Source organism: Tachyglossus aculeatus, chromosome 4 (assembly GCF_015852505.1).
Source record: "Tachyglossus aculeatus isolate mTacAcu1 chromosome 4, mTacAcu1.pri, whole genome shotgun sequence".
NCBI classification, from domain to species: Eukaryota; Metazoa; Chordata; class Mammalia; order Monotremata; family Tachyglossidae; genus Tachyglossus; species Tachyglossus aculeatus.
The window spans coordinates 50,175,931-50,242,537 of NC_052069.1; the positions used below are offsets into that span (position 1 = coordinate 50,175,931).

At 45.1% G+C, this 66,607-nt stretch overlaps 1 protein-coding gene across 2 annotated transcripts; it reads left to right on the top strand.

Moving 5' to 3' along the window:
• The first annotated feature begins 23,362 nt into the window (after positions 1-23,362).
• Positions 23,363-47,710, top strand: LOC119926715 (cytochrome c-type heme lyase). 2 transcript variants are annotated; one of them, XM_038745036.1, is made up of 7 exons: positions 23,363-23,415; positions 29,285-29,450; positions 32,135-32,286; positions 37,252-37,400; positions 38,932-39,051; positions 41,135-41,221; positions 47,007-47,710. In XM_038745036.1, exons 2-7 carry the CDS (start codon positions 29,339-29,341, stop codon positions 47,203-47,205), a joined length of 819 nt encoding a protein of 272 aa, XP_038600964.1. In that variant the 5' UTR covers positions 23,363-23,415; positions 29,285-29,338; the 3' UTR covers positions 47,206-47,710. The 2 variants fall into 2 exon arrangements, with proteins under 2 accessions (XP_038600964.1, XP_038600962.1); XM_038745034.1 differs by lacking the exon at positions 23,363-23,415 and adding an exon at positions 27,242-27,458.
• The last annotated feature ends 18,897 nt before the right edge of the window (positions 47,711-66,607 follow it).

The following is a 66,607-nucleotide window of genomic DNA, read 5'->3' on the forward strand; positions in this document are numbered from 1 at the left end:
GCAGTGCGGCTCAGTGGAAAAGAGCACGAACTTTGGAGTCAGAGGTCATGGGTTCAAATCCCGGCTCCGCCAATTGGCAGCTGTGTGACTTTGGACAAGTCACTTCACTTCCCTGGGCCTCATTTCCCGCATCTGTAAAATGGGGATGAAGACTGTGAGCCCCCCATGGGACAATCTGATCACCTTGTAATCTCCCCAGTGCTTAGAACAGTGCTTTGCACATAGTAAGTGCTTAATAAATGCCATTATTATTATTATTATTATTATTATTATTGTTATTATTAAGGCTGGGTCAGATGGCCATGGCGAGAGAGATCAATGGCACAATGATCAAACAATAATAACTGTGGAACTTGTTAAGTGCTTACTATGTGCCAGGCACTATACTAAACGCTAGGATGGATACAAGCAAATCAGGTTGGACTCATTCCCTATCCCACATGGGGCTCACAGTCTCAATCCCCATTTTACAGATGAGCGAACTGAGGCCCAGAGAAGTGAAGTGACTTGCCTAAGGTCACACAGCAGAGAAGTGGCAGAGCCGGGATTTGAACCCATGACCTTCTGACTCGCAGGCCCCTGCTCTTTCTACTACACCATGCTCCAGTCAAGATTTTAGGGCTCTTGCTTAGTGGCCAGGATTAATCAATTGAATTTATTGAGCACTCACTCTGGGAAGGGCACTGTACTAAGTGCTTGGGGGAGTCCAATATAACAATATAGCAGAGCTGGTAGACACATGCCCTGGCCACAACGAACTCACAGGGCTCAGAACAGTGCTTGGCACATAGTAAAGTATAATTGTGGAGAAGCAGCATGGCTCAGTGGAAAGACCATGGGCTTCGGAGTCAGAGGTCATGGGTTCGAATCCCGGCTCCGACAATTGTCAGCCGTGTGACTTTGGGCAAATCACTTAACTTCTCTGGGCCTCAGTTACCTCATCTGTAAAACGGGGATGAAGACTGTGAGCCTCCTGTAGAACAACTCGATCACCTTGAAACCTCCCCAGTGCTTTGGGGAGAACAGAACAGAACAATGCTTTGCACATAGTAAGTGCTTAATAAATGTCATTATTATTATTATTAGCAAATACCAACATTATTATTACAGAGGAGACAGGGAGACAGACATTAATATAAATAATAATAATAATGGTATTTATTAAGCGCTTACTATGTGCAAAGCACTGTTCTAAGCGCTGGGGAGGTTACAAGGTGATCATGTTGCCCCACGAGCTCGCAGTCTCAATCCCCATTTTACAGATAAGGTAACTGAGGCACAGAGAAGTTATGTGGCTTGCCCAAGGTCACACAGCAGACAAGTGGAGGAGGTGGGATTAGGTAAGTGTTGAGGGGACGATGGAGGGGTGAGTAAAAGGAGCAACTCAGGGTGACGCAGAAGGGAGTGGGAGATGAGGAAAAGTGGGGCTTAGTCTGGGAAAGCTTCTTGGAGGAGATGGGCCTTCAATAAGGCTTTGAAGGGTTGGATGAGTAATTGTCTGACGGATTTGAGGAGGGAGGGCAATCCAGGCCAGAGGCAAAACACGGGCTGGGGGCGGTGGCAAGACTTGTACTTCCCAAGCGCTTAGTACAGTGCTCTGCACACAGTAAGCGCTCAATAAATACGATTGAATGAATGAATGAATAAAAAGACAGACGGGATTGACTAGGTTGGAGAAGCAGCCTGGCTCAGTGGAAAGAGCCTGGGCTTTGGAGTCAGAGGTCATGGGTTCAAATCAGCTCTCTTCCTCCCTTCAAGGCCCTGCTGAGAGCTCACCTCCTCCAGGAGGCCTTCCCAGACTGAGCCCCTTCCTTCCTCTCCCCCTCGTCCCCCTCTCCATCCCCCCCATCTCACCTCCTTCCCTTCCCCACAGCACCTGTATATATGTATATATGTTTGTACATATTTATTACTCTATTTATTCTACTTGTACATATCTATTCTATTTATTTTATTTTGTTAGTATGTTTGGTTTTGTTCTCTGTCTCCCCCTTTTAGACTGTGAGCCCACTGTTGGGTAGGGACTGTCTCTATATGTTGCCAATTTGTACTTCCCAAGCGCTTAGTACAGTGCTCTGCACATAGTAAGCGCTCAATAAATACGATTGATGATGATGATGAAATCCCGGCTCCACCAACTGTCAGCTGTGTGACTTTGGGCAAGCCACTTCAATTCTCTGTGCCTCAGTTACCTCATCTGTAAAATGGGGATTTAAAACTGTGAGCCCCCCGTGGGACAACCTGATCACCTTGTAACCTCCCCAGCACTTAGAAGAGTGCTTTGCACAGAGTAAGTGCTTAACAAATACCATTATTATTATTATTTAGAGGAGTGAAGCGTGTGGGCTGGGTTGTAGTAGGAGAGTATCAAGGTGACATAGGAGGGGGCAGCGTGATGGAGTGTTTTATAGTCGAGGATGAGGAGTTTCTGTTTGTTATGGAGGTGGCAACCACTGGAGGGTCTTAAGGGGTGGGGAAATGTGGCCTCAACCTTTTCGTAGAAAAATGGTCCTGGTAGATATTAATCCACTAGCCACGTGAGGCAGCAGTTGCGGAGCACTGGACTGAGCATTTTTGTACAAAAGAATGAGCAGACATGGTCCCTGCCCATAATGATCTTACAGCCTAGAGCCTACAGACATTAATATGAATAATTAAGCAATATATGATTTAAAGATACATCCAGAAGTGCTGTGTGGTTCGGGGTGGACTGAATATCAAATGTCCCTAGGTCACAGAAACTAACCCAACTGTAGGGACAGACTCCCTCTACACATCCACCAAACTAGCTCTCCTCCTCCCTTCAAAGCCCTACTGAGAGCTCACCTCCTCCAGGAGGCCTTCCCAGACTGAGCCCCCTTTTTCCTCTCCTCCTCCCCATCCCCCCGGCCCTACCCCCTTCCCCTCCCCACAGCACTTGTGTATATTTGTACAGATTTACTACTCTATTTATTTTGTTAATGATGTGCATATAGCTGTAATTCTATTTATTCTGACGTTTTTGACACCTGTCTATGTTTTGTTTTGTCCCTGTCCCCCTTCTAGACTGTGAGCCCGTTGTGGGGTAGGGACCGTCTTTATATGTTGCCGACTTGTACTTCCCAAGCGCTTAGTACAGTGCTGTGCACACAGTAAGCCCTCGATAAATACAATTGATTGAATGAATGAATGCAACTTCTCCAAGATTGAGAGTTGATAGAGGTATTGTTAGATTGTATTCTCCCAAGCGTTCAGTACAGTGAAGCAGCTGAGAAGCAGCGTGGCTCAGTGGAAAGAGCCCAGGCTTTGGAGTCAGAGGTCATGGGTTCAAACCCCGGCTCTGCCAGTTGTCAGCTGTGTGACTTTGGGCAAGTCCCTTAACTTCTCTGGGCCTCAGTTCTCTCATCTGTAAAATGGGGATTAAGACTGTGAGCCCCCCGTGGGACAACCTGATCACCTTGTAACCTCCCCAGCGCTTAGGACAGTGCTTTGCACACAGTAAGCGCTTAATAAATGCCATTATTATTACTACAGTGCTTTGCACACAGTAAGCGTTCAATAAATACAATTGAATAAATGAATGAATGGCTTTACAAAGCATTTAGTCCCTTTGTCAAGCCTATTAAGGTTTGATTTTTGGCATTGCTAGTGAAGAGGGATTTGGGGGAGGAGGCAAGTTGGAATGAGGTCCTCCCCCCTCCATGGCTGGGTCACTCTCCCCCTCCCCCCAGCCCCAGAGACCACCCCATCACCCCCAATTTTCCTGGATCTGGAAGTCTGCATCCTGAGCAAGTGTGAATTGCCTCAGACTCACTGTACTGTCATTCACTCATTCATGCATTCATTCGATTGTATTTATTTATTTATTATTATTTTTAATGGCATTTATTAAGCACTTACTATGTGCAAAGCACTGTTCTAAGCGCTGGGGAGTTTACAAGGTGGTGAGGTTGTCCCACAGGGGGCTCACAGTCTTAATCCCCATTTTTTACAGATGAGGTACCTGAGGCACAGAGAAGTTTAGTGACTTGCCCAAAGTCACACAGCTGACAACAGAGCCGGGATTAGAACGCATGACCTCTGACTCCAAAGCCCAGGCTCTTTCCACTGAGCCACGCTGTGAGTGCTTACTGTGTGCAGAACACCGTACTACTACTACTAATAATAATAATGGCATTTATTAAGCGCTTACTATGTGCAGAGAGAGTTTGGGAGAGTACAATACAACAGTAAACAGACACATTCCCTGCCCACAGTGTACAGTCTGGAGGGCGGGGTGGCAGACATCAATACAAATAAATTACAGATATGTACATTAGTGCTTTGGGGCTGGGAGAGGGGAAGAGCGAAGGGAGCAAGGCATTCATTCATTCATTCAATCGCATTTATTCATTCATCCATTCAATCGTATTTATTGAGCGCTTATTGTGTGCAGAGCACTGTACTAAGTGCTTGGGAAGTACAAGTTGGCAACATATAGAGACAGTCCCTACCCAGCAGTGGGCTCACAGTCTAGAAGCAGCACTGCTTGGAGAAGCAGTGTGGCTCAGTGGAAAGAGCCCGGGCTTTGGAGTCAGAGGTCATGGGTTCAAATCCCGGCTCCACCACTTGTCAGCTGTGTGACTTTGGGCAAGTCACTTCACTTCTCTGGGCCTCAGTTACCTCATCTGTGAAATGGGGATTAAGCTGTGAGCCCCACATGGGACAACCTGATCATCTTGTAAACTCCCCAGGGCTTAGAACACTCCCCAGGGCTTAGCACATAGTAAGCACTTAATAAATGCCATTATCATTATTATTATTATTATTATTATTAGAAGGGGGAGACACACAACAAAACAAAACATGTAGACAGGTGTCAAAATCGTCATGAGAAACAGGATACAAGGAGTGCCAAGTACAGTAGCGGGGAAGACTTGGAATAAGGTCCTGGCATGTGTGTTTGAGGGAAGGAGATAGGCCGGCAGTTTTGGGTTCACTCTATGAGTGTGTCTTATTAAAACCTTGTTATAATCACATCTCCTTAGAAGCAGTGTGATCTAGTGGATAGAGCACACACCTCATTTCGGTTCCAGGCTCCACCACTTGTCTGCTGTATGACTTTGGACAAACCACTTAACTATTCTGGGCCTCATTTACCTCATCTATAAAATGGAGAATAAGATTATGAGCCTCACGTGGGCCACGGAGTGTGATTAGCTCGTATTTACCCCAGTGCTTAGTACAGTGCCTGGCACATAATAAGTGTTTAACAAACACCTTAAAACAAAACCAAAAAACTCCACGAGGCCTTCCTCTAATAATGAGCTATCATTTCCCCTATTCCCTTTTCTTCCTGTGTTGTCCTTGCACTTGGCTAGGTTCCCTTTATTCACCCCATCGCTAGCCCCACAGCACTGAAGTACGTATCTGTAATTTATTTTAATGTTTGTCTCCCTCTCTATTTTCTAAATCTACTGTGACCTGCGATAAATCGACAATACATGTTTAAAACTGTCTTGTTTTTTGCATCTTTTAGTAGGCGTAACTATAGTAGTGTATTACAGTCTCTAAACCGTAAGCTCCTTGCGGGCAGGGACCGTGTGTATCCTTCATTAACCTCCAGCCCTTCCCCTGCCTCTCAAGCAGTGATAGCGTCACTGGTATAGGGGACTTGAAAGACAGATTTGGCACCAACCAGATCCTGATTGAGAGAACCAATCAGAAGAGGGGGCAGAAGGGTCTTTTATAATAATAATAATAATAATAATAATAATAGCATTTATTAAGCGCTTACTATGTGCAAAGCACTGTTCTAAGCACGGGGGAAAGTTACAAGGTGATCAGGTTGTCCCACAGGGGCTCAGTCTTAATCCCCATTTTACAGATGAGGTAACAGAGGCACAGAGAAGTTAAGTGACTTGCCCAAAGTCACACAGCTGACAATTGGCAGAGCCGGGATTCAAACCCATGACATCTGACTCCAAAGCCCAGGCTCTTTCCACTGAGGTACGCTGCAATCAATCATATTTATTGATCACTTCTTATGTACAGAACAGTGTACTAAGTGCTTGGGAGAGTACAATAGAATCAGCAGACACTTTCCCTGCCCATAATGAGCTTATAGTCTAGAGGGGGAGACAGGCATTTATATGAATAAATGTTATTTATAACATATAATTTAAAGATATGTACATAAGTGCTGTGGGGTTGGTGGTGGGGTGAATATCAACTGTCCAAAGGTCACAGTTCGAAGTGCATAGATGAAGAAGAGGGGGGAACGAGCTGGGGAAAAATGCAAGAAAACAAGACAGTTTTAATCAAGGAAGGCCTCTTGGTGGAGATGTGATCTTAGTAATGTGGAGACAAGGTGCGGAGAGAGCGGAGGTCTGGCATATATGGAGTGGGTGGGAAATTCCATTCATTCATTTATTCATTCAATCGTATTTATTGAGCGCTTACTGTGTGCAGAGCACTGTACTAAGCGCTTGGGAAGTACAAGTTGGCAACATAGAGAGACGGTCCCTACCCAACAGTGGGAGAGGATGTGGGAAAGGGGTCAGTGGCAAGACAGATGAGGTGGGGGCACAGTGAGTAAACTGGAACTAGAGGAGTGGAGTCTGAGGGTTGGGCTGTAGAGAAGCAGCGTGGCTCAGTGGAAAAGAGCACGGGCTTTGGAGTCAGAGGTCATGGGTTCAAATCCCGACTCTGCCAATTGTCAGCTGTGTAACCTTGGGCATCATCATCATCATCATCAATCATATTTATTGAGCGCTTACTGTGTGCAGAGCACTGTACTAAGCGCTTGGGAAGTACAATTTGGCAACATATAGAGACAGTCCCTACCCAATAGTGGGCTCACAGTCTAAAAGTGGGCTCACAGTCTAAAAAGTCAGTTAACTCCTCTGTGCCTCAGTTACCTTATCTGTAAAATGGGGATTAAGACTGTGAGCCCTGTGTGGGGCAACCTGATCACCTTGTAATCTCCCCAGCACTTAGAACAGCGCTTTGCACATAGTAAGAGCTTAACAAATGCCATTATTATTATTATTATTATTATTATTATTATTATTAATCGGAGATTAGTGGGGTGAGGTAGGATGGGGTGAGCTGACTGGGTGCTCTAAAGACAATGGCGAGGAGTTTCTGTTTGATGCCACAGTGGATGAGCAACCACAGGTGGTTCTTGAGGAGTGGGAAGACATTGGGTAGGGTTGGTCTCTATCTGTTGCCGAATTGTACTTTCCAAGCACTTAGTACAGTGCTCTGCACCCAGTAAGCGTTCAATAAATACGATTGAATGAATGGACCGAACCTTTTTTGTTGATAAACGTAAACCAGTGTTTAGTAAACCGACGTTTTAACTTGGAAGAATTTGAACAAAGAAGGCTAACCAGAAGCCTTTCATTTGTTATGGGAGTTGTAGATTAGCAAACCACAAACCTATCATATCACAATTACAATCTGGTAGATATAAGTAGCTACTGCTACTTCTGAAAAGGTAAAGTGTCACTAGAACAGTAAGTCCTCATTAAAGCTGCATTTAGAAGTATTATAAGAGCAGCATGGCTAGCGTGGCTTAGTGGAAAGAGCCCTGGTTCTAATCCCGACTCCGCCACTTGTCAGCTGTGTGATTTTGGGCAAGTCACTTAATTTCTCTCTGCCTGTTTCCTCATCTGTAAAATGGGGATTGAGACTGTGAGCCCACATGGGACAACTTGATTACTCTGTATCTACCCCAGTGCTCAGAACAGTGCTTGGCACATAGTAAGCGCTTAACAAATACCATCATTATTATTATACTAAATTTTCTAAATAACTGTCTTTGGGGTTCCAGAACTAAACATTTAATTGTATTAAGTTTTTTTATGCTATTTATTCAGTGCTTACTCCTTACCAGGGACTATACTAAGCGCTGGGGTAGACACAAGATCATTAGGTTGGCCACAGTCCGTGTCCCACATGGGGCTCACAGTCTTAATCCCCATTTTATAGATGAGGTAATTGAGGCACAGTGAAGCAAAGTGACTTTCACAAGGTCCTCTAGACTGTAAATTCATTTTGAGCAGGAAATGTGTCTATTTTTTGTTAGATTGTACTCTCCCAAGCACTTAGTACAGTGCTCTGAACACAGTGAGTGCTCGATAAATACGATTGAAGGAATAAATGAATCACACAGCAGGCAAATAGCGGAGCCAGGATCAGAGCCCAAGTCCTTGCTACTCCCCGGCCCGTGTTCTATCCACTAGGCCATGCTCCTTCCATGTCTTATGACGAAAAGTTAAATGAGTTCTGAATCTAACTCCTTAAATAACCGTCTTTCTCTGTGGGCGACACACGGTGAAAATGACATGTCTTTTCCATCTCTAGGTGTGATTTCAAGGCTTCTATCCATATCACATTTAACATCTGGTTAAAAGTTGTACTTTACAGGATGCATTTGGATCAAATAACTTTCTAAAACATCTTCAACAGCAATAATAATAATGATGATGGCATTTGTTAAGCGCTTACTATGTGCCAGGCACTGTACTAAGCACTGGGGTGGATACCAGCAAATCGAGTTGGATGACTGTCTCTATATGTTGCCGACTTGTAGTTCCCAAGCGCTTAGTACAGTGCTCTGCACACAGTAAGCGCTCAATAAATATGATTGAATGAATGAATGAATGAAGGCAGCGTGGTCTGGTGGAGAGCTTGAGTCCGGGAGCCAGGTGTCCTAGTCCCAGCTCTGCCCTATATCTACTGTGTGACCTTGGGCATTTCACTTAACCTACCTGGGCCTCAGTCTCCCCATCATTATGTATATATCTCTAATTCTATTCATTTATTTTGATAGTATTGACGCCCGTCTACTTGTTTTATTTTGTCGTCTGTCTCCTCCTTCTAGACTGTGAGCCCATTGTTGGGGAGGGATTGTCTCTGTCTGTTGCCGAATTGTACTTTTCCAGCGCTTAGTACAGTGCCCTGCACACAGTAAGCGCTCAATAAAAACGATTGAATGAATGAATGCAGTCCCTGTCCCACGTGGGGCTCACAGTCTCAATTCCCATTTTACAGATGAGGTAACTGAGGCCCACAGAAGTGAAACGACTTGCCCAAGGTCACACAGCAGACAAGTGGCAGAGCAGGGATTAGAATCCATGCCCTTCTGACAGCCAGGCCTATGCTCTTTCCACTAGGCCATGCTGTTTCACTAATTTTTTTTCCTACTCAATAGTATGTGACAATCAAAATAATAATAATGCTTATTATGTGTATTAAGCGCTTACTTTGTGCCAAGCATCAATAGATTAGACATAGTCCTAACCCACATGGGGCTCACAATCGAACGTATTTAATCTCTATTTTGCAGATGAAGTAACTGAGGCACAGATGAATTAAGTGATTTACCCAAAGGCACACAGCAGGGATTAGAACCCAGGACTCCTGACTCCCAGTCACGTGCTCTTTCCACTAGGCCCTGCTGCCGTTGCTTCTAGATTTTAAATTTGTGTTATATTTTAATTTATATGCCCCTCTTGGGGTCACCTAGGCTTTATATTGATGCACACAAATGCATTCAATAATCCTTAATGAGGAAAGCTGGCTTTAATAGGAGCTTATGGCAAGATTAATTTCTATACCATATCAGTATGCCATTGGAAAAAAAAAATTCACAGCTACCAGACTTAGAAAACAATTCCTTTCTGAAAATCCTGTCAAAATGAAGTTATCTGAAATAATTTTCTTGTAAGAATGTTATAAATAGGGAATTGGTTCCTCAATTAAGTCCAGATACCCTACTTTTACCAAAATTACCATAAAGTAGACCGTAGCTTGAACTTTTCACAAAAAAGGGGCTCAGACCTGCCTAAATTAAATGATCTTTGGCCACCACTGAATTACACAGACCATCTGCTTCCGAACAGTTCACCACAGATTCACAAGGCTATATAGCTGTGAGAGCCCCCTTCCATTAAGTAGCAAACCTAAAAACCTCAGAACTCTTTCTTAAACCGTCCATTCAAAATATTATTTTTAAGAGTATTCTCCAGCCATTTAATAGAATAGACATAGTATTTTAGCAGGGGTTTCCTACAAATTGGAAATTGTGTGCTTCGCTGGAAGCCTATCTTGACACAATGACAGGCTTCACTGCATGGGACTCCAAGGCCCCGGAGTAAACTTAAACATGGCAATAGTTTTATTCGGCAGACCTCTAGCAAACTGGTTACTCAGGATGCATCCTGGAATCTTTACTCTGCTCTTTTCTAAAGCTGACACCCTCTATTTTGATAGTAGCAGCATAACCTGCAGGGAGGGAAGTGCTCATAAGCAGGAAATCAATCAATCAATCAATTGTATTTATTGAGCGCTTACTGTGTGCAGAGCACTGTACTAAGCACTTGGGAAGTACAAGTTGGCAACATATAGAGACGGTCCCTACCCAACAGTGGGCTCACAGTCTAGAAGGGGGAGACAGAGAACAAAACAAAACATGTTAGCAAAATGAAATAAATAGAATAGATAGGTACAAGTAAAATAAATAAATAGAGTAATAAATACATACAAACATATACACATATATACAGGTGCTGTGGGGAAGGGAAGGAGGTAAGATGGGGGGATGGAGAGGGGGCGAGGGGGAGAGGAAGGAAGGGGCTCAGTCTGGGAAGGCCTCCTGGAGGAGGTGAGCTCTCAGCAGGGCCTTGAAGGGAGGAAGAGAGCTGGCTTGGTGGATGTGGGGAGGAAGGGCATTCCAGGCCCCGGGGGAGGATGTGGGCCGGGGGGGTCGATGGCGGAACAGGTGAGAACGAGGCACGGGGAGGAGATTAGTGGCAGAAGAGCGGAGGGTGCGGGCTGGGCTGGAGAAGGAGAGAAGGGAGGTGAGGTAGGAGGGGGCGAGGGGATGGACAGCCTTGAAGCCCAGGGTGAGGAGTTCCTGGCTGATGCGTAGGTTGATTGGTAGCCACTGGAGATTTTTGAGGAGGGGAGTAACATGCCCAGAGCGTTTTTGGACAAAGACAATCTGGGCAGCGGCATGAAGTATGGATTGAAGTGGGGAGAGACAAGAGGATGGGAGATCAGAGAGGAGGCTGATACAGTAGTCCAGATGGGATAGGATGAGAGCTTGAACGAGCAGGGTAGCGGTTCGGATGGAGGGGAAAGGGCAGATCTTGACAATGTTGCGGAGCTGAGACCGGCAGGTTTTGGTGACGGCTTGGATGTGAGGGGTGAACGAGAGAGCGGAGTCGAGGATGACACCAAGGTTGCGGGCCTGTGAGATGGGAAGGATGGTAGTGCCGTCAACAGTGATGGGAAAGTCAGGGAGAGGGCAAGGTTTGGGAGGGAAGACGAGTTCAGTCTTGGACATGTTGAGTTTTAGGTGGCGGGCAGACATCCAGATGAAGATGTCCTGAAGGCAGGAGGAGATGCGAGCCTGGAGGGAGGGGGAGAGAGCAGGGGCAGAGACGTAGATTTGGGTGTCATCAGCGTAGAGATGATAGCTGAAGCTGTGGGAGCGAATGAGGTCACCAAGGGAGTGAGTGTAGAGCGAGAACAGAAGGGGACCAAGCACTGAACCTTGGGGAACCCCCACAGTAAGGGGATGGGAGGGGGAGGAGGAGCCTGCAAAAGAGACTGAGAATGAACGACCGGAGAGATAAGAGGAGAACCAGGAGAGGACGGAGTCTGTGAAGCCAAGGTCAGATAGTGTGTTGAGGAGAAGGGGGTGGTCCACAGTGTTGAAGGCAGCCGAGAGGTCGAGGAGGATTAGGATAGAGTTGGAGCCGTTGGATTTGGCAAGTAGGAGGTCATCGGTGACCTTTGAGAGGGCAGTTTCCATAGAATGTAGGGGGCGGAAGCCAGACTGGAGGGGGTCGAGGGGAGAGTTGTTGTTGAGGAATTCGAGGCAGCGCGTGTAGACGACTCGCTCGAGGAGTTTGGAAAGTAATGGTAGGAGGGAGATGGGGGATAACTAGAAGGTGAGGTGGGGTCAAGAGAGGGTTTTTTTAGGATGGGAGAGACATGGGCATGTTTGAAGGCAGTGGGGAAGGAACCAGTGGAATGAGGTTTTCGAGTTAATTACCACAGTTCACATTTTTTTGTTAGGTTTTCTTTTTGAAAGTTGAGTTTATTTCTATGGGTCACATAAAATATTATCCGCATGACAATTATTTCTTCTGTAATACTATTCCTTTCCAGCACCTATAAATGATGCCAATGGGCAAACGAATACTCAATATCCTAGCTACCTGATAGCCTGCAACCTTACTTGCTTTGGGATATCTGACTTCATCATCAACCCCAAGCCTAATTTCCAACACTTGATTTTGAAGATGAGAATTGAATATTGGATCTAGAAAATGATGACACACCCTAAATAGAAGCAAAAACAGACGGTTTTCCGAAGGTGCATGTGTATACTAACTGTAATGTTCTCTCCCAAGGTCTTAGTAGCAATGTGGCTCAGTGGAAAGAGCACGGGCTTTGGAGTCAGAGGCCATGAGTTCAAATCCCAGCTCCGCCAGTTGTCAGCTGTGTGATTTTGGGCAAGTCACTTCACTTCCCTGGGCCTCAGTTACCTCATCTGTAAAATGGGGATTAAGACTGTGAGCCCCCCTTGGGACAACCTGATCACCTTGTAACCTCCCCAGTGCTTAGAACAGTGCTTTGTACATGGTAAACACTTAATAAATGCCATCATTATTATTATTTACATACAGAATATGCTCAAAAAATACCATCTATCACCTCTACAGATTGAAGAGAAAGCAAATCCTCTCAGAGGAGAACAAACAAATGTCTTTGGTGTTTTAAAGTTATCAAACCTTTCTGATGTTCCATTTAAAAATACGCATTTTTGGGGTGGAGCGGTGGGGGGACATTTGTTAAGCACTATGTGCCAAGCACTGTACTATGTGTTGGGGTAAAAACAAGGTTGTCAGGATGGACACAGTCCCTGTCCCATGAGGGGCTCACAGTCTTAATGTGAATTAATTATTTGACAAGAGTAGAGACACACATATGTGCTACGTTGATTTAAGTGGACTAGGCAGAAGTAGGATGGATTTGTATCACTACTAATTTCAGTAGTGAAAATTGAAGAAAAACTTAAGATCGAAAAAATTTCACTATCTTTGTGGTTAATCCTAATTTTAGAAGAAGTGATTCCGGGAGGGGAAAAATCCTGTTAAAGCGATCCCTAAAAATCCACCCCTCATTTATATGAACAATGGAGAATGTAAGAGAAACTATGGAAATCAAAGGCAAATAATAATTGTGGTATTTGTTAAGCGTTTAGTATGTGCCAGGCACTGTACTAAGCGCTGGGGTGGATGCAAGCAAATCGGATTGGATACAGTCCCTGTCCCATGTGGGGCTCACAGTCTCAATCCCCGTTTTCCAGATGAGGTAACTGAGGCCCAGAAAAGTGAAGTGACTTGGTCAAGGTCACACAGCAGACACAGCAGTCGGGATTAGAACCCATGACCTTCTGACGCCCAGGCCTGTGCTCTATCCACTATTCTATACTGCCTCTCATAATAAAGACAGGTTTGTGTTTTAAAGATAATGGTTCCAGGATAATAATAATAATGGTATCTGTTAAGCGCTTACTATGTGCAAGCACTCAGGATGGTTAGGCATCATTTTTCACCCCCAGGCAATAGCACTAGGATCTCCCTGAACACTAAGTACACTTTCAAATCTTAAAAAAAAATACATTTCCTTTGCCTATAGAAAATATCTCTAGCCGAAAACATTTAATTCTGCATGTCATTTCCTTCATATTCTTGTCTAATCTTTGTTGTGATTAAATATGTATTAGGGTTATTTGCAGCTGCCTGATCAGTGGAGCTTGAATCACAAGTAAGCAAGATGAGTAATGGGTGTTTTTTTTCCCCTCGCTTACTTGACTGCCATGTTTCATTAATACCAAATTTCGTTTTGAGGACCTTTATATAAGGATTCTAAATGTCTAGTAAATAACAGAACAATTGCCTGCATTGTTATACAAATTTGTATTAGGGCTGTCACTATGATGTCACATGATAGAAATGACCTCAATCAATCAGAAAAGGTTTTATTGAAAAAAAAACTTAGTTACTTCAGGAGCTGCCAAAAAATTCAAGTGTTTGAATATTTTAATTATAAGTTGTCATGCATGTAGACATTCACCACCTTTCCTTGCAAATCAACGCATGGTATATTTATGAATTCATCTCCATAACTTTTAAAGTTTTTTAAATAATGCATCGACCCAGAAATCCTAAGTGGTGTCACTCAGGAAGCAGCGTTGCCTAATGAGCAGAGCACAGGCCTGGAAGCCAGAAGGACCTGGGTTCGAATCTAATTCATTGATTCATTCAATCGTATTTATTGAGCGCTTACTGTGTGCAGAGCACTGTGCTAAGCGCTTAATTTGCTCCCTTTATTCTCTTCTCCCTCAACCCCACAGCACTTATGTACATGGTTGCATATGATTTATTTATATTAATGTCTGTCTCCCCCTCTAGACTGTAACCTCATTGTGGGGAGGGAATGTGCCTACCGTCTCTTTTGAATTGTGATATTGTACTCTCCCAAGCACTTAGCACAGTGAGTGCTCAATAAATGTGACTGCTGGATGGATCGATTCTAATCCCAGCTCTGCCGCATTTGCTCTGTGATCTTGGGCAAGTCATTTAACTTCTCGGTGCCTCAGTTCCCTCATCTGTAAAATGGGGATTAAGACTGTGAGCCCCATGTGGGCCAGGGACTGTGTCCAACCTGATTAACTTGTATCTACCCCAGGGCTTAGTACAGTGAAATGTTTCCTCTCTGATCACGGCAAACATGAAACATAGGCAACACAGAAAACACAGTAAGCCCTCAATAAATACAATTTATTGAATCAATCAATCAATCAATCGTATTTATTGAGCGCTTACTGTGTGCAGAGCACTGTACTAAGCGCATGGGAAGTACAAGTTGGCAACACATAGAGACAGTCCCTACCCAACAGTGGGCTCACAGTCTAAAAGGGGGAGACAGAGAACAAAACCAAACATACTAACAAAATAAAATAAATAGAATAGATATGTACAAGTAAAATAAATAAATAGAGTAATAAATATGTACAAACATATATACACATATTGAATGATGTCTCATATTTTACAAATACTTCAAATATTTGTATACATGACAAGAGTGTATAAATTAATACTTTTAAGGCCTATGCAGTGTTGTCCAAACAATAGCAGGCAAATCATACATAACAATAATAATAATATTGATGGCATTTGTTAAGCATTTACTATGCGCCAAGTACTGTTCTAAGCGCTGGGGGAGATACAAGGTAATCAGGTTGTCCCACGTGGGGCTCACAGTCTGAATCCCCATTTTACAGATGAGGTAACTGAGGCCCAGAGAAGTGAAGTGACTCACCCAAAGTCACACAGCTGACAAATGGTGGAGCTGGGATTAGAACCCATGACCTCTGATTCCCAAACCCGGGCTCTTTCCACTAGGCCATACTAATACTCATAATCTAAGGTACATAAGAATTCACCTTGTGATAAGGAGAATGAAAGATTTCTTGTAAAATTAAAGTGTGTTAAAACTATTCCACCGTCAATTCAGGAATGATGCAAAACCTCTATTAAGCATAATAATAATAATAATAATAATAATGAGAAGCAGCGTGGCTCAGTGGAAAGAGCCCGGGCTTCGGAGCCAGAGGTCATGCGTTCTAATCCCGGCTCTGCCACTTGTCAACTGGGTGACTTTGGGTAAGTCACTTCACGTCTCTGGGCCTCAGTTACCTCATCTGTAAAATGGGGATTAAGACTGTGAGCCCCCCGTGGGACAACCTGATCACCTGGTAACCTCCCCAGCGCTTAGAACAGTGCTTTGCACATAGCAAGCGCTTAATAAATGCCATCATTATTGTTATAAGCACCTTCCAAGTATTTTAATGAGGAGCGGTGCGGCCTAGCGGAAAGAGCCTTGGCCTGGGGAGTCGGGGTATGGAAATTCTCCGTCTCCAGTTGTTGGCTACCGCTCCAACTTCTCATTTTGCATCTTGGTAACTTCTCTTAGTCACGGCCGCAGCACCGTCAAAGTGGTGGGAAAGAGAATGCTGATCAGATGCAATACCCAAATGTCTTGGCAATGTGAGAGAGGAACATGAGTCAGACTTCTGGCTCCGTCTAAGTATTGCGGGGGAAATCCTGGCAAAGGAGCAAGCTGAACTTTAAAATCGAAATAGCGGCAGTCACAGCCGTCAAGAGGTAGTTCTCAGCGAAATGTGTGGAAGGGTCAGCGTAAATGTACGTCCTGACAATCTTTTATTTTGTAGAATTGTTGTACTTCCGCACTCCATTCCCCCCTCACCTACTTTGCTCCTCTAGGAAACCTTGCCTATGGGGGGACCATTACAGTTTAACTGACTCTCTCATAATAATGATATTAATAATAATAATTGTCTGACAGTTTGACTTTCTCATAATAATGATATTAATAATTGTGGTATTTGTTAAGTGCTTACTATATGCCAAGCACTGTTGTAAGCGCCGGTGGAGACACAAGGTAATCAGGTTGGACACAGTCCCTGTCCCACACGGGGCTCACCATCTTAATTCCCGTTTTACAGATGAGGTAAGTGAGGCACAGAGCAGTGAAACGACTTGCCCAAAGTCATCATCATCATCATCAATTGTATTTATTGAGCGCTTACTATGTGCAGAGCACTGTACTAAGCACTTGGGAAGTACAAATTGGCAACATATAGAGACAGTCCCTACCCAACATTGGGCTCACAGTCTAAAAGGGGGAGACAGAGAATAAAACCAAACATACTAACAAAATAAAATAAATAGAATAGATAGGTACAAGTAAAATACCCAGCAGACGTGCGGCAGAGTCGGGATTAGAACCCATGTCCTCTGATTCCTAGGCCCGTGCTCTTTCCACTGGGCCATGCTCCTTCTCAAAAGCGATCCTAATGGTGGGCTGACTAACATTTGATCATTCTGGAGGTGGCTTTTGCAGGCTGCCCAGCTGTCGTGCGGGGAAGACCACAGTGTACACTCCCAAGCGCTTAAGTACAGTGCTCTGAACAAGGTAAGTGCTCAATAAATGCTATTGATTGATTGATTAGAGATCCCCGAAGAAGAGAATCCCCAAAGAGACGTTAAGGAATGAGGAACGAACAAAGCCCCCCTTTGCCTCATCTCCCACTCCCTTCTATGTCATCTTGACTCACTCCCTTTGCTCTTCCTCTCCTCCCTGCCCCACAGCACTTATGTATATATATTATACATATTATATTATATCATTATATTATATTATTATATTATATATATTATATATAATATATAATAATGTAATAATAAAACACAATAATAATTATAATAATATTATAATAATATTATTTTATTATTATTATAACAGTACTATAATAATCATAATAATATATAATATAATAACATCATATAATATTACATATAATAATATATAATAATAATATATAATAATATATAGCAATGATAATAATATGATACTATATAATAATATATAATATATGATAATATATAATAATATATAATATATATAATGTAATAATAATAATATAATTTATATAATATAATATTATATATTATATATATATTATATTATATTATTATAAATTATATATATATATATAATTTTTATTTATTTCTATTGATGCCTGTTTACTTGTAGTGATGTCTGTCTCCACCAAGACTGTGAGCCCCATGTGGGACAGGGACTATGTCCAACTTGACTGACTTTTATCTACCCCAGTGCTTAGAACAGTGCTTCCCTTCTAGTCCCTTCTAGACTGTGAACCCACTGTTGGGTAGGGACCGTCTCTATATGTTGCCAACTTGCACTTCCCAAGCGCTTAGTACAGTGCTCTGCACACAGTAAGCGCTCAATAAATACGATTGAATGAATGAATGAATGAACAGTGCTTCCTTTCTAGTCCCTTCTAGACTGTGAGCCCACTGTTGGGTAGGGACCGTCTCTATATGTTGCCAACTTGTACTTCCCAAGCGCTTAGTACAGTGCTCTGCACACAGTAAGCGCTCAATAAATACGATTGACTGAATGAATGCTTGACACTTCGTAAGCACTTAACAAATACCACAATTATGATCATCATCACCATCATTTCTAAAGGAAATAATCTAAGACACAGTACAATTTCTAATAAGGAATATTTTGCATATAATACCCCCTAGTGAGTAAGGGAGCCCTGCTTGTAAATCAAGGTTATTAGAGGGCATATGTACATTATTGCTAAATAATTCTCCATTAGTCCAAAAGAGTTAATGCACCACACCAAGAGTTAATAATAATAATGATGGCATTTATTAAGCACTTACTATGTGCAGAGCACCGTTCTAAGTGCTGGGGAGGTTACAAGGTGATCAGGTTGTCCCACGAGGGGCTCACAGTCTTCATCCCCATTTTACAGGTGAGGTAACTGAGGCCCAGAGAAGTGAAGTGACTTACCCAAAGTCACACAGTTGACAATTGGCGGAGCCGGGATTTGAACCCATGACCTCTGACTTCAAAGCCCGTGCTCTTTCCACTGAGCCACGCCGCTTCTCATCCGCCACGCCTTTTTTTAATGGTATTTGTTAAGCACTTATTATGTGCCAAGCACTACACTAAATGCTGAGGTAGATGCAAGCTAATCAGTTAGACACAGTCCGTGTCCCATGTGGGGCTCATAGTCTGAATCCCCATTTTACATATGTGGTAACTGAGGCACAGGGAAGTGAAGAGACCTGCCCTAGGTCACACAGCAAAGAAATGGCAGAGTTGAGATTGAAACCATGGTCCCATAATCTAGCGGAGGGACTAAGAGCTTCTGTTTTAGGTTGTAAGGCCTCTGGTAAAAGAAGGACTGTGTGAGAAGCAGCATATCTCAGTGGAAAGAGCCCGAACTTGGGAGTCAGAGGTCATGGGTTCTAATCCCGACCCTGCCAATTGTCAGCTGCGTGACTTTGGTCCAGTCACTTGACTTTTCTGGGCCTCAGTTACCTCATCTGGAAAATGGGGATTAAGACTGGGAGCCCCATGTGGGACAACCTGATTACTCTGTATCCCCCCAGCGCTTAGAACAGTGCTTTGCACATAGTAGGCGCTTAACAAATACCACCATCATTATTATTATGATCTGATTGATTTGCATCTACATGGAGTAAGTGCTTAATAAGTACTATAATTCATTGGAAATAAATAATCAAGTTAAGCACTGTAGTTGATCATGCTGGATAGGCACCTTCCAAGTGTTTTGAGGAGGAACAGTGTGGCCCAGCGGAAAGAGCGTGGGCCTGGGGAGTCAGGGTATGGAAATTCTAACTCTGTCTCCAGTTGTTTGTGTGAGTCTGGGCAAATCACTTAATTTCTTGGTGTCTCGGTTTCCTCACCTGCAAAACGTTGGATTAAATACTTACTAACCCTCCCTTCTAAACTGCGAACTCAATGAGATGAGTTAATAATAATAATAATAATGATTGTGGTATTTGTTAAGTGCTTACTGTGTGCCAGGCACTATACTAAGCATTGAGTGGGAAGACAAGCAAATTCGATTGGACACATCCCCTGTCCCAAATCGGGCTCACAGTCTTAATCCCATTTTACAGATGAGGTAACCGAGGCACAGAGAAGTGACTTGCTCAAGGTCACACAGGAGATAAGTGGCGGAGTAAGGATTAGGACCCATGGCCTTCTGATTCCCAGGTCTGGGCCCGTGCTCTATCCACTCGGCCATACTGATTATTAAAGCACATGGACCTATTAGTCAGAGGACCTGGGTTCTAATCCCAGCTCTGCCCCATGTCTGCTGTGTGTCCTTGGGCAAGTCACAACACTTCTCTGAGCCTGTTACTTCATCTGTAAAACGGGGATTAAGAGTGTGAACCCCATGTAGGACACGGGACTGCGTCTAACCCGATTTGCTTGTATTCCCACCCCGGTGCTTAGTACTGTGCCTGGCACATTGTAAGTGCTCAGCAAATACCACAAATATTATTATTATTAAGACCTGGTTTCTAATTCTAGCTCCACTGCTTGCCTGCTGTGTGACCTTGGAGAAATCACTTCACTTCTCTGTGCCTCAGTTCCCTCACCTACAAACTGGAGATTCAATACCTTTTCTCCTACTTAGAGTATGAGCCCTTTGTGGGATCTGACAATCTTGTATCTACCCCAGTGCTTGGCACATTGTATGCCAGTATCACACAATTCCACAATTATTATTATCTTTTATCTAGAGCGCTTGACACCTAGCAAAAGCCTAAGAAACGCCTCGGTAGACACCAACTCTAGCTCTAAGAGAAGCAGTGTGGCTAAGTGGCAAGAACACGGCCTTGGGAGTCAGAGGATGTGGGTTCTAATCCTGGCTCTGCCACTTGTCTGCTGTGTGACCTTGGGTAAGTCGCATCGCTTGTCTGGGCCTCGGTTCCCTCATCTGCAATAATAATAATAATAATAATAATAATGATGGCATTTGTTAAGCGCTTACTATGTGCAGAGCACTGTTCTAAGCGCAGGGGGGATACAAGGTGATCAGGTTGTCCCACGTGGGGCTCACAGTCTTAATCCCCATTTTACAGATGAGGGAACTGAGGCTCAGAGAAGTTAAGTGACTTGCCCAAGGTCACACAGCAGACATGTGGCGGAGCTGGGATTCGAACCCATGACCTCTGACTCCAAAGCCCGTGCTCTTCTCCGCTGAGCCACGCTGCTCCTCTCCAATCTGTAAAATGGGGATTAAGACGGTGAGCCCCGTGTGGGACAGGGACTGTGTCTGGCCTAATTAACTGGTATCTACCCCAGCACTCAGAACAGTGCTTGGTAATAATAATAATAATGATTATTATAGTATTTGTTAAGCACTTACTATGTGCCAAGCAGTAGTCTAAGCACTGGGGTAGTTACAAGTTGATCAGGATGTCCCACATGGGGCTCCCAGTCTTAATCTCCATTTTACAGATGAGGTAACTGAGGCACAGATTAGTTAAGTGACTTGCCCAAGGTCACCTAGCAGACCAGTAGCGGAGCTGGCATTAGAACCCACATCCTCTGACTCCCAAGTCCACAATCTTACCACGAGGCCATGCTGCTTCTCAGTAAGCACTTAACAAATACCATAATAATAACTATAGTATATAATCATTATTTATTATTATTCTTACAGATACTCCCAGACTCCTGTATTACTGTCCCCAAACAGTGTGGTTTAGTGGAAAGAGCCCGGGCTTGGGAGTTACAGGTCATGGGCTGTAATCCCGCCTCTGCCACTTGTCAGCTGTGTGACCTTGGACAAGTCACTTCACTTCCCTGGGCCTCAGTTCCCTCATCTGTAAAATGGGGATTAAGACCGTGAGCCCCACGTGAGAAAACCTGATAACCTTGTATCTATCCCAGTGCTTAGAATAGTGCTTGGCACATAGTAAGTGCTTAACAAATACCATTATTATTATATTTTTTGATTATTATATCTTTTGATTATTATATCCAGCACTTAGAACAGTGCTTGGCACATAGCAAGCGCTTACCAAATGCCATCATTATTATTATCATTATTCTTATATTTATTATTATTATTATATCCAGCACTTAGAGCAGTGTTGGCACATAGTTAACGCTTACCAAATACCATTATTATTATTATATTTATTATTATTATATCCAGCACTTAGAGCAGTGCTTGGCACATAGTAAGCACTTAACAAAGACCTCATCATTATTATTATATTCATTATTATTATATCCAAGACTTAGAGCAGTGGTTGGCACATACTAAGCGCTTAACAAATACAATCATTATTACTATATTTATTATTACATCCAGCGCTTACAGCAGTGCTTGGCCCAGAATAAGTGCTTACCAAATACCATCATTATTATTATCATTATTCTTACATTTATTATGATTATCATTGTTATGTGCTTGGCCCAGAATAAGCGCTTACCAAATACCATCATTATTATTATCATTATTCTTATATTTATTGTGCTTGGCCTAGAATTACCAAATACCATCATTATAATAATAATAATAATAATAATAATAATAATAGTGTTGGTATTTGTTAAGCACTTACTATGTGCAAAGTACTGTTCTAAGCACTGGGGTAGATACAAGGTGATCAGGTTGTCCCACGTGGGACTCACAGTCTTCATCCCCATTTTACAGATGAGGGAACTGAGGCCCAGGGAAGTGAAGTGACTTGCCCAAAGTCACACAGCTGACAAGTGGCAGAGCCAGGATTTGACTCTCTTTATTTATTACTCTATTTATTTATTTATTTATTATTACTCTATTCATTTATTTATTACTCTATTTATTTATTACTCTTTATTTATCATTCCTCTATTTATTTATTTATTACTCTACTTATTTATTTATTTTACTTATTACTCTATTTATTTTACTTGTACATATCTATTCTATTTATTTGATTTTGTTAGTATGTTTGGTTTCGTTGTCTGTCTCCCCCTTATAGACCGTGAGCCCACTGTTGGGTAGGGACCGTCTCTCTATGATGCCAGCTTGTACTTCCCAAGCGCTTAGTACAGTGCTCTGCACGCAGTAAGCGCTCAATAAATACAATTGATTGATTGATTTGAACCCACGATCTCTGACTCCAAAGCCCGGGCTCTTTCCACCGAGCCACGTGTATTGGCGTGTATTATCATCATTATTCTAAGAAGCAGCGTGGCTCAGTGGAAAGAGCCGGGCTTTGGAGTCAGAGGTCATGGGTTCAAATCCCGCCTCTGCCAACTGTCAGCTGTGTGACTTTGGGCAAGTCACTTCACTTCTCGGGGCCTCAGTGACCTCATCTGTAAAATGAGGATTAAGACTGTGAGCCCCCTGTGGGACAACCTGATCACCTTGTAACCTCCCCAGCGCTTAGAACAGTGCTTTGAACATAGTAAGTGCTTAATAAATGCCATTATTATTATTCTTCTTACATCCATCAATCCATCAATCAATCAATTGTATTTATTGAGCGCTGTGTGCAGAGCACTGGACTAAGCGCTTGGGAAGTACAAGTTGGCAACATATAGAGGCAGTCCCTACCCAACAGTGGGCTCACAGTCTAAATTTATTTATTATTATTATTATTATTATTTATTATTATTATATCCAGCGCTTAGAGCGGTGCTTGGCACATAGTAAGCGCTTACCAAAGACCATTATTATTGTTTCTTCATTCACTAATCCTGTTTGTTATTATTATGATTTATAAATTACTGGTTTATTATGACTGTCAAAGAGGCGCCCGGGCCTGCGCCTGGGAGCGACGGTTGACGCGCATGCGCCCCTGGAGCCACGCGCACGTGCACGCGCATGCCCGGTCCCCTGTCGGGCGGCGTGGAGGACGTGGTGACGTCACGCGCGCGCGGCGGGTCTCGCGAGAGTCCGGCGGCGGTCGGCGCGAGGTTGGCGTGAGTGGGGCTGGGGCTAAGGGGGGAGCAGGCCGCCCTGCCAAGGTTGCCAAGGTTACCTGTATATATGTTTGTACATAGTTATTATTCCATTTAATAATTATAATGATGGTATTTGTTAAGCGCTTACTATGTGCAAAGCACTGATCTAAGCGCTGGGGAGGTTACAAGGTGATCTGGTTGTCCCCCAGGGGGCTCACAGTTTTAATCCCCATTTTACAGATGAGGTCACTGAGGCCCAGTGAAGTGACTTGCCCAAAGTCACCCAGCTGACAGTTGGCGGAGCTGGGATTTGAACCCATGACCTCTGACTCCAAAGCCCGGGCTCTTTCCACTGAGCCACAATGCTTCTCAATTTTATTTATTCATTTTACTTGTACATATTTATTCCATTTATTTCATTTGGGTAGCGTGGCCTAGTGGAAAGAGCGCGGGCTTTGGAGTCAGAGGTCATGAGTTCAAATCCCTGCCCCGCCACTTAATAATAATAATAATAATGATAATGTATTTCTGAAGCGCTTACTATGTGCAAAGCACTGTTCTAAGCGCTGGGGAGGTTACAAGGTGATCAGATTGTCCCAAGGGGGGCTCACAGTCTTAATCCCCATTTTCCAGATGAGGGAACTGAGGCCCAGAGAAGTGAAGTGACTTGCCCAAAGTCACCCAGCTGACAATTGGCAGAGCCGGGATTTGAACCCATGACCTCTGACTCCAAAGCCCGGGCTCTTTCCACTGAGCCACGTTGCTTCTCAATTTTATTTATTTACTTTACTTGTACATTTTTATTCCATTTATTTCATTTGGATAGCGTGGCTTAGTGGAAAGAGCGCGGGCTTTGGAGTCAGAGGTCATGAGTTCAAATTCCTGCTCCGCCACTTAATAATAATAATGGTATTTTTTAAGCGCTTACTATGTGCAAAGCAGTATTCTAAGCGCTGGGGAGGTTACAAGGTGATCAGATTGTCCCAAGGGGGGCTCACAGTCTTAATCCCCATTTTCCAGATGAGGGAACTGAGGCCCAGAGAAGTGAAGTGACTGGCCCAAAGTCACCCAGCTGACAGTTGGCAGAGCCGGGATTTGAACCCATGACCTCTGACTCCAAAGCCCGGGCTCTTTCCACTGAGCCACGCTTCTTGTCAGCTGTGTGACTTTGGGCGAGTCACTTCACTTCTCTGAGCCTCAGTGACCTCATCTGGAAAATGGGGATGAAGACTGTGAGCCCCCTGTGGGACAACCTGATTACCTCGTAACCTCCCCAGTGCTTAGAACAGTTCTTTGCACATAGTAAGCGCTTAACAAATGCCATTGTTATAGGAGAAGCAGCGTGGCTCAGTGGAAGGAGCCCGGGCTTTGGAGTCAGAGGTCATGGGTTCAAATCCCAGCTCCACCAACTGTCAGCTGGGTGACTTTGGGCAAGTCACTTAACTTCTCTGCGCCTCAGTGACCTCATCTGTAAAAGGGGGATTAAAAACTGTGAGCCCCCAGTGGGGCAACCTGGTCACCTTGTAACCTCCCCAGCGCTTAGAACAGTGCTTTGCACATAGTGAGCACTTAACAAATACCATTATTATTATTATATGGTTTTTTTTGTTGTCTGTCTCGTCCTTCTAGACTGTGAGCCCGCTGTTGGGTAGGGACTGTCTCTATATGTTGCCGACTTGTACTTCCCAAGCGCTTAGTACAGTGCTCTGCACAGAATAAGCGCTCAATAAATACGATTTAATGATTGAATGAAGGTTGCCAGGTGGGCTGGATCCCCATCCCCGCTCCTGCCCTACTGGCTATAGGCAGGACCTGGGCCTCAGCAGCACCCCTTCCCTTCCCTTCCCTTCCTTCCCTTCCCTTCCCTTCCCTTCCCTTCCCTTCCCTTCCCTTCCCTTCCCTGCCCTCTGGAGTTTTTGCCTGATGCATAGGTTGACAGGCAGCCACTGGAGATTTTTGAAGGGGGGAGTGACATGTCCAGAGTGTTTTTGGACAAAGATAATCCGGGCAGCAGAGTGAAGTATGGATTGAAGTGGGGAGAGACAGGAGGATGGGAGATCAGAGAGGAGGCTGATGCAGTAATCCAGTCAGGAGAAGATGAGAGATTATAACAGCAAGGTAGTGGTTTGGATAATAATAATAATAAGGATTGCATTTATTAAGCACTTACTATGTGCAAAGCACTGTTCTAAACGCCGGGGAGGATACAAGGTGATCAGGTTGTCCCACGTGGGGCTCACAGTCTTCATCCCCATTTTACAGATGAGGTAACTGAGGCACAGAGAAGTTAAGTGACTTGCCCAAAGTCACACAGCTGACAATCGGCAGAGCCGGGATTTGAACCCGTGACCTCTGACTCCAAAGCCCGGGCTCTTTTCCACTGAGCCACGCTGCTTCTCTATGGAGAGGAAAGGGCGGATCTTGGTGATGTGGAGGTGAGACGGGCAGGTGTTGGTGACGGATTGGATGTGTGGGGTGAACGAGAGACCGGAGTCGAGGATGAAACCAAGGTTGCGGGCTAGTGAGATAATAATAATAATAATAATAGCATTTATTATGCGCTTACTACGTGCAAAGCACTGTTCTAAGCGCTGGGGAGGTTACGAGGTGATCACGGTGTCCCACAGGGGGCTCACAGTCTTCATCCCCATTTTACAGATGAGGAAACTGAGGCATAGAGAAGTCAAGTGACTTGCCCAAAGTCACACAGCTGACAATTGGCGGAGCCGGGATTTGAACCCATGACCTCTAACTCCAAAGCCCGGGCTCTTTTCCACTGAGCCACGCTGAGATGGGAAGGATTCATTCATTCGTATGTATTGAGCGCTTACTGTGTGCAGAGCACTGTACTAAGCGCTTGGGAGAGTACAATACAACAATAAACAGACACCCCCTGCCCACAACGAGCTTACAGTCTATAATGTAGTTACCCTCTCTACCTGACAAATTTTTTCCAGTGTAGAAATGCAGTTTTGAGATTCCGGCTGTGACTCTGCTAGCCTGGAATTCTGAACCCGGATCGCTTAGAACAGTGCTTTGCGCATAGTAAGCGCTTAACAAATGCCATCATTACTATTCTCCTCGGCTTAAATAGTTGAGTTCCAGAAATGAGGTCCAGCTTTTGTGCCTGTCTGGTCTCTGAAAATGAAGGAAGGAATAAATAGGGACCAGCCAACTCTTAAAAAGCAAGGACACTTGTTTGCTGACTTTTGTAGTCCTTCTGGGGACTTTTCCGGTCCTCTCCCTCCCACGCCCCTTCCCAGGCCAGAGGGTGGCTGCGACCCCAGCCTGTGACCCCTGATAATAATTATAATAATAATTTGGGTATTTGTTAAGCGCTTACTACGTGCAAAGCACTGTTCTAAGCGCTGGGGAGGATACAAAGTGATCAGGTTGTCCCATGTAGGGCTCACAATCTTAATCCCCATTTTACAGATGAGGGAACTGAGGCCCAGAGAAGGTGTGACTTGCCCAAAGTCACACAGCCGACAAGCGGCGGAGCTGGGATTTGAACCCATGACCTCCGACTCCCAAGCCCTTGTTTTTTCCACTGAGCCGCCCGCGGGGCAGCCGTCGCTGGGGCCTCGTCCACCCCTCGTGGGGCGCAGGAAACGTATCTACCGACCTTGTTCATTCGTTCAGTCGTATTTATCGAGCGCTTACTGTGTGCAGAGCACTGTACTTGGGAGAGTAAAGTAGAGCAGTAAACAGATGCATCCCCTGCCCACAACAAGCTTACAGTCTAGAGGAGCCTTTGGGAGAATACGAAATACCAATAAACAGATACACTCTCTATTGTGTTTGACTCTCCCAAGCACCTAATATAGAGTCCTGCGCACGGAAAGTGCTCAATAAATAATAATAAATACCATCGGGAGATCGATTGTTGAGTTCAGAGAGTTGCTGGGGCTGTGGCCACCGCCCCAGGAGGGCTTGCCGTGGGTGTGGGCCCAAAGTACCCGGTCTGCAGAATGAAGATATCGTTGGCAGTGGGCAGCACGCCTACTGATGCTCGCAGAGCCCCTCAGCATCATCAGGAGAAAAACCTCCAAAAAAATGAGGTAGCCCTAATGTATCATCCCACTGTGCCGTGTACATGCACATATGTATATGGTATTTCTTAATAATGATAGTATTTGTTAAGTGCTTACTATGTGCCAAGCACGGCATTAAGCGGTAGGGGAGATACAAGATAATCAGGTCCCATTCATTCATTCATTCAATTGCATTTATTGAGCGCTTACTGTGTGCAGAGCACTGTACTAAGCGCTTGGGAAGTGCAAGTTGGCAACATATAGAGGCGGTCCCTACCCAACAGCGGGCTCAAAGTCCCATCTGGGGCTCACCATCTAAGTAGGAGGGAGAACAGATATTGACTCCTCATTTTGCAGATGAGGGAACTGAGGCACAGAGAAGTGAAGTGATTTACCCAAGGTCCAACAGCAGGTAAGTGGCAGAGGCAGGAATAGAACCCAGGACCTCTAGCTCTCAGACTCTTTGCACTTGGCAGTTTTAGACTGTGAGCCCACTGTTGGGTAGGGACTGTCTCTATATGTTGCCAACTTGTACTTCCCAAGTGCTTAGTACAGTGCTCTGCACATAGTAAGCGCTCAATAAATACGATTGATTGATTGATTGGCCATGCGGTTTCCATGTTCAGTGCTTACTATGTTCCGGGCACTGTATTAAGTGCTGGGGTAGATACAAGATAATCAGGCTGGATCTAGTCCATGTTCCACATGGTTTTTGTTAATCATTTACTGTGTGCCAAGCACTGTTCTAAGCATTGGGATAAATACAAGCTTGTCGGATTGGACACAGTCCCCGTCCCCCATTTTCCAGATGAGGTAACTGAGGCACAGAGAAGTGAAGTGACTTGCCCCAAGGTCACACAGCAGACAAGTGGTGGAGCTGGAATGTAACCCAGGTCTTTCCTACTCTCAGGCCAGCACGCTATCCACTAGGCCACACTGCTTCTATATCCAACCATGCCCCCTCCTGCCTCTGCAAGATTGACAGATTTTAAACAGCCGAACAGTTCCTAAAAAGGAGTCTTAAAATAAGAGGAATCCCTTTGCTATTCCAAGTGAGTGAAGAAATTCAAAAGAAGAAAGTGGCAGTGCCATCCATTCATTTCACATCATGCTAAGAGGAAAAAGTAAATATGTAATTTAAATATATATATATATATATACCTATCTATATCTATCTATAGATATAGATAGATATAGATAGATATAGATAGATATCTAGATAGATATAGATATATATCTATATATATATCTATATCTAGATATATATCTATATATCTATATCTATATATCTATATCTGTATATCTGTATCTATCTATCTATCTATCTATATATCTATAGATAGATATATATCTATAGATAGATAGATATAGATATATAAAGCACTTACTGTGGGCCAGGCACTATACTAAGTTTTGGAGTAGATACAAGCTAATCAGGACCCAGTCCACATCCCACATGGAGCTCACATTCATAATCTCCATTTTACAGATGAGGGAACTGAAGCACAGAGAAGCTAAGTGACTTGCCCAGGGTCACCCAGCAGACAAGTGGCTGAATCAGGATTAGAACTCAGGTCCTCCAGCTCCCAGGCTCAAGCTATTTCCATTAGGCCACGGTGCTTCCTAGCACCGTTCACGCAAAATGCCTGTCATGACAACGTGTTGGTAGCCTTGCCTGATGACGCTTTTCTGGTCGTCTTTTCTGAAAACTGGTCCTTACCGTGTGCGAGGGGTAAAATTCCCTTTAGGCGGATGTAGGTAGAGATGCTCATGCTGGGGGTTGCAAAGGATCAATGATGGGGATATGTAGGGAAACTTTAGCCCTAACTTTTTGTGGCTTGTGTTTTTTTTAGATGTATACTTAGATCCTTTGGACCGTGAAGTATTCATGTAATTAGCAGTCAACGATGGGTTTGTCCGCATCAACTCCTGCTGTGGCAGGCCAGACCCCAAATGGATCAGCTCATCTTTCAGCATCCCCACCTTCAGGATGTCCCATGCACGAAGGGAAAGCACAAGGTAACGCGCCGCTTGACGGGAAAATACCACTCTTGTTTTCAAGACTATTAACCGAATGGAGCGGTAGCTACTTCTCAGGATAGACCATCGAGAAAAGTCACTTAAACTTAACTCGGTAGTAGTTTTCGTGCCTTTAACAGTAGTAGTGTAAGGCCTTTACTATGTGCCAAATGCTGAGAAGAGAGAAGATAATCAGAGCCACGGGCTCAAAGTTGAAGAAGAAGAAGGAAGAACGGGTATTTTATCCCATTTTATAGATGAGGAAACCGCAGCTCGGAGAAATTAAGGGCTACATGGCGGGAGCCTGGAGTAAAACCCACTTTCCTGACACCCCATCCCATGTTCTTTCCAATAGGCCATGCTAGGTGCTTGGGAAAGTTTTTAAAAAAAGACCCCAAAAAACAGTAGGATCTCTGCCTTCAAGGAACTTGTAATTTAAATGCTCTTTAATATACATATGATAGTTGCTTACATGGTCTTAGATTTCTGTTTGTGCTTGCCATTTACCTGAAAACACATCTATTCAAGGGTACCCAGGTTGTGAACAGCCACAATACTTAAATTGGGTGGTACATCACATACTAGTTGCTGATTTGGCAGAGGATCTCTGTGTCCTGACAGAGGTCCATAAACCCCCTTTCTCCCCGCTCCTCGTCTCTTCGGCCTCATCCCAATTCTGCGCTGCCACTCGGCCCCTCCCACCTCCCTCTGCTCCTGCCATTCCAGCCCCCAGCCATGACCAGAGCAGTCCCCAGCTGCTCGAGCCACCGGCCCTAATGAATCGATCAATCAGTTGTATTGATTGAGCACTTATCGTGTGCAGAACACCGTACTAAGGGCTTGGGAGAGTCCGCTATAACAAAGTTGGGAGATGCGTTCCCTGCCCACGTGGAGCTCACCCATGCAGCCGGATCAAGTCCGCCATCTTCCGCCTAATGCCAGTATTGTGCGACCGCCCCGAGTTTAAAAAAAATCTTGGGGTGTAGAACAAGGGGAGAAAAAGGCAAAATTTGAGCAGGGAACAGGCGTCCCTTAGGAATAGGATAAAGGGTGGGGTGGGGGGATTCTCCCTGTAATTTTCACTAATGGTAGGTCTCAGTCATGATTTTGGGGTTGGTGGTTTAGTAATGGAACCTAACCAATTGCTTGATGCAGAAATCTATGGGATCACATACCCATGGTACCGCAGTTTGAGGTTCATCTACATGTTCCAGAGACTCCTCGTGGCTGGAACATGCAGTTTGTGGGTGCTGACAGTCAATCAGTGATATTTATCGAGCGCTTACCGTGTGCGGGGCACTGTACAAAGTGTGCGGGGAAAGTACAATACAAGAGTTAGTATTCATCCTCCCTGCCCTCAAGGAGCCAAAAATCTAGTGGACACTATGATGTGATGGAAACTTGAATAGACTTATTCTCGCAATGAATTCGTCCCTCACTATTCCCAGGGGATAGGTTAGGAAAACCCCAGCAAATGAAGGAAAGTCTCCCAATGGCTTGGCATGAATAATAATGACGTTAAATGCTTGCTATGTGCCGTGCACCGTCCTAAAGTACTTGGGGTCGATACAAAATAATCAGAAATGGTACGTGTCTCACGTGGGATCCACTAAGAGGAAACCAATTGGAGGCACATAGGGGTTCATTCGATTATATGGATTGAGTGTTTATTGTGGGCAAAGCATTCTACTAAGGGGTTATGTGACTTGTTCAGGGTCACCGCAGCCATGTGACGGAGCTGGGACTAGAAGCAGCATGGCGTAGTGGATAGAGCCCGGGCCTGGGAATCAGAAGGTCATGAGTTCTAATCCTTGCTCCATCACTTGTCTTTTGTGGGACCTTGGGCGAGTTACTTCACTTCTCTGGGCCTCAGTTCCCTCATCTATAAAATGGGGATTGAGACTACTGTGAGCCCCACGTAGGACACGGGTGGTGTCCAACCCAATTTGCTTGTAATCACTCAGCACTTAGCATAGTGCCCAGCACATAGTAAGTGCTTAACAAATGCCATAGTTATTATTAGAGCCCATATCTTCTGTCTCCCAGTGTCTTGATTGCTTTCCACTAGGCCGTGGGCACTCCCCATGGCTTTTTGGACTAGCTAGTCCCCAGGTATTGAATCCATATTACACAGCTGAAGAAACTGAGGTACGGTGAATTTAGGTGACTTGTCCCAGGCCATAGAGCAGGCAAGTAGCAGAGTCAGAATTCGAACCCAGGTCCTCTGACTCTCAGGCCTGTGCTCTTTCCACTATGGCCGCTGCTTCTCATTAAACTGGAGCCATTGTGGATAGGCAGTGCACTGACCAGGGCACGGGGCAATTAAGTGGCGGTGATGTTAGCTATCAGTTTCTTCTCAAATTGCTCTGGAAAATGTAACTTTCTTTGAGAAATGAGAGGGCTCCGGTTGAGCAAACAGAAAATCATTTCAGGCTCCCTAATCAATTTATCGAGGTTTCTTTCTAGACTTCTTAACCCTTATAATTCAGTAAAGAGGTGCTTGTGCTCACTTGAGAACTAGGGGCCATGCAACAATTTTCATGAAGAAGTTCATCCTGTCGTATTGTGCCTTTTGTTAAACAGTCCTTTGCACGTAGTAAGTGCTCAGTAAATACAGTTGATTGAGAGATTTTGACGTTTTGTGGATCTCGCTTCAACACATGACTACTTTCGCTGTATTTTAGGTTGCCCAGTGAATGGGCAGTCACCTGAGAAACCCACTGGAAGCCAAGCCAACTCGGTTCCTGCGCATCAAGACCGTGCGTATGAATATGTGGAGTGTCCTGTAAAGTCTTCTGCATCTCAAACTAAAAATGATATAGATCCCACAAACATGGTAACTTTTATTATATTCTTTCACTAAACCCCTTTTTGCTGGAGCGTTTTTCACCCGAACCTAAAAATGTCACACGTAGAATGGAGCATGAGATGGCTTTAGTAAATCAGGCAAAATGTTAAATAAAAATGGCAAAGTAGCCCAGGAAAACATCATCACGTAGGCTCTGTGATGTAGTTTGGACGAGCCAAACGTAATTGCGGTAGTCCCTCGATATTCTCCAGGGATTGGTTAGAGAACCCCCAAGGATGAGTTGGAACCGTGAATACCACCTGCACCAGATGGAATCAATCAATCAACCAATCAATGGTATTTATTGAGCACTTATGATGTGCAGAGCACTTGGTTGCAGAATTGGCAGACACGTTCCCTCCCCAGAGCTTTACTCGGAGTATTAAAATGTCCTAGCTCAGCCACTGTCAGCGAAAGCTGCACTCAAAGCAGTAAAAAGTTACATCTCATCCACCGGCAGGGCTTTCAGACCCAGGTTGGGAGGGGGTCAGATGGTCGCCGAGTTCTTCCCCCTCCCAGCTTATATACATATCTGTAATTTATTAATTTGGATTAATGCCCATCTCCCCCTCTCTAGACTGTGAGCTCCTTGTGGGCAGAGAATGTGTCTGTTGTTGTATCTTATTCTCCCAAGTACTTAGTACAGTGCTCTGCACACAGTAAGCGCTCACTATGATTGAATGAATGAATGAAAGAGGTGGCGATACGACTTCTGGGGACCATTCATTCATTCATTTGTATTTATTGAGCAGTTAGTGTGCAGAGCACTGTACGAAGCCCTTGGGAATTACAAGTTGGCAACATAAAGAGACGGTCCCTACCCAACAACGGGCTCACAGTCTAGAAGGGGGAGACAGACAACAAAACAAAACGTGGACAGGTGTCAAGTCATCAGAACAAAGAGAATTAAAGCTAGATGCACATCATTAACAAAATAAATAGAATAGTAAATATCTACAAGTAAAATAGAGTAATAAATCTGTACAAACATATATACAGGTGCTGTGGGGAGGGGAAGGAGGTAGGGCGGGGGGATGGGGAGCCTGCTGTTGGGTAGGGACCGTCTCTATATGTTGCCAACTTGTACTTCCCAAGCGCTTAGTACAGTGCTCTGCACACAGTAAGCGCTCAATAAATACGATTGAATGAATGAAAAGGGGCTCACTCTGGGAAGGCCTCTTGGAGGAGGTGACCAAAGAGAAGGCCGACAATAGGAGCTGTGTTGTTTGTTTTATGGTATTTTTTAAGCACTTACTGTGTGCCAGGCACTGTATTAAGCACGAGGGAAGCTGCATGGCGTAGCGGAGAGAGCACAGAACTGGGAGTCAGAAAGTCATGAGTTCTAATCCCACCTCTGCGACTTGTCTGCTGTGCGACCTTGGGCCAGTGACTTCACTTCTCTGTGCCTCCGTTTCCTCATCTGTAAAAATGGGGATTGAGACTGTGAGCCCCACGTGGGACAGGGACTGTGTCCAACCCGATTTGCTTGGATCCACCCCAGTGCTTGGCACATAGTAAGCGCTTAACAAATGCCATGATTATTATTATCATTATTGTTATACAAGGTTGTTAGGTTGGACGCAGTCCCTGTCTCGCATGAGGATCACAGTCTTAATCCCCAAATGAAGCGACTTTCCCCAGGTCCCACAGCAGACCAGTGGCAGAGCCGGGATTAGAACCCAGGTCCTCCCGTCTCCCAAGCCCGTGCTCTATCCCCAAGACCATGCTCCTTCTCAGGTGAATGTCCCGGGGCCGGATCGGCCGTGAATTCTACCCCCGTCCCCGAATTCTGGGTCCAGACAACTGCACGTAGGCAAAACCACAAACGATCAATCTGAATACACCAAGAGACCACGGGGCGAAATTCAGTCGGGACTTAATTGGAGCAAGGCCCAAGAAGCAGCCGTTTCTTTAGTGAGTGCTTTAAAGCTGTAATGCGCAGGAGTCAAATTGGCCCTGCCTAACAAGCCCCGAGTGGTCAAAGAACAGTGAAATAAGTGGGAAGAAGTCATGTCCATTTCAGAGCAAGGCTGCAGAGCAATTTCCCTGGCGATTTGCTCAATGTCCTTTAGTACCCTTGGCCTAGCTGGCCAAGGTAACAACTTTTCCCGAGCTGACCCCTTTTTGCCAAAAAAATCTGGACAAATAGCTGGAATCCGTGTGTGGATTCGTGAAGTGGAGCCTGTAGATTGACCCCCAGGCTCTGGGGGTGATGGGGGATACCCTCAAGCTCTTTAATCAGGGCCGGTGGCCCTAACATCCACGCCTTGGAGCTAGAAAAGGTCCAGAAATAGAATAAGGTGGTGGCTGAAGCAAAATGGATTTCCCTTTCCCCGTCCCCCACATTGCTGGGGTCGAACTGTTCCCCAGCCCCGACAAGTTGGAGGCATAAAAGACTCACCAGTCAATCACTGCCACTTATTTAGCTATTACTATGTGCAGAGCACATAGAGAAGCGGCGTGGCTCAGTGGAAAGAGCTTTGGAGTCAGAGGTCATGGGTTCAAATCTCTGCCCCACCAATTGTCAGCTGTGTGACTTTGGGCAAATCACTTCTCTGCGCCTCAGTCCCCTCATCTGTAAAATGGGGATTAAGACTGTGAGCCCCCGTGGACATCCTGATCACCTTGTAACCTCCCCAGCGCTTAGAACAGTGCTTTGCACATAGTAAGCGCTTAATAAATGGCATTAAAAGAAAAGGGCACTGTCTTAAGCACTTGGGAGAGTAATAATAATAATAATAGTACTTGTTAAGGGCTTTCTGTGTATCAAGCACTGTTCTAAGTGCTGGAGTAGATACACGTAAATCAGGTTGGACCTAGTCTCTGACCCACACGGGGCTCACCCTCTTAATCCCCATTTTACAGATGAGATAACGGAGGTGCAGAGAAGTGAAGTGACTTGCTCAAGGTCACACAGCAGACATGTGACAGAACCGGTGTTAGAACCAGGCCCGGGCTCTATCCGCTAGGCCACACTGCTTCCCCAGTACAAGGCGACAGAGTTGGGAGACATGTTCCCTGCCCACCATGAGTTTATCGTCTAGAGGGGGAGACAGATGTGAATGTAAATATGTAACTTATGATAGATAATTTCAAGGTATGTAAATAAGTGCTGTGGGGGTCGAGGGTGGGGACTGAGAAGCAGCGTGGCTTAGCGGAAAGAGCCCGGGCTTGGGAGTCATCGGTCGTGGGTTCTAATTCCAGCTCCGCCACTTGTCAGCTGGGTGGCTTCGGGCAAATCACTTAACTGCTCTGTGCCTCAGTTACCTCATCTGGAAAATGGGGATTAAGACTGTGAGCTCCACGTGGGACAACCTGATTATCTCGTATCTACCCCAGTGCTTAGAACAGTGCTTGGCACATAGTAAGCGCTTAACAAATGCCTCATTATAATTATTATTTATTATCTTTCGTATCGACATTTGTATTCTTTAAGTTACTGTACATTTGCTCATTTATGTCTACTTGTTTGCCCCATAAAATGGTGAATTTCAGGGCAGGGACCGACTGCCTTTTGCTTCTCTTATATATTCCCCAGGGGCCCAATACTACAAGGCTCTGCACATAACAAGTGCTTAGTAAATGTGGTGGCTAAGGATGGGACTGAAAACAGACACACTGATCAAGCCTTTAATTCTACCAATACGGGGCTCTTCATTCATTCATTCACTCAATCATATTTATTGAGCATTTACTGTGTGCTGAGCACTGTACTAAGCGCTTGTTTGTCAATCAATCCATAGTATTTATTGGGCACTTAATAATAATAATGATGGCATTTACTATCTACAGAGCACTCAGGAGAGTCCAATGAAATAGCGTGATTTAGGGGAAAGAGCAAGGGTTTGGGAGTCAGAGGATGTGGGTTCTAATCTCGGCTCTGCCACTTGTCTGCTGTGTGACCTTGGGCAAGGCACCTAACTTCTATAAGCGCTGAACAAATACCATAATTATTATTAACAGAATTAGCAGGCCTGTTCCCTGCCCACAACAGGCTTACAATCTAGAGAAGAAGAGAAGCAGCATGGTGAAGTGGGTAGAACACAGGCCTGCGAGTCAAAAGGTCATGGGTTCTAATCCCGGCTCCGCCACTCATTCGTTCAATCGTATTAATTGAGTGCTTACCGTGTGCAGAGCACTGTACTAAGCGCTTGGGAAGTACAATTCAGCAACAAGTAGGGACAGTCCCTGCCCACAACAGGTTCTCAGTCTACGAATAAACAGACATCAATGTGAAGAAATGAAACGTCAGATATCATCAGTCGTATTTATTGAGCGCTTACTATGTGCAGAGCACTGTACTAAGCGCTTGGGAAGTACAAATTAATGAAACGTCAGATATATACGCAAGTGTGTCGTGGCTTAGTGGAAAGAGCCCGGGCTTTGGAGTCAGAGACCGTGGGTTCTAGTCCCATCTCCGCCACTTGTCTGCTGTGTGACCTTGGGCAAGGCACTTCACTTCTCTGTGCCTCAGTTACCTCATCTCCCAAACGGGGACTGTCTGCTGCATGACCTTGGGCAAGTCACTTCACTTCTCCATGCCTCGGTCACCTCAGCTGTAAAAAGGGGATTGAGACCGAACCTCGCGTGTGACAGGGACCCTGTCCAACCCGATTTGCTGTGTCCACTCCAGCACTTACCAGACACCACAGTTATTATCATTATTATTAGAGGAGGAGACAGACATTAATATAAATAAATAATTTATAATACGTAATTTAAAGATATGTACACAAGCGCCGTGGGATTGAGGGTGAGTCAACTATCGAATGCCTCAAGGTCGCGGATCTGAATGTGTTTAAGGGAGAAGAGCTGGGGAAAAAGAGGGTTTATTGTGGGGAAGACCTCTTGGAGCAGTTGTAACCTAAGTGACCTGACCAAAATCTCAGAATTTGTGCCGTTATTTTTACTACGGCGATTCTTCTGAAGTAGCTGTTTTTTGTTGTTGTTCAGATGCCTCCGCCTAATCAGACCCCATCCCCGGGTCAACCGTTTGCACTGTCGACTGTTCGAGAAGAGTCGTCGATTCCCAGAGCGGATTCTGAGAAAAAATGGGTGTATCCTTCAGAGCAAATGTTTTGGAATGCAATGTTGAGGAAAGGGTAAGGAAACTATGTCAAATGAAAACAACTACCCGGAAGACCGATCTTTAATCCCCAAGTACAACAGTCCCGAATGGAAAGCCGATGTGGTCATTTTCCGCCGAGTTCAAAAAGTAATGGAAAGATTGTTTCACTCGCATGGCAAGTGACTAACGTTCCTTAAAGCCATCAAAATAGTTTGTGTACAACCCACATTCAAGAAAAAAGAATTTCCCTTAGCCGATTAGTTGTCTTTTTTACCTATATTGCTAATGACAGGCTGAATTTGCTTGTGAATGAGAGTCTGTGACTGAGAACACTCTGCTTGTCTTTGTTTTCTGGTGCATATTCGTTGGCCGTCCTGCACAGGGGATTTTCAGTGCACGGGCCGGGGACTGTGCCGTGAAATTGGTAGCACGGGGAATAATGCTTGTATAATAAGCACTGTTTTAAGCACTGGGGAAGATACAAGACAATTAGGTTGGACACAGTCCCTGCCCTACATGGGGCTCCCAGTTATACTGTCCCAAGCGCTTAATACGGTTCCCTGCGCATAATAAGCACTCAATAAATAGGATTGAATTAATGGAGATTCAGATAAGTTAAGTGGCTTGCCCTGGGTCACACAGCGATAAAGCTGGGATTGGAACTCAAGTTCCCTAACTTCCAGGCTTAGACTTTTCCCAGTAGACATGTTCATTCATTCATTCATTCAATCATATTTATTGAGCGCTTACTGTGTGCAGAGCACTGTACTAAGCGCTTGGGAAGGACAAGTTGGCAACATATAGAGGCGGTCCCTACCCAACAGTGGGCTCACAGTCTAGAAGGGGGAGGGTTGCTTCTCAACCATAGTAATAACGCATTTCACGATACTTCCGTTCTTGAGGAATGCCGTGTGATAGAGGATATGTACAGGTAAGGAAGGTGAGACTGTTCAATCAGCTTATTTAATACTTATTTAATGCTTACTGTGTTCAGAGCACTGTACTAAGCTCTTGGGACAGTACAGTACAGTATAACAGAATTGGGAGACTCATTGCCAGCCCACAGCGAGCTTACCTTCTCCATGTTTCCTTGCCCTTGCTGAAAACCATCCGCATCTTTTTGTATGAGGATAGCATCTGTTTTCCACCTATCCGAGCCTAGCTTTCCTTCTCCGCTGCTGCAAGAATGCAGAACTCCACTTAAAAATCAGAGAATAGACAGAGTCAGAGTCACTGCCAACCGAAACCACCATCAGAAATAATGACAAGGTATTAATAGAAGGTCAGCATGACTTGGCAATTCTGAAACCAGATATATATATATATCTTTAAAGCAGTGAGTTCAGAATCACCAAAATCTAGCTGTGAGCGCTTAATCAAAATTGGTTGTCTCACAAAGTCTGAATTCAAACCATTCATTGAAGATTTGTAAAATGAGGTTACTAGAATGCCAAAATCTTCTGAAAATGATTGCCTGATAGATTTTATTTCTTGTACCCAAACTTATCCCACTTGTTTTTTCTAATTGTATTTGCTGAGTTTTCGAAATACTTTTCTTCCTCCAGGTGGAGGTGGAAAGATGATGAAATAAATCAGAAAGATATGTATAATATTATCAAGATTCATAATCAGAATAATGAGCAGGCCTGGAAAGAGATTTTAAAATGGGAAGCTCTTCATGCTACGTAAGTACACTTAAGATGAACTTTTTTTTTTAGTCCCTGTAGAGATTTTCCAAGCTCTACAAAAGAACTTCTCTTACCCACGTAGCTATGATAGTTAATCATGTATTTGAATTGAATTGGCTCTAGCAGGGAGCTAAAAAGACCACTTAAACCCTTGGGGACCATTCAGTAAAGGTAGCAATTGTCCATTTTTTATTTTGTCAGAAATGCATATTCAGTTTGTAATGGGCCAAGATCTAACCCTTAATAAGTAAAAATAAAGATGCTTTGTACATTCGTTGAATAGTTTTCCATCCAGGCTGTGTGAATTTTTTTTATACATAATTTCCTCATCCCAGTGACATTTTTAGAAACCACATTCTTGATCTGCCAGGTCAGGAGAATAACTGTAATTATTTTTACTTTTACAAATTTAGAATCTTGTCACACTTCCACCCCAATGAGTCCTTTTTTTTTCTTTAAAAGAAATTGCAATAATAATCCTTTTTTGTAGCATTCTGCCAAGATCCCTGTAAGTCTACAGTGCCTAGAGCAGTGGGAGGGAATCTAGAGAGGCTTAGAAGTGTACAGTTTTCTTCAAAGAAGCAGCATGGCCTAGTGGGAAGAGCACAGTCCTCGAAGCCAAGGACCTGAGTTTTAATCCCAGCTCTGCCATTGCCCTGCTGTATGACCTTGGGCAAGTCACTTAACTTGTCTGTACTTCATTCTCCTAGTCTGTCAAATGAAGATTCAGCGTCCGCTCTCCCTCCCATTTAGACTGTGAGCCCCATGTGGATCGGGTCAGGTACCGTGTCCGGCCTGATTATCAGTCAGTCAGTCAATCGATCATATTTATTGAGCGCTTTCTGTGTTCAGAGTGCTGTACTAAGCGTTTGGGCGAGTACAGTATAATAGAGTTGCTAGGCACGGTTCCTGCCCATAACGAGGTTCCAGGACGGAGAGGGAGACAGGCATTAATGTAAATAAATAAATTACGGGTGTGTACAGAAGTGCCTTGGGACTTGGAGGAGGAGTGGGGAATAAAGGGAGCAAATCCAAGCGCACGGGTGACACAGAAGGGAGTGGGAGAAAAGGAAATGAGGGTTTAGGGAAGGCCTCTTGGAGGAGTGGGCCTTCAATAAGGCTTTAAAGGTGGAGAGAGTAATTGTGTGTTGGGTATGAAGAGGGGGAGGATATTACAGACCAGAGTCGACCGCGAGATAGGTGAGCTTGAGCTACAGTGGTTGGCGTTAGAGGAGTGAAATGTGTGGGCTGGGTTGTAATAGGAAATCAGGGAGGGGGTAAGCAGGGGGCTAAGGTGATTAAGTGCTTTGAAGCTTTTGGTAAGGAGTTTCTGTTTGATGCAAAAGTGGATGGGCAACCACTGGAGGGTCTTAAGGAGTGGGCAAACATGGACTGAACGCTTTTGTAGAAAAATGATCTGGGCGGCAGAGTGAAGTATGGACTGGAGTGGGACGAGACAGGAGGCAGGGAGGTCACCGAGGAGGCCGATACAGCAATCAAGGCGGGATAGGTTAAAGTGCTCGGATTAACTTGGTGGCAGTTTGAGTGGAGAAGGAAGGGAAGGTTTTTAAAAAAAACAAAAACTGCCAGGATTTAATGAAAGATTGAGTATATCTTGTATCTAGCCCAGTGCTTGGCACATTGTGTTTAATGAAAATGACCATCATTCGTACTATTTCCATTATTCTTCAGCCTTGAACGTCCGCCTCAAGCAGCCTCTCCCGCTCTGGGGCTAGGGAACAACTTGGGAAAACTAGACAGAGGAGCTCAGAGCCACTCAGAACTCAGCAGGGATTGCTGTCAGAAGGACATTTGCGGTAGTTGTTATGGAAGGGAGTGTGCTTAGTAACTAGAGAGGGCCCTTGAGTAGTGTCAGGAGCTGGGCAGTCTTCCTCAGGGATGTAGCGGCAGTTTCACTGACCACAGCTCGCCCCATTCCCTGCTGAACAGGTAATCACAGGTGCCACATCTCAGCTAATCACCGGGTGGTCATTAATCCAGCCAGCAACTGTACTCTTTTGTGTTCACGGAGCTGTGTTAGGGAAAAAATTCCATTGACTCTTCGCTTTTGGTCTTTTAGGGAATGCCCATGTGGGCCAACCTTGGTCCGATTCGGAGGTAAAGCTAAAGACTATTCACCGAGAGCAAAAATCCGCTCTTGGATGGGGTGAGTAGCATGCAGAAATATCTTCATCCTGTGAGAAATTGAAAGTAGAGCCGTGTATTTTTAAATTTAGGCCAATGAAGATGAACCCAAATAGAGACTTTGCCAGAAAAAAACACGGAAAATCGTGCCGAACTCCTGCCGTCACGGAAGTCCATCTGCGTTCTAAGATTTTTCTTATTATCTTAGATTATGCTGCTGAGTAGGGAATCCACACTGCTTATGTTCTCCAGTTGTGTGGTAGGTGCCAACTCCACAGCAGTGAAGGGAGTGATGATCTCCACGACTTTTTCAATCAATCAACCAGCTATCATCATTATTATTATTATTATTCTCATCCATCTCCCAAAATTCTCGACTGCATTTTGCCTTCAAGTTCAAAATGAACAGTGTGTTAACGTCTATTATAGTGGCCACCATTCATTCAATCGTATTTATTGAGCGCTTACTGTGTGCAGAGCACTGTACTAAGCGCTTGGGAAGTACAGGTCGGCAACAAATAGAGACGGTCTCTACCCAACAACGGGCTCACAAGTCTAGAAGCACACCATTGCGTGTTTGCTTAGGAAACAGTGTGGCCTAGTGGAAAGAGCACGGGCCTGGGAATCAGAGGATCTGGGTTCTAATCCCAACTCCACCACTTCCCTGCTGTGTGACCTTGGGCAAGTCATTTAGCTTCTGGGCTTCAGTTCCTTCATCTGTAAAATGGGGAGTCAATCCCTGTTCTCTCTCCTACTTAGACTGTGAGCCCCATGTGGGATCTGATTATTTTGTGCCTACCCCAGTACAATGTTTGGCTCACAGGAAGTGCTTAACAAATGCCAGTCTTATTATTAGTATTATTCTGGAATATATGAGACGGCATATTGATTTGGCCAGCAGAAGTGACTGCCTCACTAAACCGTCTTTAATACTAAGGACTGCAGTTTAATAGTAATGGTAACTATTAAGTGCTGGGAGAAATACAGAGAAATGAATCCAGACATGGTACCTGACACAGTGAGGCCTCTCAGTCTAAAAGGGAGGAAGGACAGACATACGAAGGAAGGATAGCAGGGCAAATTCAGCCCAGATAATTCAAGAAAAGCAAGAAGAATAGCAGTCCATCGCTTCAGGGGAGAAATAATCTTCATGCGTCTCGTAGGTGTTCTTAGCAGGGCTCTGGTTTTGTTTGGCTCAAAGCTGCCACGACTTTCCCTGCGTCCTCAGTATTGGAATGGCAGCTCCTCCGTCTCCTTCATCTGACACTTGGTCCCGAGGATAACGGGGCTCTGAGATGCCGTGGCAGACTGCAATGTGGTATGGGAACCCCTTCTAGACTGTGAGCCCACTGTTGGGTAGGGACCGTCTCTATATGTTGCCAACTTGTACTTCCCAAGCGCTCAGTACAGTGCCCTGCACACAGTAAGCGCTCAATCAATACGATTGAATGAATGAATGAATGAAGGCCACCAAACCCTTAAGCTCCTGGGTGCCCCAGGGGTAGGAGACTTAGGTTACTCAAGAGAAAGAAGGCATGGTTCCTGCCTTCGGAGTGACAGACAGGGTAGGGGCCATCTCTATATGTTGCCAACGTGTACTTCCCAAGCGCTTAGTACAGTGCTCTGCACACAGTAAGCGCTCAATAAATGCGATTGAATGAATGAATGGGGGGGACCAGGTCAAAATAGTTTCCCCTGCCCCTCTAAACTGTGAGTTCATCGTGGGCAGGGAGCCTGACCGCCGATTCTGTTGGATTGTCTTCCCCCAAGCCCTCAGTCCATGCCCTGCATATAGTAAGCGCTCAGTAAATACCACTGATTGACTGTCCTCTCCCAAGTGTTCAGTCCAGTGCCCTGCACATAGTAAGTGCTCAATAAATACCCTTGACTGATCGACTGTCCTCTCCCAAGCACTCAGTACAGCGCCCTGCACATGGCAGATGCTCAATAAACACTCTTGACTGACCGAACATCCTCTCAAGCTCTCAGTCCAGTGCTCTACACATAGTAGGCGCCCTTCAAAGCCCTACTGAGCTCACCTCCTCCAGGAGGCCTTCCCAGACTGAGCCCCCTCCTTCCTCTCCCCCTCCTCCCCCCCAACGCCCCTGCGTCACCTCCTTCCCCTCCCCACAGCACCTGTATATTTGTATATATGTTTGTACGTATTTATTACTCTATTTTATTTATACATATTTATTCTATTTATTTTACTTTGTTATGTTTTGTTTTGTTGTCTGTCTCCCCCTTCTAGACTGTGAGCCCGCTGTTGGGTAGGGACCATCTCTATATGTTGCCAGCTTGTACTTCCCAAGCGCTTAGTACAGTGCTCTGCACACAGTAAGCGCTCAATAAATACAATTGAATGAATGAATAAACACCCTTGACTGATTGAATGTCCTCAAGCGCTCAGTCCAGTGCTCTGCACATAGTAAGTGCTCAATAAATACCCGACTGATTGTCCTCTACTTGTTTTGTTTTGTTGTCTGTCTCCCCCTTCTAAGACTGTGAGCCCGCTGTTGGGTAGAGACCGTCTCTATATGTTGCCAACTTGTACTTCCCAAGCTCTTAGTACAGTGCTCTGCACACAGTAAGTGCTCAATAAATACGATTGAATGAATGAATGAATAAACACCCTTGACTGATTGAATGTCCTCAAGCGCTCAGTCCGGTGCTCTGCACATAGTAAGCACTCAATAAATACCCAACTGACTGATTGTCCTCTACTTGTTTTGTTGCCTGCCTCCCCCTTCTAGACTGTGAGCCCGTTGTTGGGTAGGGACTGTCTCTCTCTGTTGCCGAATTGTACTTTCCAAGTGCTTAGTACAGTGCTCTGCATGCAGTAAGTGCTCAATAAATACGATTGAATGAATGAGTGAATGAAAGGAGCAAGAAGAAAATGACCAGTGAGCAGATCACTTATGCTTAAACAGGCTCTTACAGCTGGGGGTAATCAACCGGAGTTGTTGACACTTAGCGTGTGCAGAGCACTGTACTAAGCACCTGGAAGAGTACAGTGTAACAGAGGTTGGCGTCATCTTCGACTCCGCTCTCTCATTCACCCCTCACATCCAAGCCGTCACCAAAACCTGCCGGTCTCAGTTCCGCACCATTGCCAAGATCCGCCCTTTCCTCTCCATCCATACCGCTACCCTGCTCGTTCAAGCTCTCATCCTATCCCGTCTGGACTACTGCACCAGCCTTCTCTCTGATCTCCCATCCTCGTGTCTCTCCCCACTTCAATCCATACTTCATGCTGCTGCCTGGATTATCTTTGTCCAGAAACGCTCTGGGCATATTACTCCCCTCCTCAAAAACCTCCAGTGGCTACCAATCAACCTGCGCATCAGGCAGAAACTCCTCACCCTGGGCTTCAAGGCTGTCCATCCCCTCGCCCCCTCCTACCTCCCCTCCCTTCTCTCCTTCTCCAGCCCAGCCCGCACCCTCCGCTCCTCCGCCGCTGATCTCCTCCCCGTACCTCGTTCTCGCCTGTCCCGCCATCGACCCCCGACCCACGTCATCCCCCAGGCCTGGAATGCCCTCCCTCTGCCCATCCACCAAGCTAGCTCTCTTCCTCCCTTCAAGGCCCTACTGAGAGCTCACCTCCTCCCGGAGGCCTTCCCACACTGAGCCCCTTCCTTCCTCTCCCCCTCGTCCCCCTCTTCATCCACCCATCTTACCTCCTTCCCTTCCCCACAGCACCTGTATATATGTTTGTACATATTTATTACTGTATTCATTTTACTTGTACATATCTATTCTATTTTGTTAGTATATTTGGTTTTGTTCTCTGTCTCCAACTTTTAGACTGTGAGCCCACTGTTGGGTAGGGACTGTCTCTATATGTTGCCAATTTGTACTTCCCAAGCGCTTAGTACAGTGCTCTGCACATAGTAAGCGCTCAATAAATACGATTGATGATGATGATGAGGTGCGTTCTCTGCCCGCATGGAGCCTTCTAGCAAAGAGGGATGTGGGTATGCGTTTTGAGTATGATCCTAAAGGGGTCACATAACTGTTTGCAGGAGAGGAGCTACACACCTTTATTCCTACTACTCCTAGACCACCAGGGAACTGTGCTCCAATAACTGCTCATTCAGAAGCACCATGTGCTCCTGAAAGTCTAAATATACTGTTTTCTCAATCTTATACGGAGACAATACACATTTAAAACCGTTTTCTTTTACACCTTTCAGTAATCCCAAGTATAGTGGTATATAGCAGTCTCTAGGCTATAAGCTCGTTGTGGGCAGGGATTGTGTCCGTTTATTGTTGTATTGTCCCCTCCCAAACGCAGAGTACAGTGCTATGCACACAGTAAGCACCCGGGAAATACCACTGATCGATTAATGTGAAATTGCAAGTGTCTCGCGCATTTAAGGACATTCTGATGAAACATGATTAAAAACTCGGTGAAGTCTTACCCTTTAAATTTGTGGAAACAGAGACTGAGATTCACATGTGGGATAGGGACTGTGTCCGGCCTGATGGTCTTGAATCTGTCCCAGCGCTCAGTACAAAGCTTGGCACATAGTAACTGCATAACAAATACCGCAGTTATTATTAGTAGAGAAGATAATTAGAGATAATTAAGATAATTATTAGAGAAGATTATTAATAGAGAAGCAGCGTGGCTCAGTGGAAAGAGCCCGGGCTTTGGAGTCAGAGGTCGTGGGTTCAAATCCCGGCTCCACCAACTGTCAGCTGTGTGACTTTGGGCAAGTCACTTAACTTCTCTGGGCCTCAGTTCTCTCATCTGTAAAATGGGGATGAAGTCTTTGAGCCCCCGCTGGGACAACCTGATCACCTTGTAACCTTCCCAGCGCTTAGAACAGTGCTTTGCACATAGTAAGTGCTTAACAAATATCATTATTATTATTATTATTATTTGGGTAGGGACTGTCTCTATATGTTGCCGACTTGTACTTCCCAAGCGCTTAGTACAGTGCTCTGCACATAGTAAGCGCTCAATAAATACGATTGAATGAATGTGCCTCAGTTACCTCATCTAGACTGTGAGCCCACTGTTGGGTAGGGACCGTCTCTAGATGTTGCCAAGTTGTACTTCCCAAGTGCTTAGTACAGTGCTGTGCACACAGTAAGTGCTCAATGAATGCGATTGATGATGATGATTTATTTATTTATTTTATTTGTACATATCAATTTATTTTATTTTGTTAGTATGTTTGGTTTTGTTGTCTGTCTCCCCCTTTTAGACTGTGAGCCCACTGTTGCGAAGGGACTGTCCCTATATGTTGCCAATTTGTACTTCCCAAGCGCTTAGTACAGTGCTCTGCACATAGTAAGCACTCAATAAATACGATTGATGATGATGATGATTATCCTTGCTTAGTGATTGGATTTTTTTCTTGTGATATCATCAGTGTTTTTTGAGGTACTTGGGTGTTTACAGTGAAAGTAACAGGAATGATTCCTGGCAATAAAACCTTGTAATATAATGAAGTGAGAAGCAGCTTGGCATAGTGGATAGAGCATGGGCCCGGGACTCGGGATGTCATGGATTCTAGTCCTGGCTCCGTCACTTTTCTGCTGTGTGACCTTGGGCAAGTCACTTTACTTCTCTGTGCCTCAGTTGCCTCATCTGTAAAATGGGGATTGAGACCGTGAGCCCCACGTGGGACATGGACTGTGTCCAAACTGACTTCCTTGTATCTGCCCCGGTGCTTAGTACAGTGCCTGGCAAATAGTAAGCACTTAACAAATACTAATAAAAGAAAAATGAAGTGTTTGTTTCAGGGTTTTTTATACATATGTTACATATATATTTATCCAACATTCTTTTGTCTCAGGTACGAGCTGCCCTTCGATAGACATGACTGGATCATTAATCGCTGCGGAACAGAAGTCCGATATGTTATTGATTATTACGACGGCGGAGAAGTCAGTAAGGACTACCAATTTACCATTTTGGATGTTCGTCCTGCTTTTGATTCTCCTACTGCCGTTTGGGACAGAATGAAGGTAGCCTGGTGGCGCTGGACTTCATAACCACTATTTAACTCGGATCGGAAAGGCTGCGAACTGTATTCCTTTCCCAAAAAGGACATTAAGCGGTATTCCTCAAATTGAAGTCGAGTTCATGGTGGAATATGAGAAATGCCAGTAATTAAATCTAACACTATGCACTGATATTAGTAGTCCTAGGGTAGGATGATCTCTCTATGGCAGTCCACCTGGCAGTTAAAAAAAAAAAATGTCAGTTTTAGATTTATCAACTTCGGCAAAATGATCAGTTTCTTTATAAAAATAATCGTGTGAAGTACCGTTGTTCTTTATTTTGCCAGCGTGTTCACTCCGCGTAAAAACTGTAAGCCCATTTAGTGCCACCACTACTTGCTATTTTTAATTTGATGAACAGAGTGTTTGATTTCTTTCCAGAAAATCTGACACTGCATGTTATTTTTTGAGTTCTGCATGATTATGTAAGTTTTAATTGGCTACACAGCTTCACCCAAAACTTCCTCTCCATATTTAAAGTGACTATGGAAGGCTGTATGTCTGTCATTATTAATATTTTTAAGGTACAGTGTGACTGTTGAACAGATGCAAGAGAATGCTAGGCTTTGCGTTTAAATGTTGTTTGAGTAGTGAGAAACAGCTTGCTGTTTCTTTTAAAATCAGTAAAAAGTGTTCTCCAAATTAAGAAAAGAGTAATGAATCTAGTAGAATTTATCTGAGGGAGCTTTCTCTTTGAAATTTCAGCAGTTCCCCTTAAAATGTACACTGTTCCAATTGAAAAATTTGACCCGTCTAAATATTTTCTCTTATACTGTGTGAAAATGTGTTCAATTTCAAGCTAGCTTTTTCACGCAACCCAACACATTTCAATTCTTCAGAAGGTAAGCTAAAATTGAAACTGTCATCCAGCATATTATAACCCTTCAGTTGATTTTGGGGGGCAATGTGTGACGGCAGTTAGGATATGACAGATCTAACAGGGATGCTAAACTTAAAGCTTGAGGCAGAATTTTCGAAGGAGTGGGAAATTGGAGGCAGAGCAGGGAAGTGCTCAGTAAATGCCATGGATCGATTACGTAGGGAAGGAAGGAACAGAGGAGATGAGGAAGACAGAAAGGAGAGGAGGGGGGAAGGGGAGGAATCAATCAATTAATCGTATTTATTGAGTGCTTTCTGTGTGCAGAGCACTGTACTAAGCGCTTGGGAAGTCCAAGTTGGCAACATATAGAGACAGTCCCTACCCAACAGTGGGCTCATCATCATCATCAATCGTATTTATTGAGCACTTACTGTGTGCAGAGCACTGTACTAAGTGCTTGGGAAGTCCAGGTTGGCAACATATAGAGACAGTCCCTACCCAACAGTGGGCTCACAGTCTAGAAGAGGAAGGAAAATGGAATTCACCCCTTTTGCTGCTTCGGCTCCTCTTCCTTCGAGACTATTTTTAGGCCCACGTTGGGGCTCCTTCCTCTTGCCTTCTCTTTCCTCCTCTTTCCTCTCCCACCCCTCCTCCCAGTCCCATAGCCCCGAGAGGAGGTACGGTCTGCTCCGCCTTCATGTGAGGAATCCAGTAGGGACACAGCGGGCTCAAAGTCCCATCTGGGGCTCACCATCTAAGTAGGAGGGAGAACAGATATTGACTCCTCATTTTGCAAACGAGGGAACTGAGGCACAGAGAAGTGAAGTGATTTACCCAAGGTCCAACAGCAGGTAAGTGGCAGAGACAGGGATAGAACCCAGGACCTCTAGCTCTCAGACTCTTTGCACTTGGCGTTTTTAGACTGTGAGCCCACTGTTGGGTAGGGACCATCTCTATATGTTGCCAACTTGTACTTCCCAAGCGCTTAGTACAGTGCTCTGCACACAGTAAGCGCTCAGTAAATACGATTGATTGATTGATTGACATGGACCGGAGCTCCAGAGCCACGGAGCTTGGGCATCACGGATCCACATAGATGCCACCGCTCTGGGGCCACAATCTGCCGTAGCAGCTTCAGGGGGCCGACCCCCCAAAGAGCCCCCAGGCTGAGATAGGTCGATGGCTGTCTTAGACTGTGAGCCCACTGTTGGGTAGGGACTGTCTCTATATGTTGCCAACTTGGACTTCCCAAGCACTTAGTATAGTGCTCTGCACACAGTAAGCGCTCAATAAATACGATTGATGATGATGATGGCTCTCCTTTGGCGCTTGAGACGGGAGAGAGGAGGGACCATGTGCGCCCAGCTCCGGTTTCCGGTGAGGACTTGAAAAGCGGCATTGGCGGCATCCTCTACCCCCTCCCAACAGGCGTAGAAAGTGGCGAGGCCACCTTGTCTCCACCCGTGCTTCGTTTCCAGTTCCGAGTGGGGAGGAAAGCTGGGGTAGGAGGAGAGGTAACCCCCCTCGGCCCCCAAAGCTATGGGAGTCATCCTCGTCCCCCCCTCATCTATGCTCTTTAACGCGAAATGAATTGCTGGATATGGGATTTTTTTAAAAGACAAGGAGACCCTTATCATCAAATTTTCCAAACACTTGTGTATCGATTTGAAATAAAGCAGACGCCTCCTGGGATTTGTCTGTAAAGGGACTGACTTGCCAGAAAGGGAGAAGGTCCTCGTTCTCGGAACCGTTTCCCACAATTCGCATCTCCTCGTACCTTACGCGGATGTTACAGTAAGTTCGTTTTCCCTTTCGGAGCTAGCCCTTCCTCACTCATTCCCCCTGCCCGGTGCTTGATATATAGTAAGCACCGAACTGTTAGCATAAAATAACCACCCCCCCGCGACTTAAAAATGCTAGTCGCTTCCCCTGCCTGCAACGAGCTTACAGTCTGGAGGTTCCAGCGTGTTATATTTGTGTTTTCTCTGTTGAGAGTGTGTGTTTTGTCACTTTGTCACGCTGTGTTCCCGGGGCTTGGGATCCCTAGCAGCTGAAAGCTGCTCTAGTCTAAAACCCTAGTCTAGTCTAGTCTAAAAACCCTTCTAGACTGTGAGCCCACTGTTGGGTAGGGACTGTCTCTATATGTTGCCAATTTGTACTTCCCAAGCGCTTAGTACAGTGCTCTGCACATAGTAAGCGCTCAATAAATACGATTGATGATGATGATGATGAAAGTCACTGGGTCTGGGTATGTGGAGTTCCCCCGCACACCCCGATCCCCACCCGGCAGAACTGAGAAGCAGCGCGGCTCAGTGGAAAAGAGCCCGGGCTTTGGAGTCAGAGGTCATGGGTTCAAACCCCGGCCCCACCAATTGTCAGCCGTGTGACTTTGGGCAAGTCACTTGACTTCTCTGTACCTCAGTTACCTCATCTGTAAAATGGGGATTAAGACAGTGAGCCCCACGTGGGACACCTGATCACCTTCTAACCTCCCCAGCGCTTAGAACAGTGCTTTGCACATAGTAAGCGCTGAATAAATGCCATCAAAAAAAAAAACAAAAACTGAGCCCGTGTCCTCCCTGGGCCTTGGGAGGTTGCATTGGGTCTCATTTCGACAGTCCTGGGGCTGACGAGCCCTGAATGGAAAAGTTTGGGTGGTGAGATTCTAAAATAATTATGGTACCGGTTAATCACGTACTATGATGAAGCGGCCTGGGAGCTAGAAGATCAGGTTCTAATTCCCGCTCCGCCACCTGTCTGCTGTGTGACTTTGGGCAAGTCACTTCTCTGTGCCTCAGTTCCCTCATCTGTAAAATGGGGATTGAGAGTGTGAGCCCCACCTGATGATGAAGATGGCATTTGTGCAATCTTTGTACTATGTGCAAAGCACTGTTCCATGTATTGGGGAGGATACAAGGTGATCAGGTTGTCCCACGGGGGGCTCACAGTCTTTATCCCCATTTTACAGATGAGGTAACTGAGGCCCAGAGCTAGTCACACAGCTGACAAGCGGCGGAGCCGGGATTTGAACCCATGCCCTCTGGCTCCCAAGCCCTGGCTCTTTCCACTGAGCCACGCTGGGACAGGGACTGTGTCCAACCTGATTTGCTTATATCCACTCCATCACTTACACTGCCTGGCACATAGCAATCACTTAAATACCATTATTATGTGCCAGGCACTGTCCTAAGCGCTGGGGTAGATACAAGGTAATCAGGTCAGACACAGTTCCTAGCCTCGGGGAAAAACTGGACTGGTCCATTGGCATTCTGGAAAAGCCCCACTACTCCAATCAATCAATCAATCAATCAATCGTATTTATTGATTGCTTACTCTGCCAAACATTGTACTATACATGGGACAGTAGAGTTGATTTGCTTCCTGCCCACTAAGAGCTCAAAGTCTGGGGGGGCGGGGAGAGCCATTAAAATAGATATAGAGGAGTGGGAGAGTAGAAGCACATTCATTCATTCAATTCAATTGTATTTATTGATGATGATGATGGCATTTATTAAGCGCTTACTATGTGCAAAGCCCTGTTCTAAGCGCTGGGGAGCTTACAAGGTGATCAGGTTGTCCCACGGGGGGGCTCACAGTCTTAATCCCTATTTATTGAGCGCTTACTGTGTACAGAGCACTGTACTAAAAGCGCTTGGAAAGTACAATTCAGCAACAAGTAGAGACAATTCCTGCCCATAACGGGCTCGCGATCTACGAATAAACAGGCGTCAATGTAAAGAAATAAAATGACAGATATATATATATATATAAGTGTGGCATGGCTTAGTTGTAAGAGCGCTTGGAAAGTACAATTCAGCAACAAGTAGAGACAATTCCTGCCCATAACGGGCTCGCAATCTACGAATAAACAGGCATCAATGTAAAGAAATAAAATGACATATACATATATATATATATGTGTGTATATATATATATATATATATGTATATATAAATGTGGCATGGCTTGGGAGTCAGAAGTCATGGGTTCCAATCTCGACTCTGCCACTTATCTAATATGCGCCAAAGTGCTGTGGGGTGAATGGTGTTCTTGGGGAACTTTTTGGTTCACATCTGTACTCTTGCGGGACAAGTCAAGCTCTTTACATTGGGTAGGGACTGTATATGTTGCCAACTTGTACTTCCCAAGCGCTTAGTACAGTGCTCTGCACACAGTAAGCGCTCAATAAAGACGATTGGTTGATTGATTGATTGATTTGCAGGCTCTGGTTGCCTTCTGCTCCTCAAGGCCTCCCTCTGCCCCTCTTTCCTCCCTTCAACTCTTCATGCCAGAGAGCCAAAAGTTTTATCGTAAGTCTTCAGACTCAGAGCGGCTCCGTAAAAAAGGGTGGAAGAAATCCCTGCTTCTCTGGGCTTCCAACAGCTCATCCTCCCTCCCACCCTGGCCTGCCCCAGGAAGGGGAAGAGAACTGGGCCTAACTTTTGGAAATGATAAATTTAAACAAAGCTGAAAGGAGATACAACCTTATTACCGAGGGATGAGGAAAAATCTGTAAGGAAACACTGTGGGACGGGGTAAAAGAATAGATTGAAGTTACGATAAACCTCTACTGCAGACACTACCTTAAAGTCATTCTGCATTCCAGAAGAGATTTGATCCAAGATCGGAGAGAGTCCATTAGGTTTTGGAAATACGCCTTAGATTTCAACTCTAATCTCAGAATGTATTTCTGCATCTGAAATAGGGACTTTTAGAGTCTTGTGATAGCAATGTGGTTGAAAGGCCCTCGCCTCACCTCCTGGACTATTGATTTTAGCTTTTAGTTCCCAAATATGTGCTTTCTTCTCTCTTCCTTTAGGAACCACAACTACATTAATAAGTGACGGGCAACTGCAAACGATCCTTAAGAAAATCACTTAAATAGTGGAACATTTTGTACCGTGATACCCTAAGCAGAACAGAATATTCCCCATTAAGAGAAAATGGTAGATATGAGGTATTAAATATGGACTTTAAATATTTGTAGATTGTCCTTGCCTCACACCCTCATATCCTGGTAATGTGTGCTTAAAGGTCTTTAAAGAATGGGAATTAAATATTTGACTCTTTAAGTCCTTTGAAGAAATGCTGCAACATTAAAGCCAAGACATTATTTTACAATTCTCTTTATTTTCCATAGCAACCAGCTCAGAAGCCCACTAGGCTGGAGTATTTGTTCCAAGGGAGAAAGAATTCATCTTAGGGGAAAAGATATTTAAACTTGGCAGGGAAGAGCGACAATTTTCAAACATTTTCATGGCCCCCGGTTCGTACCGCTTCGTGATTTAGTTTTGTAAAAGCAGCGGGGCTTGAAGTTTAAAATTAAAAAAAGCACAGGTCACTTTCCAGATACAAGCTGAGGGTGCCTTTCGCTTGTTTGTCAAGAAGGGGTCCTGAATGTGACATTTCTACCCAACTGACGCCTAACATGACAATATCAACCAATTTTTCTCCAGGAAAAATGCAGACGCTTTGCAGATGAAAAGATCAAGCTGCCTCGTTCTTAACAAATAACACATTTGGCTTCAATATGCCTTACTTTAAAAATTAAACCAGGGATCCTGGTTATCTTTATAATGACCAACAACAGAGCGTAAACAGTACTAAGAATAAATACCAAATGGTCACGTTCTTAGGGTGGAGTTCAAGTAATCTTCCCAGGCGGAGCAGATTGGGTTTCAGGCAGGAGGATAGATTTTGTGCTTTGTGTATCATGTTAATAATGATAGCTTTCCTAAAGTGAAGCCATTTCTACACAATTTGGGTAAATTGAGGGATTAAACTTTCCAGGAGGAGCTTCTGGGTGCAGAGGGAGAAGTGTCAGGGACAAGAGCTACTTAGAGGTAGCACCGACAGGGATAATGGTGAGAGCAAAAGAGGGTCCGGTGCTTAGAACAGTGCTTTGCACATAGTAAGCACTTAAATACCATCATTATTAAAATGGGATCGAAGCGGGGATTGGTTAGAATGGTTCCTCTGGGAGGACTTTACCGTTTCTGTTCCTACCATAGTCCCTGTTCACATACCCACCTCTGCACCATTCTGCCTCTGACTTCAATCATATGCTACTTGGGCAAGCCACTTCACTTCTCTGGGCCTCAGTTCCCTCATCTGTAAAACGGGGATTAAGACCGTGAGCCCCACTTGGGACAATCTGAATACCTTGTATCTACCTCAGTGCTTAGAACAGTGCTTGGCATTGTGGAAGAAAAACTTTACAGACTCTGCCTTGTGTTCAGAAAAAGGTCATTCATTCATTCAATCATTTATTGAGCGCTTACTGTGTGCAGAGCACTGTACTAAGCGCTTGGGAAGTACAAGTTGGCAACATATAGAGACGGTCCCTACCCAACAGTGGGCTCACAGTCTAGAAATGTCAGAGACAAGTTTTATTCCTACTAGCGCTTCATCCGGCACTAATAGAATAATCATAATGATGGCATTTGTTAAGTGCTTACAATGTGCCGAGCACTGTTCTAAGCGCTGGGGGAGATACAAGGTAATCAGGTTGTCCCATGTGGGGGTCACAGTCTTAATCCCCATTTAGCAGATGAGGTAACTGAGGCCCAGAGAAGTGAAGTGACTTGCCCAACGTCACACGGCTGACAAGTGGCGGAGCCGGATTAGAACCCATGACCTTTGACTCCTAAGCCCGGGCTCTTTCCACTAAACCACGCTGCTTCGGGAGAGGCGTTGAGCGGCAGAGATTCCCCCTGCTAGTGAAAGCCAGCTCAGCTTCAAGCAACACAGAGCTTCTTTATATCAATCAATCAATCAATCAATCAATCAATCAATCAATCGTATTTATTGAGCGCTTACTGTGTGCAGAGCACTGTACTAAGCGCTTGGGAAGTACAAGGTGGCAACATATACAGACGGTCCCTACCCAACAGTGGGCTCACATATCACCGTATCAAAGGAGGTCTAGGACTTAATGGATTTGTTATATTATTATACCATTAATACAGCATTCATAATGATCAGAACAATACAACAGGAGAACCACTTTAGGATAGAAAGTGGGGCGTTTTCCGTTTTGTCCTGGACATTTGAGAAGGTGATAAGTAGGGCCAGGGCTTGATTGGTTCGAGGGTGTGGTTTTACCATCTTATAGTGTGCTTGAGTTGAAGCTTGACTACTCGATTTGAATCCATCATGAAACCAAGTTATTGTTGAGTCAATCATACAGCCAAAGTTATTTGAGTCAATCCAGTCACTGGGCTTGGCTTTTAGTAAATCCAAGAGAAGCCTCCTCTCTGATCTGCCATCCTCCTGTCTCTCCCATCTTAATGGGGATTAAGATTGTGTATATATGTATATACGCCTGTACATATTTATTACTCTATTTTACTTGTACATATTTATTTTATTTTGTTAATATGTTTTGTTTGGTTGTCTGTCTCCCCCTTCTACACTGTGAGCCCGCTGTTGGGTAGGGCCCGTCTCTATATGTTGCCATCTTGTAATAATAATAATAATGGCATTTATTAAGCGCTTACTATGTGCAAAGCACTGTTCTAAGCACTGGGGAGGTTAGAGGGTGATCAGGTTGTCCCACGGGGGGGCTCACAGTCTTCATCCTCATTTTACAGATGAGGTAACTGAGGCGCTTCAGTCTATACTTCACGCTGCTGCCCGGATCATCTTTGCGCAGAAACGCTCTGGGCATGTTACTCCCCTCCTCAAAAATCTCCAGTGGCTACCAATCAATCTGCGCATCAGGCAGAAACTCCTCACCCTGGGCTTCAAGGCTGGCCATTACCTCGCCCCCTCCTCCCTCACATCCCTTCTGTCCTTCTCCAGCCCAGCCCGCACCCTCCGCTCCTCTGCCACTGCTAACCTCCTCACTGGGCCTCATTCTCACCTGTCCCACCATCGACCCCCGTCCCTCATCCTCCCCCTGGCCTGGAATGCCCTCCCTCCGCACATCCACCAAACTAGCTCTCTTCCTCCCTTCAAAGCCCTACAGAGAGCTCACCTCCTCCAGGAGGCCTTCCCTGACTGAGCCCCCTTTTTCCTCTCCTCCTCCCCATCCGCCCCTCCGCCCTACCCCCTTCCCACAGCACTTGTATAGATTTGTACAGATTTATTACTCTGTTTTACTTGTACAAACTTAGAAGCAGCGTGGCTCAGTGGAAAGAGCCCGGGCTTGGGAGTCAGAGGCCGTCGGTTCTAATCCCGGCTCTGCCGCTTGTCAGCTGTGTGACCTTGGGCAAGTCACTTCACTTCTGTGTGCCTCAGTTACCTCATCTGGAAAATGGGGATGAAGACTATGTACCCTATGTGAGACAACCTGATTACCTTGTGTCTCCCTCAGTGCTTAGAACAGTGCTTGGCACACAGTAAGCACTTAACAAATACTAACATTATTATTATTATTATTATTATTATTATTATTATATTTACTATTCTATTTATTTTGTTAATGATGTGCACACAGCTTTAATTCTATTTGTTCTGATGATTTCGAACTCCATGCACTGGGGTTCAAAATAGATTTTGAACTCTATTTGTTCTGTCTCCATGTTTTGTTTTGTTGTCTGTCTCCCTCTCCTAGACTGTGAGCCCGTTGTCGGTAGGGACCGTCTCTATATGGTGCTGACTTGTAGTTTCCAAGCGCTTAGTACAGTGCTCTGCACACAGTAAATGCTCAATAAATACGAATGAATGAATGAATGTGCCAAGCAGTGTTCTAAGCGCTGGGGTAGATACAAGGTTATCAGGTTGTCCCACGTGGGGCTCACAATTTCATTCATTCATTCAATCATATTTATTGAGCGCTTACTGTGTGCAGAGCACTGTACTAAGTGCTAAGCGGCGTGGCTCAGTGGAAAGAGCCCGGGCTTGGGAGTCGGAGGTCATGGGTTCAAATCCCGGCTCCGCCAATTGTCAGCTGTGTGACTTTGGGCAAGTCACTTCACTTCTCTGCGCCTCAGTTACCTCATCTGTAAAATGAGGATTAAGACTGTGAGCCCCCCCGTGGGACAACCTGATCACCTTGTAACCTCCCCAGTGCTTAGAACAGTGCTTTGCACATAGTAAGCGCTTAATAAATGCCATTATTATTATTATTATTACAAGATGGCAACATATAGAGACGGTCCCTACCCAACAGCGGGCTCACAGTCTAGAAGGGGGAGACGGACAACAAAACAAAACATATTAACAAAATAAAATAAATAGAATAAATATGTACAAGTAAAATAGAGTAATAAATATGTACAAACGTATATACACAATCTTAATCCCCATTTTCCAGATGAGGTAACTGAGGCCCAGAGAAGTTAAGTGACTTGCCCAAAGTCACACAGCAGACAAGTGCCGGAGTCGGGATTAGAATCCACGACTCCAAGTCCTGTTTTCTTTCCACTGAGCCACACTGCTTTTCTAAGTATATTAGCGTATATTCAATGCTCCACAACCCAGCCCACACACTTCGCTCCTCTGGTGCTAACCTTCTCACTGGGCCTCGATCTCACCTGTCTCACCACCGACCGCTGACCATTCCCTGGAACGCCCTCCCTCCTCAAATCTGACAATTATTCTCCTCCCATTCCCTGGAACGCCCTCCCTCCTCAAATCTGACAATTATTCTCCTCCCTTTCAAAGCCTTCCTGAAGGCCCATCTCCTCCAAGAGGCCTTCCCTGACTAAACCCCGCTTTTCCTCAACTCCCACTCCCTCCTGCGTCGCCCTTTGCTCTTCCGCCCTCCCAGCCCCCCACCACTTACGTATATAAATGCAATTTTATTTATTTGTATTAAAGTCAGCCTCCCCGCCTCTAGACTGTGAGCTCATCGTGGGCAGGGAATGTCACTGTTTATCGTTGTGGACCCCGCTTTTCCTCATCTCCCACTCCCTCCTGCGTCGCCCTGACTTGCTCCCTTTGCTCTTCCGCCCTCCCAGCCCCACACCACTTACGTATATAAATGCAATTTTATTTATTTGTATTAAAGTCTGCCTCCCCGCCTCTGGACTGTGAGCTCATCGCGGGCAGGGAATGTCACTGTTTATTGTTGTGTTATACTTTCCCAAGCGCTTAGTACAGTGCTCTGCACACAGCAAGCGCTCAATAAATGATTGAATGAATTTATGAGTGTGCATCAGCCCTCATTTTCCTTACCTGTCCCTCACAAGACATCCCCTTTGCACTTATAAAAATAATGATGATGGCATTTGTTAAGCGCTTACTATGTGCAAAGCACTGTTCTAAGCGCTGTGTACTTTGATACTCACTGTAACCCCGCGGCCCTTTCGTACGTATTCTTATTCTCTGCTATTTCACTTTTCTGTAATTTATTTTAATCTCTGTGTCCCCCTGTAGACTGTAAACTCCTTGTGGGCAGGGATCATGTCTACAGTCTCTATCTTGTAGTACTTTCCCAAGTGCTTAGTACACAGTACACTGCTTAGTACATAGTAAAACCTCAGTAAATGCCACTGATGGATCAAATGAGCATGTTTGCAGATGTCCTGCGGCATATGATGATGATGATGATGGCATTTGTTAAGCGCTTACTATGTGCCAAACACTGTTCTAAGTGCTGGGGTAGATCTTCTAGACCGTCTCTATGTGTTGGCGACTTGCACTTCGCAAGCGCTTAGTACAGTGCTCTGCACACAGTAAGCGCTCAATAATATGATCGAATGAATACAAGCTAATCAGGTTGTCCCACATGGGGCTCCCAGTCTTCATCCCATTTTACAGATGAGGGAACTGAGGCACAGAGAAGTCAGGTGACTTGCCCAGAGCCACACAGCTGATCGATGGCGGAGCCAGGATTAGAACCCATGACCTCTGACTCCCAAGCCCGTGCTGTTGCTGCAAAGCCACGTAGGTGAGCGTGTTTCTGTGTATGTTCATTTGTGAGCTTGTCTCTCTCCACAGTTAGGAGGGTATCCCCGGTGTTTAGAGCAGTGCTTGGCACGTAGTAAGCGCTTAACAAATATCATCATCATCAATCGTATTTATTGAGCGCTTACTAGGTGCAGAGCACTGTACTAAGCGCTTGGGAAGTACAAATTGGCAACATATAGAGACAGTCTTTCTGGGAGAGCATGTGTATGTGCATATGATGTGTGGCTCAGTGGAAAGAGCCCGGGCTTTGGAGTCAGAGGTCATGGGTTCAAATCCCAGCTCCGCCAATTGTCAGCTGGGTGACTTTGGGCAAGTCTTCACTTCTCTGGGCCTCAGTGACCTCATCTGGAAAATGGGGATGAAGACTGTGAGCCCCCCGTGGGACAACCCGATCAACTTGTAACCTCCCCAGCGCTTAGAACAGTGCTTTGCACATAGTAAGCGCTTAATAAATGCCGTTATTATCACTATTATTATTATGGGTAGACTTAGATATTTGTGCTAGTATACATGTTGGAAGAGAAGTTGTAATTCCAAATAGTTAGCCAATGTGGGCTAAGCTTTGGCCTGATAGAATGCTCTCCAGTGAAGCAGTGTTTATATTTGGTGTGTATAAAATCACCTGAAATGTTCGGGACTGAAACTCCATGCCTGTAAGGAAAAACTAAAATCAATTCATGGCTGCCACTGCATTCACCGCAGCTGTATTTAAACTCTATAATCTCTGTGCAGGGCACGATTAAAATACATAAGAAGTTTATAAACTGGGGCTGTCTGCCTCCTCCTCTAGACTGGAAGTCAACTCTATTTTATTGTACATTCTCAAGAGCTTAGTATAGTGCTCCGCACGGAGTAGGTGCTCAATAAATACCACGTATTGATTGAATCCGAAGAAGATTCCTTCCTTCCTTCCTCTCCCCCTCCTCCCCCCTCCATCCTCCCATCTTACCTCCTTCCCTTCCCCACAGCACCTGTATATATGTTTGTACATATTTATTACTCTATTTTACTTGTATATATCTATTCCATATTTTATTTTGTTAGTATGTTTGGTTTTGTTCTGTTTCCCCCTTTTAGACTGTGAACCCGCTGTTGGGTAGGGACTGTCTCTATATGTTAAGAGAAGCAGCTTGGCTCAGTGGAAAGAGCCCGGGCTTTGGGGTCAGAGGTCATGGGTTCAAATCCCGGCTCCGCCAACTGTCAGCTGTGTGACTTTGGGCAAGTCATTTCACTTCTCTGGGCCTCAGTTCCCTCACCTGCAAAATGGGGATGAAGACTGTGAGCCCCCCGTGGGACAACCTGATCACCTTGTAACCTCCCCAGCGCTTAGAACGGTGCTTTGCACATAGTAAGCGCTTAATAAATGCCATTATTATTATTATATGTTGCCAACTTGTACTTCCCAAGCGCTTAGTACAGTGCTCTGCACACAGTAAGCGCTCAATAAATATGATTGATTGATTGATTGGTGTTTCCAAAAGAATGTAAACTCACCTACCTCGTGGATGGAAATGTTTGAACTAGCATAGCCCAAGAGAAGTAGAAATTTTAAATCTATTTCCACTTGGAGAAGCAGTGAGTAAGAATGGTAGTGTTCCTTCATTCATTCGGTTGTATTTACTGAGCGCTTACTGTGTGTAGGGCACTGTACTAAGCGCTTGGAATGTACAATTCAGCAACAAAGAGAGACCCGCGACCCCCCGAGCTCCCTTCAAGGCCCTACTGAGAGCTCACCTCTTCCAGGAGGCCTTCCCAGACTGAGCCCCTTCCTTCCTCTCCCCCTCTTCCCCCTCTCCATCCCCCCAGTCTTACCTCCTTCCCTTCCCCACAGCACCTGTATATATGTATATATGTTTGTACATATTTATTACTCTATTTATTTTACTTGCACATATCTATTCTATTTATTTTATTTTGTTAGCATGTTTGGTTTTGTTCTCTGTCTCCCCCTTTTAGACTGTGAGCCCACTGTTGGGTAGGGACGGTCTCTATATGTTGCCAACTTGGACTTCCCAAGCGCTTAGTACAGTGCTGTGCACACAGTAAGTGCTCAATAAATATGATTGATTGATTGATTGAATCCCTGCCCACAACAGGCTCACAGTCTAGAAGTCGGGGGGGAGACAGACATCAAAGCAAGTGGACAGGCATCAATAGCATCAAAATAAATAGAATTATAGATATATACACATCATTAATAAAGTAGAATAATAAATATGTACAAGTGCTGTGGGGTGGGGAGGGGGGTAGAGCAGAATGAGGGAGTTGGGGTGATTAGTCTTTTAGACTAGTCACAGTCACAGTCTTTTAGACTGTGAGTTCACTGTTGGGTAGGGACTGTCTCTATATGTTGCCAACTTGTACTTCCCAAGTGCTTAGTACAGTGCTCTGCACACAGCGCTCAATACGATTGATTGATTGATTGATTGATTGATGGGGAGGGGAGGGAGAGCAGAGGAAAAGGGGGGCTTTGTCTGGGAAGGCTTCCTGGAGGAGGTGAGCCTTCAGTAGGGCTTTGAAGGGGGGAGGCGTGACAGTATTTAAGTGCTTACTATGTGCAGAGCACTCTACTGAGGGTTGGGAGTCTCTGGCCCCCAAGGGGCTCACACTCGAAGCCCAAGCGCAACGCGCGTTTTTCTAATAATAATAATGATGGCATTTGTTAAGCGCTTACTATGTGCAAAGCACTGTTCTAAGCGCTGGGGGGGATACAATGTGATCAAGTTGTCCCACGTGGGGCTCACAGTCTTCATCCCCATTTTTACAGATGAGGTAACTGAGGCTCAGAGAAGTTAAGTGACTTGCCCAAGGCCACACAGCAGACTTGTGGTGGAGCCGGAACTCGAACCCCTGACCTCTGACTCCAAAGCCCTTGCTCTTTCCACTGAGCCACGCTGCTTGAACCCTGCATGACTTTAAAACTAGTCAAAGTGAGAGAAAGCAGATACCTTGACTTTCGGCCTACTAATAATAGATGGGGAGGGCCAGCTGCAACTGCAGAAGTCCACTTCATATTTAAATATTTAGCATTTTCGGTACTCAGTGACTGCAAGAAAATTTATTACATGGCGATGAAATTCAGATCTTTGACAGGTAGCTGATCTTTTCCTAGTGTGAGAAATAGCAGACTGACATTATACCGTCTCTTTCCTTCCAAATGTCAGGGTGCCGTAACTTCTTCGCGATGGCTTGGATGCCCTGTGATGGTGTCGATTTAAAAGACGTTCACAGCGACTTCTTTTTTACTTAAGCACGTAAAATGGGTTATTATCATCATCATCAATCGTATTTATTGAGCGCTTACTACGTGCAGAGCACTGTACTAAACGCTTGGGAAGTACAAATTGGCAACATATAGAGACGGTCCCTACCCAACAGTGGGCTCACAGTCTAAAAGGGGGAGACAGAGAACTAAACCAAACATACTAACAAAATAAAATACACTAGATATGTACAAGTAAAATAAATAGAGTAATAAATATGTACAAACATATATACATATATACAGGTGCTGTGGGGAAGGGAAGGAGGTAAGATGGGGGGGATGGAGAGGGGACGAGGGGGAGAGGAAGGAAGGGGCTCAATCTGGGAAGGCCTCCTGGAGGAGGTGAGCTCTCGGTAGGGCCTTGAAGGGTTATGCAAAGCAGGTTAGGAATTCTAGGAAGAGAGGGAGAAAACGAGTGACGGGAAGATTTTTAATAGGAGACTGAAGCACTTTTACTTGTACATATCTATTCTATTTATTTTCTTTTGTTGGTATGATTGGTTTTGTTCTCTGTCTCCCCGTTTTAGACTGTGAGCCCACTGTTGGGTAGGGACCGTCTCTATATGTTGCCAACTTGTACTTCCCAAGCGCTTAGTACAGTGCTCTGCACACAGTAAGCGCTCAATAAATAGGATTGATTGATTGATTGATTGATTAAGACTAATTTCCATGGATACCTTCCTGTCAGCTCCGGGGACTGACTTGTAACCGTTCTGCCAGTCCCGGCTCAGCTGTTTCTTCATCAAATTTTTCATTCGTTCACGACTGAGGCTCCTAACGCTGCGTTTTAATGTCATCGGAGAAATTAAATGGTACCGTTCACGGATGCGGCCATAAACTGAAGAAACGCACCAACGGTTCCTTCGCAAGCAGCGGGGCTCAGTGGAAAGAGCCCGGGCTTTGGAGTCAGAGGTCATGGGTTCGAATCCCGGCTCCACCCCTTATCAGCTGTGTGACTTTGGGCAAGTCACTTAACTTCTCTGGGCCTCAGTTACCTAAAAATGGGGACTGACCGTGAGCCCCCCGTGGGACAACCTGATCACCTTGTATCTACCCCAGCGCTTCGAACAGTGCTTTGCACATAGTAAGCGCTTAACAAATACCATCATTATTGTTGTTATTATTATTATTATTATTATTGTTATTATTATTATTATTATTATCATCATCATTATCATTATTATTATTATTATTATTCTCACCGCAGTCGGTACAGGCCACGGGCTTCAAACCGGGGCCGTGGCGGTGATGTTTTAAATACAGGAAATATTTCAAGCTTCCGCTCATCAAACTATTTAACAGCTAATTAGAAATCTCTGTGAACTGTGGCTATTTGGGAAATAACTCGGGGAGTTTTTTTTTTTTTCCAAATTGGGAAAGACAGAGATAAAGGTTGCTTAAATAAACGTTTCCCAGTTCCGTACAGAAACAGACCCCCTAATTGGGTGGGAGTCACTATGATCCCATGGCCCTTTCTGGAAACAAAACCCCAACTGTCCTGCAGTCTACCCTAAGACACTTCCTATCTGGCCCGCGAAGCCAATATTCTCTTTTTCCTCCAATCCACTTTTTAAAAAGTAGGACCAGTGGGTGTGATATCGATCGATCGGTCCACCGATCAATGGCATATGTTGAGCACTTCCCAGTGGCTCGGTGGAAAGAGCCCGGGCTTTGGAGTCAGAGGTCATGGGTTCGAATCCCGACCCCACCACGTGTCTGCTGGGTGATCCTGGGCGAGTCACTTCACTTCTCTGGGCCTCAGTTCCCTCGTCTGGAAAATGGGGATTAAGACCGTGAGCCCCCCGTGGGATCACCCTGTATCCTCCCCAGTGCTTAGAACAGTGCTTGGCACATAGTAAGCGCTTAACAAATGCCAATTATTATTATTATTATTGTCTGCTGGGTGGCCTTGGGCAAGTCGCTTCACTTCTCTGTGGGTCAGTTCCCTCAGCTGTAAAATGGGGATTGGGACTGTGAGCCCCGTGGGGGACAGGGAATGGGTCCAACCCGATTTGCTTGTATCCACTCCGGCGCTTAGTACAGTGCCCGGCACTTCTACTCTGTGAGCCCGTTGTTGGGTAGGGACTGGGACTGTATCTGTTGCTGAATTGTACTTTCCAAGCGCTTAGTACAGTGTCGTGCACACTGAAAGCACTCAATAAATAGAGAAACAGCGTGACTCAATGGCAAGAGCCCGGGCTGGGGAGCCGGAGGTCATGGGTTCTAATCCCGGCTCCACCACTTGTCAGCTGTGTGACTTTGGGCAAGTCACTCCACTTCTCTGTGCTTCAGTTCCCTCAGCTGTAATGCAATTGAACGAATGAATAATAACAACGATGATGGCATCTGTTAAGCGCTTACTATGTGCGAAGCACTGTTCTAAGCGCCGGGGAGATAGCGAAGAAGAAGCGGCTTAGAGAAGCGGCGTGGCTCAGTGGAATGAGCCCGGGCTTTGGAGTCAGAGGTCATGGGTTCGAATCCCGGCTCCACTAATTGTCAGCTGTGTGACCTTGGGCAAGTCACTTAACTTCTCTGTGCCTCAGTTACCTCATCTGGAAAATGGGGATTAAGACTGTGAGCCCCACGGGGGACAATCTGATCACCTTGTAACCTCCCCAGTGCTTAGAACAGTGCTTTGCACATAGTAAGCGCTTAATAAACGCCATCATCAGATACAAGGTGATCAGGTTGTCCCGCATGGGGCTCACAGTCTTAATCCCCATTTTACAGATGAGGGAACTGAGGCCCAGAGAAGTGAAGTGACTTGCCCAAAGTCACACAGCTGACAAGTGGCGGAGCCGGGACTAGAACCCATGACCTCTGGCTCCCAAGCCCAGGCTCTGTCCACTGAGCCACGCTGCTTCTCATGAATAAATAGTAAGCGCTCAACAAATACCAGTTATTATTGCTAAGTGCAAAGCACTGCACTAGGAGCAGTAGGTCATTCATTCATTCATTCAATCGTATTTATTGAGCGCTTACTGTGTGCAGAGCACTGTACTAAGCGCTTGTAAAGTACAAGTTGGAAGCATATAGAGACGGTCCCTACCCAACAAGGAGCTCACGGTCTAGAGGGGGAGACGGACATTAATACAAATAGATAAAACAATAAATTACAGATATATACATAGGTGCTGTGGGGAGTCATTCATTCAATCGTATTTATTGAGCGCTTACTGTAGGTCATCTTTAGATATCTATTGGATGGATTATAATAAGAATAACAATAATGATCGCATCTGTTAAGCGTGCAAAGGTAAATAAAAGGTAGATACAAGGTAATCAGGTGGTCCCCCGTGGGGCTCACAGGCTTCACCCCCATTTTCCAGATGAGGGAACTGAGGCACAGAGAAGTTAAGTGACTTGCCCAAAGTCACGCAGCTGACAAGTGGCAGAGCCGGGATTAGAACCCATGACCTCTGACTCCCAAGCCCGGGCTCTGTCCACTGAGCCACGCTGCTTCTCATGAACGAATAGTAAGCGCTCAACAAATACCAGTTATTATGGCTAAGTGCAAAGCACTGCACTAGGAGCGGCAGGTCAGCTTTAGATATCTATTGGATGGATTATAATAATAAGAATAACAATAATGATCGCATCTGTTAAGCGCTTACTATGCACAAATAAAAGGTAGATACGAGGAAATCAGGTTGTCCCACGTGGGGCTCACAGGCTTCACCCCCGTTTTCCAGATGAGGGAACTGAGGCCCGGAGAAGTGAAGTGACTTGCCCAAGGTCACACAGCTGACAAGTGGCGGAGCCGGGATTAGAACCCATGACCGCTGACTCCCAAGCCCGGGCTCTTTCCACTGAGCCACGCTGCTTCTCTATTATATCTATGTGAGGAATTTTGTTCTCCCGTGGAGGCCCGGGTGACAAAGGAAAGCAACCAGCTGTCGTGCATTAGGTTTGTCCCTCCCCCTGACAAGAAGAAGAAGAAGAAGAAGAAGAATGGCATTTGTTAAGCGCTTACTATGTGCAAAGCACTGTTCTAAGCGCTAATGACCAGGCGGATCCCCTAAAGTATCTCTTTAGGGGAATGGACTGGGAATGAGGACTGTGAGCCCCACGAGGGACAACCTGATGACCTTGTATCTATCCCAGCGCTCAGAGCAGTGCTTAGCACATAGTAAGCGCTTCACAAATATCATCATCATCATCATCATTTCAGCCATGGTGGAGGCAGGGAGGTCAGGGCAGGGCAGCGACGACGGGGAGGTAGAGGAAGGCAAGCTCTCCTCCCTTGGGTGAGTGCCCTGCTCCTCCTTGAATAGCTGCATTCAATCAATCGATCAATCAATCAATCAATCAATCGTATTTATTGAGCGCTTACTGTGTGCAGAGCACTGTACTAAGCGCTTGGGAAGGACAAGTTGGCAACATATAGAGACGGTCCCTACCCGACGCAAGGCAGGCTGTGGTAAGTTGGTTGGCATTAGAGGAGCAAAGTG

Bases quoted from the DNA above. Each gene is read 5' to 3' on its own strand.
- LOC119926715 (XM_038745036.1), top strand. From the start codon at position 29,339: ATGGGTTTGTCCGCATCAACTCCTGCTGTGGCAGGCCAGACCCCAAAT. The intron at 32,287-37,251 runs GTAACTTTTATT...GTTGTTGTTCAG, and splicing joins ATATAGATCCCACAAACATG to ATGCCTCCGCCTAATCAGAC. The intron at 37,401-38,931 runs GTAAGGAAACTA...TTCTTCCTCCAG, and splicing joins AATGCAATGTTGAGGAAAGG to GTGGAGGTGGAAAGATGATG.